This window comes from Bidens hawaiensis, unplaced genomic scaffold (genome assembly GCF_021521415.1).
Source record: "Bidens hawaiensis isolate Kalapana, Puna unplaced genomic scaffold, B.hawaiensis_p1.1 tig00010472_1, whole genome shotgun sequence".
Taxonomy (NCBI): Eukaryota; Viridiplantae; Streptophyta; class Magnoliopsida; order Asterales; family Asteraceae; genus Bidens; species Bidens hawaiensis.
The window spans coordinates 493,178-565,266 of record NW_027491800.1 but is presented as its reverse complement, the minus strand read 5'-3'; the positions used below and the strand labels follow the sequence as shown (position 1 = coordinate 565,266).

Sequence of the window (72,089 nt, the reverse complement as noted above, 5' to 3'; positions counted from 1 at the left end):
TGTACACCATGTGCTTTAAGCCTTTAACGACATGTACACCAACATTTATTATTAACTAGTCATTTTAAATGTAGTAATTGGGTAAATAACACCATTTTTTTATTTCTTTTAGATGATACTTTACTTTATTTAACTTTTTTACTAGCAATGTATTTGTTTATTATAATGAATTAAATAAAAATATAAAATAATTCGATTTGGTATAAAAAATAACTTGATTATGAAAAATAAATTAAAAAGTGGTGATGATGTGGAAATTAACGATATTTGTAGGGTTGGATAGAAAATGATTGTGTTTGAAGGATTAGTGGAAATCGATGTGGCCCCTGGCTGGGCGCGTTTGTGAGTGTTTTTAGCCCATAGGGTTGGAAATATTAACATTATTTCAAGTTAGTTAAACAGTTAAGAAAAAACAAACTTACTGATATTGCAGGAGGTACACCAACAAGTGGATCTTGAAAGAATTTATTTGCTAGTGCAAGGGCCAACAAACTACTCTGCATACCTATAATTTTAAATAACTTGTAAATTTTAACCCAAAAAAATATGATTTTTTTCATTTTATAGCAATTTTTCAATTATATTAAGAAGAAATGTAGAACCTGTTTCATAAGAAAGTGTTCTTTGAAGAGGTTTGACTTCTGGTTCGTTGTGAAAAGCAATGCCAGTAAATGCATATCCAAGTATAAATGCTGATATATGAAATGAGGTAACAAGTAATAAAACTGATATCCCGAAAGGCGATAAAACCGAATTGATGTTAATTGCAAGCGGAGCCCCGACACATAGAGATGTCACTATTACTGATAATGGTGGCAAAAATGGTTTAATAGCACCTGATATTCTTGGCAAAAACCTGTATATTACACAAGAAAACGCATGTAAGATAAAAAAAACTTCAACAAAAGCTGAGTTTGACTTTTAAAGTCAAACTTCTTACTCGTTAAAGTTGAAGTTGATATGAGTTTAAGGTGGAGATTTCAACTATTTACCTATGAACAGGTCAGTTCCAGTTGTGTTTTATACAAATATTCAGATTATAACTGAAACAAGAAAGAATTACACAAATGGTTCATGTGGTATGCCCAAATTTCACTTTTAGTCCTTAAGTATGAGAAAGTACACCACTGATCTCAACGTATGTATACTGTCACACAAATGGTGCCTGACGTGGATGAGGGCTAAATTTTACTATTTAAATGCATGTGAAATCAGAAATGATTAAACTACCCTTGTCCATTCGTGTAATTCTTTCTTAAATAAATATTATTTACGTCTCATACTTAATGCACCCATTAACAAAAGAAGTTAATATGTGAGGGAAAAAGTGTTGACATACTAAAATATAAAACCATGTTTGACCACAAACTTGTTTCTGACCTGTTACCCGACCAGTCAAGTATATTCTTACCGGTTAAGAAGCAAGCCGGCAGCAACAGGTGAAACAACAATCTGCAAAATATTGGAAATCATTCCTTTAACATCAACAGGCAACTTCTTTCCAATAAGCAATAGCGACAATAATGGAGTCACAAAAACAGCACTGGCAGTAGATATTGATGTCATAACAATGCTTAGTGGCGCCATCGTAGGGTCCGTTAAAAATGTGGCATAATTCGATAGCTGGGCCCCACTAACACACGAAGTTAGCATGATCCCAGCACCTGAATCAAACATTCTTGAAATTAAGCATACAAGAATAATAAAAGTAGAAGAAAAAAAAACATATAATATTACCTAACGAAGTTGGAAGACCAAACAATGTCATGGCCATTGTTCCAAACAAATAACCGAGAGCCGGTTTAATAACAAATTGGCCAACATAACCAGCAAGTATAGCTTTAGGTTGGTTAAACGCTTCGATAAAATCTTTTTCACTTGAATTTAGCCCAACTGCAAACATTAAGAAGCCTAAAGCCGGGGCATAATATCTGAAATATAAAAACAATTTTCATACAAACACTTCATATTAAGGAATAACACTTTGGAAATACGGGAATATTAATTAACCTGCTTGTAAACCATGTGAAAGACGGTGGATAGACAAGAGCCAATATTGTAGTAGCAATAACTACTTGAGGTAATATCGAGTTGAGTTTCTTCAAAACATCGACAAAAGACTCCTTTTCAAGTATCTGCACATCGCAAGCATAAAATACAACAAGATGTACAGAAATGTTAACCAAAAGTTTCAATATTGTTTGAATAAATCACTCGTACCTTTTTCTAAATATAAAAACCAATTAAGTTTCATTATTCTTCCATTGTAGAGAAAATTTTGACAATTGTTTAAACTTTAAATTGAAGGACCTAAATGGAACAATTACGAAACCTTGTTATTATTCAGTGACCTTTTTCTCTAGGATTACCTCGCACTACTACTTCATATTAGAACTTGTAAAGAATAATCACTAAATAGTAACCAAGCTTCAGTATTGTTCCAATAAAGTCACTCATACTTTAGTCTAACCATAAATACCACTCAACTTTCAATAATGTTCCATTATTGTGAAACTTTTCATAATTGTTTAAACTGAACGACCTAAATGAAGTTATGAAACAATTTTGAAACTTGGTTCTTACACGGTATAATAACCCACTTTCATATGTGTTGCAGACTTGCAGTGCAAACGAGACGAGCCGCTTGCGAGCTACTTGAGACCGGATCGATAAAAATCTCAAAACTGGCTGAGTTATTTTTGAGCTGGAGCCGAGCCCAAGCCTCAAGTAAAGCTCGTTTAGTTATCGAGCCCGAGCTCGAGCCTTGTCTATTTTTAAGTTTTACCTCTTTTAGACTTCTATGTATTAATTTGACACTGCATAACTGAACTTTCGCTTGTTTACGGTACTACACGAGCTTAAGCGTAGCTTAGGCTTGTTTAAGAACTTTCTCTATAAAAATAATTAAAAACGTGTATAAAGTAATTAATAAATAATAAACGAGCTGAGCCCAAGCCTCAAGTAAAGCTTGTTTAGTTATCGAGCCTTATGCATTTTAAAGTTTTACCTCTTTTGGACTTCTATGTATTCAATTGACACTGCATAACCGAGCTTTCCCTCGCTTAAGGAACTACACGAGCTCGAGCCTTATGTATATTTTTCTCAAAAAAAATAAAAAACATATACAAATTAATAAATAAATAATAAACGAGCCAAGCTAGAGCTTGAGAAAAATGACTCACGAGCCGAGCTTGAGCTTTAGAAAAGAAGGCCGAAGCTTATACAAAAGTAATTAAAAGCATATACAAATTAAATTAATTAGTTAATAGTTAATAATAAATAATAAACGAGCCAAGCCAGAGCTCGTAAAAAAATGACCAATGGAGGCTGAAATTGATACCTGAGGTGAAACTGGTGCATAATTAGGGGATTCATCCGGATCAATCCATTGAGGAGACTCACCAGAGACACGCCTATCAACTATCAATCTGGAACAACCTCTACCTAACACCGATTAACACAAAGCGTTCAATGCAAAAATAAAATCAAAATCAGATGGTTTACAATTCAAATAATAATAATAATAATAATAGAAATGACTTACGTAAAGTTATTAGGGTTTTAGGACGAACTGGTAACGCGATTGGAGTGTTCTCTGCTGCAAAGTTTGTATAATTAGTTACAGAACAATAATAATGTTGATGGAATATTATTATTAACAAGTTAATAATATTGTTAGGTTAGGTTAGGTTAGGTTAGGTTGTAATATAATACCTGAAGAATACGTTCGGATTGATGGTTGATTATTATTATTATTATTATTATTATTATTATTATTATTATTATTATTATTATGAAATTGAAGGTGGTGGGAGATGGTGTTTCGAAGGATCATTGTGTTGAGATTCAGGGATCACTAACTGAAATTCGGTCTATTGGAAGAATCCGATTTAAAAAGTTTAGTAATTAATAAAAGATAAGTGTAAGTTTAAAATAATTATTATCACGATTTTAAATTAAACATGATATTATAAATTTGACCATGTTGCTATCATTTCGGTCAAAACTTGCAAAAGCCAATATAATTTTTTTAGCACATTTATTTTCACCTCAAATCGATTTAAAATAATTATTAGTGGTCTAGGTAGGAATACTTTTGGTTTTAAAGTGGAGACTCAAATTTTATCTCTACTTGTGTCACTTTTGGTGAATTATAACAATGGAAGATATGAGCTGGGTCTTGTGAGGTTATCAGGTTGAATCTCGACCCTTGAAGGATTTTCACCTCACCATGTGTCATGCTAGAGAGAGGGAGTTCTTCTCTTGTAGCGGCACAACCACTGTCAAGTGGCAGTCGGCGGTATGGTTTTCTAGAGGAACACCCAATCCAAACTCTGAAGCCAGCATGGACCCGGTTAAGACAACGTAGTCTGGACAAAGCGGGGGCTCTCCAATTTAAAAAGTGTGATGGCCAAAACACAAGAAATTCGTTGTTCTACAAAGTTAAAAAAATATTTAAAAAGTTTATAAGAATTTAAAACCATCTTCATTTTAAAAATATAAACACCATATCATTAAACAAATATGATGATAGTATGATGAGTAAGTTAAAAGCATGTTAGGTAACCATTTAATATTAGTTTTTTTAATAAAAATGCTAATATATTAATTAAGTAGTTAATTAATTGGGCATGCTTGCAACACATTTTTCTTTTTCTTTATTTTATTTTAATAGTTTGGTAAATAACTAGTGTTGAAATTTGACCCCACATTAGTAAAATAGCTAAACACACTACTAAACAAATTTTTACGGATTGTCTAGTTTTGTTTGTTGTTGTTATAGTTTTGTTTAGGAATCAAATGAAATTTATTTATTTATTTTATGAATGAGCAACGAATAAAGCATGGCTATCTGGGATAAACCCAATAGAAAAAGAAATGCGTACGAACGCTGAATAGAACTTGAGGCCTTGCAATCTCTGTCCAAATCTTCACTTCCCTCCAATCCAATACTAGTTAAGCTAAAGCACATGACGAAATTTAATTTGTTTGATTATGTATTTACAGGATAATCATATTAATCACAATATCACATATCATAGATACTTCAATTTATATATGAATTAATAGATTTTGATTCTGATATATCTCCAACATATATTTTCCAAAAAGTGTAGCTAAAAAAATGCCTAAAAATAAACGGTCTACACTCTACACACATTAAAAGTTGAAAACCCACTATAATTCCCAAAATCATTTAATTTGTTTTACTTACTTATTTATCCACATATTTTGTACACGAAAAAATTATATACACTAATCTTAACTGTAAGATATATCATTACTATTTACTAAGATAAAAATAAATAAAATTGACAAAAACAAACAAAACAATTTAAAATGATTTTCGCATAAGTACCAAAGTATCCAAACTAACATCATTCTCATCCAACATAAACAGTTCAGTCATTTATTCTTTACCAACATCCACCACGAGCCGCCAGACGCAACACACTCAACATAACTGCGAGTCTTCTTCCATACGCGTGCAGGAATTTACCATCTCGTACCTCCCATCCGAGTCACCATTTAGTCCACCTTTCCCAAACTGTGCACTAAGTTGTTCATTAACCCAAACCGCTAAAGAAACCGCATGGTCACGAATAAACGAATTAGCAGGCGGGCATTTTAACATATTAATCAAAAGCTGATTATACTGCATCAGGCTAACAGACGACGGCCCCAAATCTTTTTTTCGAAAATATTGAATAGCCTTACAAACATGCTCGCACAAATTACCCTTTTCTCCCCACTCACAACCACAAATAGCATACTCTGACCCCGGGTTCCATACAACGTGAACCACATCTCGATCATCTTGGTCAACAACTTCGACCCGCTCACCTTCTGTTGCTACATCAGTGTCGGAAATCGTTCTTGATTTTGGCCATGTGGTTAAACCACTCGCCCATTCGTCTTTCCAGTAGCGTGAAAAGTCATCTTTGCCCTCGTACTCGTCAAGCCAAAAGTAAGCTTGTACTTTAGTAGCCAGTTTAGTAATCAACCAATCGGCTCGCTGGTAAACGTTATCATCGGTCTCGTTAAGTAATCTGATTTTTAATTGATTGTGATAGAATTCAAGAGCTGATGAAGTTTCTTGGCTTGCAAGTGGTAGGGTTTTCAAAGCAGTTATCCAAGACCCTAAGGAAAATAAAAATTAAAAATATTAAAAGAAAAGTTAAATGCTTATAAATTAATAATAATTGTTATTTGTTACTAACCCATTCTTGGATACCAAACTGCCTTGAAGTAATCCATGAAGTTTGTGCAATTTACAAAATCTTCCATGATTTTATCAAATGATTCGACCGTTCCACGCCCTTGACAAACATCTTTAACTATTTGACCAAGCGTTTTAGACAATTTTGCGCGTGTCTCCATACGTGAACATCTTTTCATTATGTTTTTATGCCACGCGTGACGAACCCGCCAAAAGCATAACAATACAGAGCACTGAAATACTTCCCTGATTGGAAAAAAAAAAGAAACAGGTTAAGATAAGTCAAACGGGTTAGCGGGTTAAAATAATAATAATTTTGTAATTATAGTGATGAGCAAACTTGATAGCGAGGACATCTAATAGAGGATAATCAATTATAAAGCCGGCTAATTTCCACGTGGGATCTTTAGTTCGGACTCTATTGAAGAGGGCCCACATCCATCTATATGAATCGCCAGGTGTCAGATAACTAGGGGATATTATCCATGCCACCGGTATTGCTTTGTTGTCTGAGTTGAAAACAACAAGACTTTGGATCGGGCACTGCAAGAAGTTTGTAATGTGAAAATTAACAAGTTTATAATAATAATAAACACCATGAGAAAGACTATTAAAATAAAACACACTCGGGTTGAATGGGCAAGACCGACCCACATTGGCCCCAAAACACTTTTTTCTCCAGTCACTAATCAAAAAGTGTTACAATGAACCAAAACTGAAAAAAACCGGAATAACTGACTTAACCAAAATAACTGAATCCAATTAAAAAAATTGAAGGTTTGATTTTACGCGTTTTCAAAAACAGATTTTCGGTTCGGTTTTGCTATCAACCAAAACCGAGAAAGTGTTTTAAGTAAACTATAAGATATTAATAAATGGTAATTAGGTCCAAATGTGTGATAATCAATCATTAATCATTATTAAGAAAAAAAATTAAGCCCAAAGTTTTGAAAATTAATAAACGGCGTAGTACAAAAATTTAGGTACAAATGAGTAATAATCAATTAATAATTATTATATCAAAAAAATTAAGCCCAATGTTTTAGGCCAAAATTCATAATTTTGGGTCCAAAACTTTCAAGCACAAATGGTTAAACAAAAAAAAAACTTAACAAGTTAACCGAAAAAATCAAAATTGAACAGTTTTAAAAAATCCAAAAACCGAATCTACAGATTTAGTTTTCAAAAATCCAAAAACCGAATATAGAAATTTTGGTTCGAATGGAGCCCAAATTTGACCAATTCATAAACAAACGGGTCAAACATACCTTTAATTTATTCGTTCCAAATCTTGAATCTAAAGCAAGAAGCCGTCCACTTCCAAACCGAATCATTTGTTGCAACTGCCATTCTGTTTGAATCCCCAACAAAAATGGTTCAATCTCACTAAACCCCTCATAAAAAAACACAAGATTCCGATGACTCTCAACCCACAACCCGACGCTGACATCATCATCTTCATCAAGTTCACAAATTGCGCGTCTAATATTCCTTTCTTGTATCCTCACATGCCTGTGAGTCAAAAGATCATCTCGGCCACAAACGCCCCCATGTTTCTCAACCGACTCATTATGTCTTTGCATTATTGTTTCAACCGGGATTCCAACGTGCAATAAACACATGACACGTTGGTGAAGGTCCTCTGAGATGAACGGTGCATACATCGCACGTGTTCCGATGGCCTTTGTGTCTTGTGGGCCGTGACATGGTAATCCCTCTTCGTCCACGTGCTTATCTTTGTTGTATATGACCAATGCTACGTTTGGTTTGGCGACTAATCGTTTGACTATGAAGTGGCAGGTGCACCCTCTTTTGGTGTTCGGCCTACCAGCGGATTTTTTGTTGGGTTTGTAAGCGTTCCTGCTTGGTCTAACCACACCGCCTTCTCTGTGATCGTCTGGACCGAAAGAACACCAATACCTATAGAAACAACAAAATTCTCAGTATGGCTGACTTCAAAAGTAAAACTTATTACTCTTTAAATCTGACAAATGTGCATGTGTTTAGCATGCTTGTAGTTGAATGGGAGTGCATGAAACCAAAAGAACCGATCCGTAAACGAACTGATATTAGCAAAACCAACAGCTTGGTTATAACCGAACCAAACCTTAGAAACCAAAAGAAACCTGTTAAAAAACGACTTTTCTAATTATATTTATGGATTATAAATGGCGAAACTCAAAAATTTTAGGCCCTCACGTTTAATAATCAATAATAAAAAATTGGCAAAAAAAGGCCCAAATTCATTGTTTTGAGTCTTTATCTCAAACAAAAACTTCAAGACCAAAGGAGAACCAAAAACTGAAAAGAAACCCATTGTTAAAACCAAAAAAATCGAAATGAATGATTTTCAAAATCCGGAAACCGAATTTTCAGTTTTTGGTTTGGTTTGAGCCCAAAACAGACCTGTGCACACCCCTAGCTGAATGCGGTGCCTGGACGTGATTCAGAAAGTGATATATGACACTCAATAATCAGAATCAAATAACTAGTTATAACAATAGAGGGCGATAAAAATATTAGTATACGGGCATGCTCGAATTAGTAAATCAGGTGCATAAATGTTTCAAAAATCTACAAACGTAAGAAATTAACAGATAAAATGAAGAAAAAAACAGTTATTACTATGCAACCACAAAATAATAATCAAAACTTACATAATATACTCATGAATACCATCGACTTTAGGCTTCAAAGTCGATTTTCGTCGTCTCCTAGCTTCTACATGAAACCTCGTAGGACAATCTTTATTCTTAGATTCACCACGAACAAAATCACCAACTCTAGCAAACGGAACCAATGCAAGTCTATCCACTTTGCCACGGTAACCTTTTACCTTCGACCAAACAAGATCACAGGCCGAGAACTCCAAGGTTGGAGGGTTTTGCACCGGGAGAGACAGTATCGCATCCCACCTCGCCATCTATGACACCAAGAACAGAAATTTTATTATTGTTTGCCCTGATATTAAGGATCAGCAATTGCACAAGGATAGGGGTGCAAACTGCAAAGTAAGGAGTGTAAACGAGCTGAGCCCAGCTCAACTCGTTTTGACTTACAAAAGCTCAAGCTCTTTTTATAAAGCTCAAGTTCGGCCTCGTTTATTATCTAATAACTAATTTATATACGTTTTTAAAAATATTTTTATATATTTCGAGAAAAACCTTAAACGAGCCTAAGCTAGGCTCGAGCTCATTTAAGACCTTAAATAAGCCAAAGGTTGGCTCGAGTTTAGGTGTGCAGTGTGAAATTAATACACAGAAGTCCAAAAGAGGTAAAACATCAAAATACACAAGGCTCCAGCTTGGGCTCAATAACTAAACAACCTTTATGTGAGGCTCAGGCTCGAAAACGCTAGGCTCATTTCGAGCTTTTTATCAATCTGATCTTGAGTAGTTCGCGAGCTACTCAAGATCGGATCGAAAAAGAACCGAGCCTTATTGAGCCGAGCCTCAAATAAAGTTCCCACGTTTCATTTAACAAGAGAAAAGAAAGGAAATAAAATTAGGAGGGAAAAGAAAGAAAAGGAAAGGAAAAGATATGATTTTACTGCGTGTTCTCGAGTTTAATGAAAAGTGAAGGAAAAGAAAGGAAATGAAACGCTTTATGTGTTCCCGAGATAAAAGAAAAAGTTTTTACGATTATACCCTTTAAAGGAAACTAAATTAAAATAAGATGTGATAACATTCCAGCATATTAACCAACCAAAACCATGGCAGATTGGGTTTCACAGCGATTATCCTCATTGCAGTTATGTTCTTCATATTATTACCTTAATTGATTTCTTCGAGTCTTTCATTATTAATTTCTAAACTAGACTATTATTATAGCCAAACATCAAACATTTATAATTGAAATTTCAAAGCAGAGTCTGTAGGTATTATATACAAAAAAATAAAAAAAATAAAAGCCACAAAACATAAATATGATCAAACATATTTCTTTGAATTTAAAGTTATTAAATCCAAATAAATAACGAAGCTCAGTGATTTTGTCTTGGAAATTAAAACATAGAATTTCGAATTAACAAATAACTAATTAGAACTTGCAGATTTGATTTTACAAACTAAATCAAATAACAAATTGTTTGACAATTAACAAAGAACCATAGCTTGTCGGTTACCTCAAAGCCAGTGGCAGACCCAGGATTTTTTGACAATGGGGTCCCATTATTTTCGGCATTCAAATTTTTTGTGTCGGTCGTTGTTTTGGTCGGGTCGAGAAACATAATAGAAAACAATATCATTATAATAAAACACACAAAATACGATGCCATTCGAAAGGATAAGAGAAAGCATTACAAATTCTGTTTGTGTGAAGTTTCTCAACAAAAAAACTGGGCTATATCATTATAAACAGTAGAATTCCGGCCGTGAAATGGATAAACGCAGGCTATAAATATTCCTTGTGCCATAATTGAACATGACTAAACCCGTTTCTCACAAAATTCCTCATACTCGTTAAAGATACCTCAAAATGTAAATAGCTAGGCCATCTAAATTATGCTTAATTAGCTTATGGTTTTCTTTCATAAAACAACTCAATTCAACAAGAGTCTAGTGGTCAAAGCCAGTTTAGACCCAAACAAAATTAAAATTTAGAAAAAAGAATCCGAGCCAAATTAAAGCATTCTTAAAATGAACCATTTTTTGCACGATCTAAAAGTGCTAATCTCCTCAAACCCTAACTCCATAGCTTGGTTCTTGCATAATTAACCCTAAAGTTCAAGTTTTTAACATAACAAAGTCACAATCTAACAATAATATACAACATACAATGGCGAGTTGAGGCAAAATCAGAGAGTGATTGCATAAAATCAATCAATTGGACATTTTTATTTTATGGTGCAAGTTTTTTTAGCCCTAAAATTACCTGAGAGTTGAGGCAAAATCAGAAACCGATGATGACGGAGGAGTGCGAGAGGGTGGCTGGTGGGGGAAAAGCGCGGCGGCGGCAGAGGTGGGCTAGGGGCGTCCGGCGGAGGCTCAGCTTTGAGGAGTTGAGGCTTGCGCATTGAGCAGCAGCAGTGTTCTATTCTAAATGTGGTATGATGTTATAAACTTATAAAACCCTAATTACTATATTGACCATTTGACAAAAAAACAAAAAAAAAATAAGTGAAAACGGTGTTGTGAAGTCCGAAACCAGGTTCTTTCCCACTAGAGTAGATATGCAATATGTTTATGGGGTCCAAGTGCTAATTTATATGGGTCCTATATTGCTTCTAAATAAAATTTAAAAATCATTGGTGTCCCATGACCCCGACGGACACTATGTAGGTCCGCCCCTGCTCAAAGCTACTTAATTAACTGTGCTACAACCCACGGTGATAATCAATAAAAATGTATGTAAACTCAGGAACACCATAGGTTTTTCTCTCAAAATATATATAAACAATAAAAACGTATATAAACTAATTAATAAATATAAATAATAAACGATCCGAGGTTGAGGTGGCAAAGAATAGCTAAATCCACGGTGATAATCGATGGTGTACAATGCATGCATAGGTATGATTAATTTTGACAAATAATAAATTACAGTGAGAGTTTTAGATATAAGAAATATATGTGGTTTGAGGAGGAAACTTACGGCGTCGATTGCTGAACAAATTGCAGAGGCTGATTGCGATTGTGGAATTAGGGTTTTGTTATAGGGTTTAAGTCGGTGAGTAAAGAAATAGGATTTGGGGGAAAATGAAGGGTTATGGGAGGGAGTGGATTCAAATTATCTAAATTATTATGCACTACTAATTTAGATAGATATTTGTTCTACCCTAACATCTAACATGACTCACGAAAACATAACTCCGTTAGTCCTTCGTCGTTAGAAAACTTTGTTTTGGTTGTAAGAATCTAACTTTTTCATCTCAAATCTCTTTGTAACCTTAGATTAGACCTTTATAAACTTTTTTCTAGTAAAAACCCAGTCATTGAGCTTGTCGGAACCCTGAAACTATTGTCGAAGTCGGTGACTGTAGAAGAAGAGGATCACACCAGCTATGTTATGGTGATGGATGGCGGTTTGAGACAAACTCAGCTATGTTCAAGTGGCGGTGGTGTTCACAAGGCCAGCCTTGAAGGGTGGTAGGGTGGTCGACGGCCACAAGCCCGACACCCTGCTAGGTCCGATTTTTTTTTTTAATTATATGTATTTTTGTTAAAGCAATATGTATATTTAGTGTTTAAACTCAATTTCGTAACCACTAATTTGGTCTAGTGGCAAAGGGGTGTTACTCCCAACCAAAAGGTTGTGGTTTCTAGTCTCATTTGAGACATATTTATTCTTATTTTTGTACAAACTTTTTTACATAACCTAAATTATAGCCATGTAAGCATATGTCAAAGTTAAATTGTTTAAACTCAATGAAATATTCCTTTTACTTAAGGCCCAAAAAAATTTTTCGCCTTCGCCCCAAATTTTTTTTTTTGCTTTTTCAGAGCCGGCCCTGAGTGTTCATGTTGAGTTTTTCAGCGAAAAAGGTTAAGTTTTCCGACAAACGCATTTTTCCAGAGATTAACGAAGTTAAGCTTCCGTTAGTCGCGACTCATTGAGAACAAATATGACCTGTTAGTTGGAGTTGGGGCTATCATTTGCCAATAGCCCATAATTAAGATTATTTAAATCCAATTTTCCTAAATTTTATAATCTAACTAGATAATAAAATTTGTTTTGTATTGCGATGGCATGTCTGTATTGGTAAAGTTTGTTTTGGCACCGACACCAAAACAAAAAATAATCTGTAATTGCTAAAAAAGTCGGTACACGTACAACTTATGATTGAAGGGTGACATGAATTCGGTTGGTATTTGTTAGGTTCGTTAAAATACCGACACTAAAAATAACTTATTTAAAACAACATTTATTCGGTCAGTAAAACATGATCGTAGGTAAAAGTTGGGCGGTGAGGCGCCAAGTACACAAATTAGGTCGCTAAATGTACATATTTAAATCAAGAAACGAAAAAAAAAAGACTTATAAGAATAACTATAAAAATAATCCAGAACTTAAACAGCAGCACTGGCCATGACTTTTAAATCTACAAATAATATGATTCATTTTGTGCAAAAAAACTTTACGAATTTGCTTTTAACCGGTCAATTGTAAACTTCCTAAGACGTCATCGATCATAGATCGTTGCCATTCAAGCACATTCCTTATGCTTTTACTCATTAGCCCCAACAACCACAAATTTGCCCCAACTAGGCGACTACCACAACACGCCATGGCTACATAAGTTAAACGTTGTGTTAATGATGTCACATCGTATAAGTCAATGGTAGTGGATTACGTACGATTCAATGCCATTAAAACCTTTAAATCGATAGTACGCACCGCAATCCTCTTTTGCGTTTAGAAGTTTGATTTCTAGGTGTAATTCGCAATCCATCTACCATTGTTTTCTTTTTTCTTAATTCTTTTACTTCGATTGTCGAGGAATAAAGAAGATTTGATTTTTTTTAATTTCAAAAAAAAATTATGACATAATATTTAGTAGTTTAAATTGTTTATTATTATTATTGTTATTATTGTTATTATTATTATATTATATCAAGGTTTTAGATCTTTCATCCATTGAAGCAATCACATTTTGCTCATCGTATTTAATATTTAATGAGTGGTGTTTTTATAATATAAAGAGCAGTTTATGTGTTGTGAGTGGACGAGAGAGAAATGTATTGATTTTTCTATAAATTTGAAAAACTACTATTCACCCTCTATAGTTTTTTAATATATGTTGAAAGCGGTTATAAGTGAATGAAAGAGAAAATTTAATGCTAAAAGTATAAAAATATTATTTAATTGAAAATAAGAGAGAAAATGTAATAATTTTTTTTAGTGTAAATTTGAATTTGAAGACAGGGGAAATGATGAGAATGTGTTATAAGAATATAATCTGCCTACTTAACATGGGCCGCTTCATCTCATATATGGGCCTTTTTTTCGGATAATTATTATATATAATAATTAAGAAGTTTGGCGACGCAATCATGTGATTGGTCCACGTATCCTTACGTGTTTGGTCGGCCCTTTTATTTGCTTTTAATTTGTTTTTCGTTCTTAAATTCGTGTCGATTACCTGCCGTAAAATACGGGTTTTTAACCGTTGATACCGTCAAATGATTCCGACCAAATTCACGTTAGCTCGCGGTCGCAACCTAAGGTTTTTTCCCCGCGAGTTCTTTTTTAGTCCATCGATTCCAAACAAATTCGCGTCAGGTCACGGCCAAAATGTGCGTATATTTTTGTTTTTCGCCACGATCTTTTTATGTAAATATGTTAATTTATTGTATTTTGAGTGTGGACGAATTAACTTATTGCTTTAATTTCGGTGTTGTAACCTGATTCCTACTGAACTCGTGTCAGTTCACCACCACAACACATGGTTTTCTATGTACGATTTAGTCCTAACAAAGTCGATTCCGACTGAATACGCGTTAGTTTGCAAACGCAACGCGCGAGTTTTTTTTATTACTTTTTTTGTCCCTCGATTCCATAATCAACGAATTCGTATCAGTTCATAACTGCAATGCGCTTTTTTTTTTGTTCACCACATTTTTTTATATCTTAAATATGCTAATTTGTTGTATTTGGGTGTGAATGAATTTATGATTTGCTTTATTTTTGGCATTGTAACCAGATACCAACTGAAGTGTCATTGATTTGTAACCGCAATGCGTGTTTTGTATGTTAATTTGTTGTATTTTTCCGTTAACAAACTTTTTTTTGGGAAGGGGAGGGGGGGTTATTACCGGTTTCGTAGCACAGCATCGATCGAATTCATCTCGACTCACAGACGTATTGCACGATTTGATAAGTTGTACGAGTACGACTTTCAATAACATTGATCCGGCGCAACGCGCCTGGAATCTTCCTAGTTTTTTCATAAAGTAGAACTAGAAACCCATTAGAATAAGTGAATAACTTTGTGGTTAACTAATGTAACAATAAAATACTGGTTAAAACAAAAAGTAACATGAATTGGTTTTACATAGAAATATAAACAAAAATTCTAAATTACTCAAGGTTTTTATCGCCACAAATTTTTTATTTCGTAACATGTAATATATATTTTTTTATATATAAATATAACTATACTATATTTTATCTCCTGTAGTACGGGGGCTGTTTAATATTTTCCGTTTCTAATATCTATATACTTTTTTGCATTATAATTTTATTTATTGTAAATAAGTTAATAATGTACTTCAAAGAGTTCAACAAATAAATAATATGTTATAAAAACGAAATGTTATAACATGTTTAAAAGTTATATAGGTTTGGTGAGACCCATGACCAACTTATCTTTTTTACTATAAAATTGTTTCTTATTTATAATTAATATTTTTTTTAAATCAGATATTAAATTTTTAGTATATCGCTATTATATAGGATTTTCATATCAAATAGTTTATAAGATTAGATATTATAACCCGTTTAAGGGCTATCTGGGTTGGTGAAATCCATACCCGTGAATTCGGGTCAAATGCCTAAGAAGTCTCCATTTACAAATGAAAAAATTTGGTGGCTTGAAAGAATGTGAGAAACAACCAGAAAGCTTTTAAAAGTTTTGTTTATATATATATATATATATATATATTTAAGATTAAGATTTGGAAAACCTTATTCTATTATTTTATTCTTGTTTCCATACCATATATATATATATATATATTTAGATTCATTTCAGAAGTATTCTTAACGCGAGAAGTGCGCAAAGTAAATTAGACCAATCACAAAATTTTCTTTTGTTTATGACTTATTTTAACAAAAGGGGCATTTTACTAAAGACAATATTTTGTATAACTGGTAAGTAACAATAATTTAGGATAAGTTACATGTTTGTTTGTTTATTTTTTTTTTTTTCATTTAACTACTTTTATAATATAAGAACTTCAATTTCGAGTAAAATAATCAATTTATTCCTAATAAATATTATTCATTTTTCACAAAATAGTCAATCTATTTCTAGTTTTTAATTTATCAGCAAACAAACCTAAATACATGGGTATTGTAGTTCACTTATAATATACAAACCTTACATCGTCATCTTATCTCGAATAATCATACAATATTTAATATAAAAAAAAATTTGTTTCATCATATTAGCAAATAAATTAGGTGATACAAGAGCTACCGAGTTCAGATTGTTCAAATTTGTTTCAAATTCATTACATTAATACTTAAATAAAAAAAACAAAGCTCTCATCCAAAAAAACAAACTTAAAAGCCACCAAAACAAAGTCATATCGTCTTCATTTAGCTTAAAAATCCAAATTGTCATTCTGATGATAGAACATATAATGTTGGATATTTTCGTGTTGATGTCCAATAGCGAAAATCTCACAACATATTTTGTCCTAAAAGTGGGAAATACTTTTTGTTGCTTTAATATCTCCTCTCCTATCCCACAATCACAACTTGCTTTCCCAATAAAGGTCTCCAAATGATTAATCGTTTACTTAACTCTGCATAATTATCTTTGGTCGTATACTACAATGCACTCAACCTACACCACAAACCATAAACATTGCATAGTCAACTTACACCACAAGCATAACACACAATCAACCTACATCACAAACCACGTAAGCATTTAACACAATCCCCTAAACTACTACAGTGGTTCTTACACAAAAAATTATACATGAAATAATATAAAACTTATGCATCGCTACACAACATCAATGTTCCCCACGTGAACATATCATGCATAGAAAACCACATCATATACTCATTTACAAAAAAAAAACAATAATAAAATAGATTACACAACCTATAACCTCCTACACGCAACAAACAAATCTACCTACAGTCCTACACTACAAACCATAAGCATAACATAGTCAACCTACATCACAAGCATAGCACAGTCAACCTACACCACAAACCATGTAAGCACACACGTTTAAAACAGTCCCCTACATTACTACAGTGGTTCTTACACAACAAATTATATACCATAGAAAACTATACATCGCTACACAACATCAGCGTTCCCTACACATCAATAAACCATGCAAAAACAAACCCCACATATACTCAATTACAAAAAAAAAGGAAAAAAAAGACGACAGATTTCACAACCCATTACCTTCTACACACAACAAATAGATCTTCCTACACTACAACCATAAATATAATACAGCCAACCTACATCACGAACATAACACGATCAACCTACACCACAAACCACGTAAGCATACACATTTAATACAATCCCCTACACTACCACAGTGCTTCTTGCGTAACAAATCATATACCATAAAAAACTTATAAATCGCTACACAACATCTATGTTCCCTACACATCACAACAAATCACAACATCGTATATGCAAAACAAAACAAAAAAAGAGAAAAAAAAGAAAACAAAAGAAAACAAAAAAAAACATATTACACATTACACAACTCATAACCTCCTACATGCAACAAATAAATCTACCTACACAACTAACCAAGTTCCCTTCACAATATCAATCAAAACTATTCAAGTTTCTCCTACACAACAAACCAATAAGTTCAATAACACTACAAACCAAGTTAACCTACACAACCAACCCAATTCCCCTACGCCAAATCTTATGTACACTAATAAAAACACACTCCTGCATAATATTGGCATTCCCTACATAGCAGCATACCATACACAGTTACCAATTATGTTTTGATCTCCAACCAACACAACAAGCATACATCTCCTATGAAATCAAAAACCCTTACCAACACAACAAACATGCAAAACGACATATGGGACGTATCATATATAGTGATACTTATTTAATTGACATACAATATGGCATAAATCATTCACAGTAATTCATGTATATATTGCTCATACGTAAATGGCACAAACCTTACACAGTGAATTAAACCCATTGACAAGCTTTAACAAATACATACAAAGATTTCAAACATCGTATACAGTCAAAACAACACTAATAAAATCTTCAACAAAAATAAATGTTAATTTTTTTATGTATATTTTTATCTAAATCGTTAAAGTTAAGTATGATGTACATAAAGTTTTGTAATAAAAAATGTGTAGAAGCTATGGTATCTTCACAAAAATCGATTATGTATTGGATGTAGTTATTGAAAATGAGAAGTTGAAGATTTTGTGTAGAAGGATTGAAAGCGAGAAATCAATTATGTATTGAGTTATTGAATTAAAGAAATACTAACCTGAGTAATGATGATACCTTCAAATATAAAACCCCCGAACAAATTGGTCCATTACTGTCAGTCAATTTTCAGGGATATTAATCTTCAGAGTTATTGTAGGAGTAAAGGAGGGCTATTGAATATGATATGTAAGTTTATAACCGACACTAATGTGCCAATTTGCCCCTTTTCATATTAAAAATCATTTAAATGAGGTTATGCTATTTACAAGTTTGCCGTTCTTATTATCTACCATTGATTAGAAAGATCAACGTCCCAGATTGATTTCTCGCATTTCTCGCTGTAAAATGATTTCTCGCATGATACATCCCCTATATATATATATAGGGGTTGGATCATGTGAGATGATATTATAGCGAGAAGTGCGAGAAATGAATCTAGACCATTGATTGTGTTTTAATCAATGGTCAACAATAGAAATGGCATTATCGTAAATAAAGACACATATTTATGACATATTTTAATTAAAAAGGGTATACATGTCTTTTGTGGTATTGGCCTAATTAAACCAGACATTAATGTATTCGGCGGTTATTTTTTCTAGCATAATCAATGCTCATAAGATGATTAATACTAATTTAATACATATACATGATATATAAAAACATACAACAACTTGTTTCAAGTGACTACACGACATAGTTTTACCTTCACTACATTAGATATTTCTACACTACATTAGTTATGGCAACACAATATTTGAAAGTGTCCCTACACTACATTTAATATGTCCAAAATACACTAGTTATGACTACATAACATTTGAAAGTGTGCCTACACTACACTACATTAGTTTTGCCTACACAACACTAGATATATCTACACTACATTAGTTATGACTATACGATACTTGAAAGTGTGGCTACACTACATTAGTTTTGCATACACTACATTTGAAAGTGAGCCTACGCTACATCAGTTTTGCCTACACTACATATGATATGTCTACACCACATTAGTTATGACTATATAACACTTAAAAGTGTGCCTACTCTATATTAGTTTTGCCTACAATACATTTGATATATCCACACAACATTAGTTATGACTACACAACATTTGAAAGTAAGCCTACATTACCTTAGTTTTTCCAAGACTATATATGACTATATATGTCTACACTACATTAGTTATAACTATACAAAATTTGAAAGTGTGCATACACTAGATTACGTAACTTTATCTACATTACATAAGATAAGCTTACACTACATTAGTTGATTAAAAAAAAACACTCACATTAGAGATCAAATAAAAAATTTAATTAGCCATGTGTTAGAATAAAATGATTTTAGATCAAATGGATTTTAATTGATCAAATTTTAGATGAAATAATAATAATAATAATAATAACAACAACAACAACTTATCATTTGTTAGTAACTTAGCATTAATTAAACCATTAATGAGTATGAGTTACAAAACAAAACATTTTATATTTTACTAACATACCCTTTTATTTAAATAATAAGAAATTAAAAAAGAAATCATGTGATTGGTTATAATCTCTTCTCGCACTTCTCACACTAAAAAACACTTCGAAAATGAACCAAATCCTATATATATATATATATAGGGTTAGGTTAGAATAAAAACACATTTAAGTTGTGAAAACTCTAGAAACTCATTATCAACCACATGTTTTTAATTAAAAATTAAATCTTTTGGTCCACAATTAAAGTTAATAAAAAAAATATAAAAGTTAATTTACACTTTCTCTCTCTTAAAAACATATATAAAAATTAGTAAAAAAATAGTAAACATTTTTTTTAGTTTTCGATATTTTGTATTAAATGCTACAACATATATTACGTGTGTAAAAAAAACGATGTTACATAGGGTTTTCACAACTCAAATGGGTTTTCATTCTATACTTTTGTCACACCCTCAAATTCCACTAACGGAGTTTTACCGTCAGAGGGTGTGAACTAACAGGATCGGAATCATCAGTTATAATCAAACAATAAAAACAAAGTTTTAAAACCATGAAAACGTTTACGAGTAATTAAATGCGGAAGCGTAAAACCATAGAAACCAATGTTGCGTCACGCGGGACGACTTAAAAACCCAAGTAATAATAGTTAAAACATGTTTGCATATCAGAATGTTCAAAAACCATGCATGATCCTATACCGCGCGCCCGCCTCGGCTACCTGAGAATAACATACTAAAAGTGTCAACACGGGGTTGGTGAGTTCACAAGTTTGTATAAAATAAAGCGTTTAGCGTTTTGCGTTCAGCGTTTTGCGTTAAGCGTTTTGCGTTTGCGTTACCAGATAATGTTAAATCAATTATATATCTATAGGTAGCTAGCCTATAAAGCAAGTATTGCTAAGTGTTCGACACTGAAGCTGACTGTTTATCAAGTGCCTTGTCACCAGGTCATCCAGACCATGGTACGTGTTAGCCAAAATTACACCCGCTCGACCTCCAGTCGAGTTTAGCGTTGGGTGGGGTTTGTCAAACCCAGTAGTACTACTCAATAGTGACTCGCTATTCCAAATATTAACCGGTTCGATGTGTAGGACTTCAAATGTTTCGTTTGCCACTTAGCCTTTACAAGTGATATATAATTTACTAACAAAATCTTAAATGCGTTTATCGGAGTATGTTATCTCCCCCAAGTGAAAAGCGTTTAAAACAGTTTAAAGGGGTAAGTGAAACTCACTGTTTGCGAAGTATTCCCAAAATAATTCACCAAGATGCGCGTCACAGAAAAACTCTCTCTAGCGTTCTAAAACAACAAAGAGATTTTTCTAAGTGTCGGAATATTATCGAGTCTCTAGACCCGGCACATAATACCTATGCACACAACATGTTTCGTGTTTCGTTTGTGAATCGTGTGTGACTTTAACAAGTGTATTTGTGATACGTTACATGTGTGAGCAATTATTTACGTGTCATGTATTCATAATGTACATCACTAGCAATTACTCCCCGTAAGGGCAATTTGGTCAACACATAACAATTAACTAGCAATTATTCCCCACGAGGGCAATTTGGTCAAATCATGACAATCAATTAGCAATTATTCCCCGCAAGGGCATTTTGGTCAAAACACGACAATTAATTAGCAATCATTCCCCTCAAGGGCAATTTGGTCAAAACACGATAATAAATTAGCAATCACGTTGTTTCATGCAACTTTCACAAAATTCAGCAACTAGTTTCTTAACGACAGAATTTCTACTTGAAAAACTAGTCTATCCCACCGATCATAGCATCACAATTAATTTACCAAAAATCATCACAAAAGCATATATGTCCTAAGTTTCCAGAACATATTTTATTATATTTTTATTCCACGTAGGTTTCTCACAATAATCAAATAATTACAGCAAACTCATAACAGTCAAATTCATGCGCAACAGAATGTTATTTGAAATTCCCGTTAAACGAAAAATCCAATAAATGCAAGACCACTAGGGTTAGGTTCCTAACTCAACAAGTCAACTTTCAGAAGTGGAACCAACCCAATGGGTCTCGTAGTTCATGAGATATAACATTTACAAAACAACCTAACAGCAGGTCTAACAACTCAGCTTTGCACAACGTTTTTGTAAAATCATAAAAGTTAACTTTTACACGTCCAAAAATTGCAAATTTATATTCTTTAGAAACTAGACTCAACCTAGTTTACTGTAGTATCAATTATCTCAATCAATTTTCACTTTTACACCCCGTTACAGTCAATCAAACATCAACAACACAATCTGCCCAGAAACTGTTTGCATCCAAACTCAACAATTTAACTATCTATGGACCACAAATCATTCATATAACATTCTAAACACCATAACTACTATCCATGCATATCAATTACACCATACATACATAGTTAGGGTTTTATTTGATCTCAAACTCAAAGACACAACAATTAACATGCAATAATATCAAAACTAGTTATCAAATCATCATCAATACACCATCAAATCAACAACAATCATATGAACACCATACATAGGAAAAATCGAACCTAGGGTTTGTAATTTATACCTTCAAAAGCACCAATACAAGCAATAGGAAGGTAGGAGATGGCTAGAAACGGATATAGGATGCTTCAATTGTGAAAGACAATATCAAAATCCAAGAGGTATGTGTGTGTGTGTGAACCGATTGTGAGGAGAGGGGGGGGGGGGGGGTTTGGCCGTCGGTTTTGGGAAGAGGGAGAGGGAGGAGAGGTTAGGGTTTTATAATATTAATAATAATAACATGTTACACTTTAGTCCCTAAACTTCCAAATGTTACATCTCTAGCTTAATTAATTGGGTTCTTGTTTCTTGTTTAGCATTCCACATAACATAATCAAGTAACACATATGTCTAACACATAATTATCACATAATTATTGTTTTGACGTTTTTTGTTTATTCACTAATCGTTTGCGTCAACTCGTTTGCGTTTCGGTGCAATTCCCGAAAGACTACACATGTAGTAAGTGTCAAGCGTCATTTAAACCCTAGTTTAAATGTAACGAGGTGTGCGTTATAGATTCAGTGATCTAAAGTTTGAATTGACGGAGTTAACGGAGTTAACCTGAAATTGACGATTGTCACAACTTTGCATATATATATAGGGGGCGGTTAACGTATGCTAATACACTATCGTACATTACGTACGCGAGTATCCAGAACGTACAATTATACGAGATTAAATTTTTAAATACAATTATACGCCACGATGCGCCAGTTATCAAAAGGGTATTTCCGTCCAGAACGTCTAACTATACTCCCCAAATCTATTCTTCTATTCCCCCAAATCCCTGTTCTTCAAAATTCATCAATTGATTCATCGAGCGTCCATCCATATCAATATAATTCAACCGTCGATCGGTATTAAACTAATTTGCAGGTCGATATCAAACTAATTGAGTTATATAACCCTAAAAATGTTCGTTACTTGCAAATAAAACCTCAAACCCTAATACGTTTTGCTAATACGTTCTTCTAATACGTTATGCTAATACTTTCTGCTAATACATTCTGCTAATACGTTCTATTAATACGTTCTACTAATACGTTCAAATCTTAAACGTTCAATGTCAAAAACCCATCATCCAGAACTCAAAATTGATCGATTGAAGCTTCAAATTGATGATTAATTGAATCGATTTCAAAGATTAACTGATCAATTGGTTCCAATTTCAAATTGTTGATGGTGCCGGCGAGCGAAATGTCGCCGGCTTCGGCGATTAAAGGACGGCTTTCGGGGTCGTTTTTGGAGATGAAGCGGAGCTCGCATAAGGATTGGGTGCGGGTTTGTTCGGAAACGGAACTGAGTTTGCTGACGAGAGGATTAGTGTAATTGTGATTTTGGGTTTATGAAAATCAACGGTTAGAAGTGTTACGTACGTAATGTACGATAAAGGATTATTGTATTTTATCCTTTATATATATATATATAGGCAAAGTATAAAATGAAAACCCATTTGAGTTGTGAAAACCCATGAAAACCCTATGTAACATCGTTTTTTTTGTACATGTAATATATGTTACATTTAATACAAAACATCGAAAACATAAAAAAAATGTTTTGCTATTTTTTTACATTTTTTATCAATTTTTATATATGTTTTTAGGAGAGAGAAAATGTTAATTAACTTTTACCTTTTTTTATTAACTTTAATTGTGAATCACAAGATTTAATCTTTAATTAAAAACATGTGGTTAAGAATGAGTTTCTAAAGTTTTCACAACTCAAGTGGGTTTTTATTTTAACCTAATCCTATATATATATATATATATATATATATATATATATATAGAGAGAGAGAGAGAGAGAGAGAGAGAGAGAATTTCGATTTGGTCGCTGTGGTTTTTTAAAATTATCAATTTTGGTCTAATAGTTTATTTTAGGCTTTTATGGTACAATAGTTTCAATTAACTATCAGTTTTAGTCCAACCTACTAACGTCATCCACCAACCGTTAGTTAATACAACTTTGAGGAGCTTTTTTTGTATTTTTCATAGACTTTTAATCATAAGAATTTTTGAGTTTTCTACCAAAATAAAGTTTTATACTTTGTGTTATTTTTAGTATTATGGTTTCTTATATTATTTATATATAAATATCTATACACCTTTTATTATTAATAAATATAATTTTTTTGAAACTGACGTATATTTTTAATAAATACAAATCAAGACGTCATTCCCATTTTGATGGGTTGGCAATGTGATTAAGATGTGAAATAATTGTTTCAAACTCTATAGAGGACAAAAATTTAGTTGTTCGAAAAAAATACAAACTAAGAATTAAAATTAATAAACAGATTTTCAAAAACCCTCCGTCACTTGAAAAGTAAAAAAACGATATAAATAAATATTTGTTCTTTTTACCACCGAGACATAAAGCAAAAAATTTAAGTTTTCTAAATCATTTATAGTTAGTAGAAGTGTAGAATTAAAATGGAACTGAAAAAAATAAATACTTTGTTTTTTAAAGCCTAGATATTATTACGGCTATAAAAAGTAAAAATAAAAGTATTCAAATACAAATAAATAAAAACACAGTTGCATAAAAGATCTGGTTTTGGAAAAATATATTTAAAAAAATAAAAAAGTATATATTTATATATAAACAAATATAATAAACCATAATAGTTAGAAAATAATAAAAAGTATAAAACTTATATTTAGTAAAAAGAAAAAAAGAAATATTCATATGAATTAAAAGTTTGTGAAAAATATAAAAAAAACCCCTCAAAGTTGTATTAACTAATGATTGGTGGATGACGTTAGTGAGTTGGACTAAAACTGATATTAAATTGAAACTATTGTACCATAAAAGCCTAAAATAAATTATTAGACCAAAATTGATAATTTAAAAAAACCACAGGAATCAAAACCGAAGTTCAAGCTTGATTTTTTTCATTAGCTTTTGGTCGGTTGTTGCTAACGGATAGCCCATGATTTAATTTAAAACCATCAAAACCAGACCGCAGACGCCCATACGTAAAATGCTATTTTTTAACAAAAAAAACTATAGCGATATCATACTCAAACTAAAGAGAAAAATATGCTTGTTTTTACGGTGCAATTTCTTTTAAAAAAATATTAGTGTATGAAAATTTTATTAACGTTTATAAATCACGGGAAACTTGGATTAGAAGTGAAAATAAAAGTCACATATGAGTGAAAGATCAAGGATCATAATTGTAACTATTTTTAAATTTTATAAAAGTTAAGCAAAGTGAAGGGGCCAATATTGTAACTATTATTTAATAACCGTATTTGACTTTTATATTGGACGAGTTTACCCTTATCCTAGATGCATTGAATGTTGTACTATTTGTTGATTGATTTGTAAATCCTTTAAAACCAAGGTGTCTTAATTTGCCCTTTTCTCATACATTATCTATACTAGGCGGGTGCCAGCGTGATGCGGCGGGTATTTAAAAACATGTCTTGGTAATTATGTAACAATTATGGGTGTTAATAGTTAGGTTTAAAATCTTGAATCCGTGGTCGTATTTTGGTTTCACAGTTGGTTTTTATCATTTATTTTCAGTTGATTGGTCGATTCCAAAATTTTCAAAATGTAGTGAATGGTTTTGTTTGCAGTTTATAACGAAAATTGTCCATATGAAACCAGACCATACTGTAAATGTTTAATGCATTTTAATCTTTTTGATTGTTTATTATTAGATATGTTTTGTTATACACACACACACACCCATATAGGTGAGAATCCTAAGAGAACTTTTTAAAATTGAGATATTTGAGAACCATTTTGTGACACAAAAAAACCCCTTAAAAATTAAAAAAAAATTATAAAATGATAAAAGAAGAGAATTTTAAAAAAGTAAAAAAAAACCAAAATTTTTTATTTTTAATCTAGATTTCATTAGAAAAAACCCTAACTACACACATATGTATATTTTTATTTAATCCCGATTTACATATTGTACACATATGTACGTTATCATTTATCTGTAACTAAATTTACCAAAGCTTAAACTGTGAAACCAAACAAAACCAAACCGTTAGTAATGGTTTAGTTTCAATTTTCAATTGTTCGGTTTTAATTTTCGATAATAAAAAATCATTACTAACGGTTGAGCTCATACATTTAACTTAAAAATATCAAAACTGGCATTGAACACCTTTAGTTAACATACCAATTTTTTTTTTAAATTGAAAAAACTATAATAATTTCATACTCAAATTAAAGAACATAAAAATTTCGTTTTTATGGTGCAATCTTTGCACAAAAACAATAACGTATGAAAAATTTATAGTCTTTTAAAAGTCGTAGGGGGTGGTTCGTTTGAAACTGAAATAAAAAATATAATATGGTTAAAGATGAGGGGGTAAGCTTGTAAGTTGGTTGAATTGTGTTTAAAAGACAAGTTTACCCATTCTTATACATATACATTATGCATTAAAATGTGTAAAACTTTTAAAATCAAGTGTCTTAATTTGTTTTTGTCTCATGCATTATATATAGTATAGATAGTATAGTATAAATATATATTAAAAGTTTAAAACCTCTAGATCAACAAAAGTTTTAAGCCAAAACCAAAAAGAAATAACAAACATTCTGCTGAAAAATAAACACCCTTAAATGGACCGGAAGCATTAGGATGGCAAACAAAATACACCGTTAAAAAACACCAACACCAAAACATGTCTTTCCACCTACATTTCTTTCCCTATAAAACATTCCATTTGATTCTTCCAAAATTCTCCTTTCACATTCTTTCTTCTGATCAACAAAACATAACAGCTATTTCAAACCCCTCCGATTCCAGGGGTTTGATTTGATACGATATCACTATCGATCAAAATGGCGCTTCAAAACAATGCTGGAATCACACAACTGAAGGTTGGGTTTGAAGACCCGAAACCGGATTATGTAATTATGACGTCCCCAGACGGCTTGGGTGACGGTGGTTTGTCTTTGTCTCCTTCTTCGTCGTCGTCCGGGGATTTTATTAGTTTTTGGTGGTGGGGGAAACTTATTTTTATGATTACGTTTCTGGTTATCTTGGCGTTTTGTTTCGTGGTATGGATCGGACACTTTCTAATGGACAAGGTATCTTTTGATATCTTTAATGACCATTGCACTTGCATTCATTCATCCATTCATTAGAATTTGTGATTGTGGGACAGAAAAGAACCATATGAAGCTTGTTTGTTTATATATTCAGCACAAATAATAATATCAGTGGATTCTAAAATCGGATCATTTTCGTAAGAAGATTTTTTTGCTTAAATCCTAACAAGTGGAAATACGATAACACACATTTTTTGTATACAATATTTATAAACCCTTAAATTTGGGCTTTAAGCTTCAACTTATTTTTTAATACAGTCGAGTTGCACCTGTCTCTACTTATTCCAAAAGACATGGCCGGGTAGTTATAATAATCAATCTAAGAAACACTGCCTTAGCAAAAGCAGTAGCTTCTCAAAATCCAATTCATGAGAGTAATGATTTGATTCAATCTAATAATATTAGTGCTCATGTTTTTCAGGAGGTTATACCTATACTAAATTGGGAGACCAAGGCATTTAGTAAACCAGTATTAGCGGTCATAATATTTTCATCGGTGGCAATCTTTCCGAGCATATTGATACCGTCTACGCCCTCGATGTGGGTTGCAGGCATGAGTTTTGGTTACTGTTTAGGATTTTTACTTGTAATGTGTGGTGTTACCATTGGTGTGACACTTCCTTATTTCTTCGGCTCCCTCTTTTACCATAAAATTCAAGTGAGTATACCCGTATCATTTCAATGATTATTTTATTTTAATTTTGGCGATCGTAAGAGTCGTAAGCGGTGTTTTTACTGTCTCCATCAATACCTTGCTAACCAATGAGATTGACGGATCAAGTAAAGCTTGTGCTGAGCATGTGACCAGACACTTATTTGTGCCCCACCCCATGAAGGTTACAATTATAACTATACTTTTTTTTTCCTTTTTGTGTATTATCCAGTGGTGGTTAGATAGATATCCGAAAAAAGCATCGATTTTGAGATTAGCAGGCGAAGGAGATTGGTATGATCAGTTTAGAGCCGTGACGTTATTAAGAATATCCCCGTTTCCGTACATTGTATACAATTATTGTGCTGTTGCTACTGATGTTAAATTTGTTCCATACTTGTTTGGAACATTAGTTGGAATGGTGCCAGAAGTCTCTATTGCGATTTACACGTAAGATTTTTATTCAAGTCTTGTGTGGGAGAACATCTAAAACACATATTTATTTATTGTTTGTTTGCTTGTTTGTTTGTTTGTTTTTCAGGGGTATAGTGATAAAAACACTGGCCGTTGCTTCAAAAGATCAACGGTCACTCGCACCGCTTCAAATTGTATTAACGGTTTGTGGATTTATTTTAACGATAATAACCACAATAATAGTCACAATCTTTGCGAAAAAGCGGCTTAGTGAGTTGCAAGCAGTTGAAGAAGAGTTGTTATTGTGACAGAAACATTAGATTCCTTTGGGCAATGGTGAAAACTCGTTAGAGAAAACTTACGGGTCCCATCAATACCTGGCTAACCAGTAGGACAGGTAAAACCTGCAACGTACACAGGGTAGGTGTGGCCTTCAATAGGTTAAGATAACATTATAGGTTAGTAATCACTTAATTTGAGACATTAGAGTTTTCAAACCATGTTGCTTGCTTCAAAGCCACAGTTTGGGGGGAGGGAACAATGGCAGGTTTGGGCAAGATTTATAATCTCTATTTTTCTTTAGTTTGCTTGTAACTTGTTTGCATATAATTGATTTCTTGTGTGATTAAAATTAATTCCGTTCCAAGTCAAAACTGGTCATGTCGGGTTAGGTAACGCGTTTCGTGTTGAAATATAATAATAATTGCAAACCGTTATATGAAAAATAATCAATTCATATAGGGTAAACCAACAAAAGATACGGTAACAACGACAATAATCAATAAAATATCAAACATAACAAAGTTATTGGTAGGGTCTTAAGAGGGGATGTAGGCAAACCATACTTTTATCCTAAATGTTAGAGATGTTGCTTCTAGAGAGACCCGTTCTCCAAAAGCATTATACACATCAAGAGAATTAAACCAAGAATAACGCGAGTCCACTAAATAATGCAACCACAAAACCATATGTTGTGGATACCGACAATGTGGACGATGCAGACGGGCTTGGAGCCGGAGACATTTCCTGAACGGTGATGGCAAGCTTCATGTTTCTCAACTCGCAGTGCTTCCCAAAACCACAAATGTACCATTTCTTTCCGGGGGTTTGAAGCATGATGATGTCTCGTCCACTTGTCAAAGTTCCATTGGAAGATGAAGTGATACATTGTTGAAAACCGGTGCCATCGACTTTCATCACATTGTGGACGCCAGGCACGTAATTGAATACTAAACATACAAACAAATATACTCAGTGAAATCCTAAGGGACGTAATTGAATACGATGCAACAAGCATTGTCTAACTATAGATATTTGTAGGAATATAATGTACCGAGTTTATCTCCAACGTAGAAAACTTTATCCTTGGTCCACGTTTGATAATCAAAGTCAAGACTCCAACCGTTTTGATCACCGACAATGTATTCAGTGGCAGAAATTGAAGTTGCAAGAACAAAAACTGTCATGATGAAAACAATGGTTGAACGCGATACGGCCATTCTCGAAATATTTCTGAGTTTTGTAATCGATGACTGTTATGAGATGGTTCTAAGTTGTTAAATTCAGTGAGAATTTGCAGTATTTATACATGGTTTTGGAGATTGTAGAGATGCAAAGTGGCTAGGGAACCGGCTATAGACGGCAATTGCCGTATAGTTTTGAAAAGTGAAGGAGCACTATAATTTATTTGATTCTTGACATGTGACATATAAATGGTAAGCCATTTTTTTCCTTAAGTATGCTAGCGCATGATAATAACGATTAAATAATAATGAAGGATCAATATATAAAAGAATTAATTAAGCAAATAATAATGATAATTTTAACAATTTTTGGCCCTTTAAAATTTATGCTAGTATACGCCACAAAAGGTTGACTTCTCCATGGTCTAACGACCGGTCAAAATGTCTATTTGAACATGGTAAAAAAAATATCAATATAACCATCTTATATTCCTAAAATGTTCACCCATCGAATCTCATCGAATCAACGGCTTTTAGTCATAGCTTAATAAAATTTTTAACCAACTAGGTTTAGTCACTTGTCCAAGATATTTCGTCTAAAGCCAAACAATTGTTAGAAGTATATCTCATCAGAAGGCAAAAAGATCTCGCCGGAACTTAAGATAAATCTCATCAGACGCCATCTCATCGGACGTCTAAAAAACCCGTCGTATTAGACAATTAAAAAAACTATCGACCCGACAATTTTATGACACGTGACAAAATCTTGTTGGTTGAAAATCTCGTCAGCTAATCATTAAAAAGTGTGCGGGTCGACGAGATTGGGGGTGAACGTTATGGAAAAAAACTGATCAAATGGACGTTTTGTTTACTTTGACGGGTCAAATAGACATTTTAGTTATTTTTTATTTATTTTTTAATCTGTCATAGTTGTCCTATTTTAAGTTATGTATTTATTACATAAAATAGTAACACAGTTCTCTCTTATTTAAGGACTAACTTTTTATCAAACCATGATTGTCTATTAATTTGAAAAAAAAGAAAAATATATGTAAATGTTTCAAAGTGAAAGATGATTGTCACATTGCGGACTTTGTGACTTGTAATTCGGCTGTCGAATCTTTGTACAAGACAATATAAGTAGCCACCTTTCACCTTCAGTTTCATTGCAAGCATCGATTGCAATCATATTGGGCCATTTTCTATTATTTTAAAATAAGCTTTAGAAGTCCGAATTCAAATATTGCTAATTTTTGTTTCATAATATATGACTTTATACATATCGGGTAGTCAAGTATCCACTTAGGGGGAGAGGGGTGCTTGAAAGATACACAAATCAGGTACCCACACCGCCACCATGGGTTTTAGACCCATTTCGGCATCCCCAAATGTTGTACAAGAAACAATTTGACTGCTGCACAATTTTGGACCGTTGGGGGCATTGGAAGTTTAGAAAAAAATATTTTTTTCCTATTTATCTTCAACCATTTACCATTTTAACACGTTTTAAATCATACAATCTCAATATAACTTTACAAACTCATTTCGTACGTTCATCTTCTTTACTCATCTCATGTACTTAACCTTCTCAAATGCCTACGAGAGCCACACCATTGACATGGAGCAATGACGACAAGGTCGCGCTGACGAATGCTTGGATGTACATAACGGACAATGGCACAGCGAGAGATCAGTTTTGGTCTGCAGTTCAAACAATGTTGCTCAATTTAGAGGTACCGACAACTGTGCCATTCACCAAATCAACACAAAATAGAATAACCTTAAAAACAAAGTTGATTAATTCCACGATTCTACGTACGAGCACTTGCCGAGATGCCCGAACAAGATGCGTATTCACAAGCGCAACGTGACTATCAAAGCTCTATCAATCAAAGGAGCATTGAAATGTGGGATATTTTAAGAAATCATCCCCAATTTATGGCTCTGGTTCCTGCTTCACCTCCGGCTCAAGACGACTCCGTATGCGAAGTGGATGATTAATTTTATGCTTTTGCTTTATAATTCAAATGTTATCTACGTTGTCCATTTTTATGTTTTTATTTGAATTATGTATTTTTTTTTTCAATTTAATGCATTAGTTTTTTTTAAAAGAAAACAAAAATTTGGGGTAGTTGATTAGTGAAGTGTCCTATGTGTTTAAGTGAATTAAGGTAGTGAAAGATGAAAATGACATGTCATTAAGGTATGGCCGTTTCTAAGAATTGGTAAAATATTTTAGGCCGAAGGCGAAAAATATTTTGTGTCTTAAGTAAAAGAATTATTTTGTTGGATTTAAAAATTTTAATTTTTAAATGGGCTAATTACTTGGTTATGATTTGGGTTGTGAAAAAATAGGCTTAACTATGTCTCAAATGAGACTAGAACACACAACCTTTTGGTTGAGAGTCACACACCTTTGCCTCTAATAAAACTAGTTGTTATATAGTTGAGTTTAAACATTAAATATATATATTGATTTTCATAAAATACATAAAAATTATTTAAAAAAAAAAAATTTCTGGTCTAACCAGGTGTCCAGCCCCAGCCCCCTAGGGCCGACCCTACAATAAAAGGGAGTGGTGAGTATTGGGGTACATTTGTGGACTGTGGAGCACCCCTCCCTTTACTACTGATTAAAAGGGTGGGGAAAAGGCCCAATCATCCATGAAACGACAATAATTAGTGTAAATCTTGGTAAAGGTTTTTAGTTGCAACTATATGTGCTCTTCGTTAGGGGTGCTCAGATTTCGATTCGCATTCGAAACATTCGAAATTCGATTCGAATTCGATTATTAAGATTCGAATTCGGTTTTGAAAAATTTGAATTCATTCGATTCGTATTCGAGTATATTAATCGAATACGTATTGAATACGAATTTTATTATTTATTATTCGATTCGATTAGAAATTCGAATTCAAATTATATATATAATAATATTTTTTTGTGTCAAATACATAAATAATAAATGTCCATTATTACAAATTAATTAAACCCAATAGGTCATATTATTGTTTCTTAGCTCATACTCATATGAGTGATATTTACTTCTCGTTTTGAATATTTTGAATTTTAAACTATTTATACTTTAGTTTTGAATTTATTATCATGTGATATTGTAGCTACTTTAAATTTATATGTTTGTTTTGGAATTATGATTATTGTTTTTGAAAATTTGGCATAGGTAAACTTGAATTAGATTGAATTTATTCAAATTAAAATCAAACTTATTGGAATTCGATTCGAATTCGAGTTTCAAATACGAATTCAAATCGAATTTCGAATTGGGCGTATAATACGAATACAAATACGAATCGAATAGTTCAACTTTTAATCGAATACGAATACTAGCAAAAAAAAAACAATTATTCAGATTATTCGATTCGATTTATCTTGAAAATTCGTTATTCGATTTGATGAATACCCCTACTCTTGGTCTACACTAATAGGAATTGCGACATTTTTCATCAAAGATTTTATTCTTAAGAAACAAAAAATATAGCTTTCATTTCTAAATAGTTTATTCATCATGTAAGTAAAGAAATTGATAAATTATAGTTGCATCGGTATTAAACAAAAAGAATACAGTATTATCCGGTAATTCGATGCATTAAAAGTTACTATCTAGTTAGAGAATATATGGGTTTTAAATAGGTCAAACTAAATTCAAGCTCGACTCATTTACATCCAACTGAAGCCCTCATACAGGATCATTCATATCCCTTGGTTTATTGAATTCTCTCGTTTTATTTAGTATTCCATATATCTTTTATTTAAGTTATTTTTTCTTTATTTTAGAACATTTATTAGTAGGTTAGACTATGTTATGGTGTGATGGGGGTGCCCCTCATTGCCACCTCACCTTCTTTAAGGCATTAAAACCATTTCGTCCTAAAGAACGAGCGCCAAACACATCTTCAGTTCCTTGGAGCGCTAATGCCTTAACGAGCGCAAAATCCAACCAATGAGAATAAACCTTTTTAATCCAACCAATATATTTATATAAACCAAAATAATTACAAACTTGGTTAGTTAAAAATTAAACCACTTCAATGCACATGACTATGGGTTAGTTTGTTAATGCACCCCAGCCTATGTGGTAATGACGTGACATCACATTTGATTATTGTTTTTGGGATGAAAAAAACTTGGTTAGCTTCAAAGAATTACGAGTATTCCTTGTTCGATCATGGCGAGTTCCTGTTGTGCCAAATTGGTTGCTTATTATTCCGCATCACAGTTCGTTTATAACACTCATGTTAGAAAATAAATACTACCCTAAATAGATTATGTGACGCAAGTTTGTTCTTTTCTTAGTTTATTAGATAAAATAAAAATAGTGATTAAAATTTAAAAAAAACTCTTTAAATTGTTTGGGTGGCAATCAAACAGAATTAAGACCAAATCCACATGATACCATTGCCGTCTATTGCCGGTACCCTACCAGCTTGCACTTTTATGTTAAAACGCTGTATAAATACTCAGCAATCGTGTAGCAGTTATTTCATCCTCTTAAAGAATTTGTTTAATTTTAATAGAAATCTTCACTTAAACCCCACATTTATTTCAAAATGGCCACATCCCATTTGAACATTGTCTTCATGGCAACAATTTTTGTTCTTGTGACATCAATCTTCGCAAAGGAATACATTGTCGGGGACGAAAAATGGTTGGAAACTCAACTTTGATTATCAGACTTGGGCTAAGGATAAAGTTTTCTTTGTTCGAGATACTCTCGGTACGTTTTATGTGTTGGTAATTTCCATCGTATTAGGCCTGTCACGTGTAGGTGACCGGGTTAGAGCTATTGGGCCTATGGAATTCATTAATGCTGTAATGGGTTTATGGGGTTACAATTGGGCTTTACTTGTTGGACAAGTTAGGGTCTCTCTATAAATACATAGCCATGTTAGGGTTATGGAATTGTGAGAGGGATTATTGTATTCAAGTTTTGTGCTAGTTTCTTGAGTATAATAATACGTGAGATTTACCCTAAATATTGTGTGCTCGTTTGTGTTTCCATTATCAATTCGTTCTTGAATTGGTATCAGAGCCGGTTAAGCGGTTTGTGTTAATTGATCAACGTCGTGATCGATTATATCCTCTCACTCACGCTGCCGAAGTTCAGTTGTGAAACAAAAGGAAGATTGTGTCACAATTAAAGAGAACAGGAATTATTTGATTGGCTAGTTCATACCAAAAGTCAACAAGGAGAATAACTCAGAAGTAAGTCGTGACTCTTGATTGGTTTGTTGGGAGATCCATTGCTATTTGGTGACGTGAGATCGAGAAGGAAAATAATAATAGTTTGTATTATTATTCTCATTATTATTTTTTGGTTCAACAAAGTGTGATCGACTAGTTTTTTTGCGGTTAGAGTTTTACGAACAACGATGAGCGATAAAGGAACAATGAAGACGAGCGGGAACCCGAATGCGTTCCAAAGTCCAATGCTTACCCCTACCAATTATACGGTATGGGCTATTCGAATGAAGGTACTCTTGAACGTGCATAAGGTTTGGGATACCATTGATCCGGGTGCAACCGATGATGATAAAAACAACATCGCGATTGCGTTGATTTATCAGTCGATCCCGGAAGCAACAATCATGCAAGTGGGTAATCTTGATTCGGCCAAGGAGATTTGGAACGCGATTAAGACGCGTAATCTGGGGCTGATCGGGTTAAGGAGGCAAGATTGCAAACTCTCATGAACGAGTTTGATGGTATGAGGATGAAAGAGACGGAGACCATTGATGAGTTTGTGGTGAAACTCTAGTGTACGGCGTCAAAGGTGGCGAGTTTAGGAGAGATGATCGAGGAAACTAAGATGGTCAAGAAGTTCCTTTCAAGTCTACCCCGAAAGAAGTTTATTCAAATTGTTGCATCTCTTGAACAAACTTTGGATCTCAAAACTGTTGGGTTTGAAGACGTAGTGGGACGTTTAAAAGCATACGAGGAGCGGATTCGGGAAGAAGACATGCATTCCGAAACCCAAGGTAAGCTTATGTTTCAAAATTCTGAATCCTCAAGTAGTTGGTACAATGATCGTGAGTCCACTCGTGGAGGACGTGGACGTGGAGGAGGGCGAGGACGAGGTGGTTGCGCGTCGGGTAAAAACCGCGGTCATCAAGAAAACGCCATGAACCGGGAAAACCGTGAACATAAGGGCAAAACCCGGGACCTCTCAAAGGTTCAATGTTATCGATGTGATGAGTTTGGACACTTTGTCCATAAGTGCCCCAACCGAAAACAGAAAGTTCAAGGTGAAGCAAAGTTAGCTGAAGCATCCGAGACAAGGGATCCATCACTGTTTATGATTAAGAGTGTTCAAGAAACGGTGTTCTTGAATGAAAAGAAGGTTATACCTGGAAACTACGAGTCCAAAGATGGTGATGATTGGTACCTAGACAACGGTGCGAGTAACCACATGACGGGTAACAAGTCTTTCTTTTCTGAACTTAACAATCGTGTCACGGGAAAGGTTAAGTTCGGTGATGACTCTTATGTTGATGTAAACGAGAAGGGGTCGATTTTATTTGAGGCTAAAAGTGGTGAACATCGTTTGCTTACGGATGTTTATTTTATACTGAGTCTTCGAAGCAATATTATTAGTCTCGGTCAAGCCTTGGAACCCGGGTGTGATATTCATATAAAAGATAACTACCTTACAATGCATGATGGGCAAGGTAGGTTGTTGATGAAAATGACTCGTTCCCCTAATCGGCTATACCAGATACAATTAAAGATTGGTAAACTGGTTTGTTTACTTAGCCGAATTGAAGAAACAAGTTGGTTGTGGCATGCTAGGCTTGGCCACTTGAACTTTGAGTCGATAAATCTGATGGCCAGGAAGGAGATGGTTGAAGGAATGCGTGGCGTTACCCATGAAAACAAGTTATGTGAATCTTGTTTGGTCGGGAAGCAAACGAGGCAATCCTTTCCTAATTCGGCGGCATTTAGGGAAACTCGAGCTCTAGAACTTGTGCACGGTGATCTGTGTGGACCGATTACCCCTCCAACAATAACAGGTAACAGGTACGTGTTTGTTTTAATCGATGATTACTCATGATTTGTTTGGACGTATTTGTTGAAGGCTAAAGATGAGGAGTTTGAAGCTTTCAAGAAGTTTAAGGAATTGGTTGAAAGTGATGTCGGGAAAAAGATCAAGACGTTTCATACCGACCGAGGTGGTGAGTTTACCTCACATGAGTTCAACCAGTTTTCTGACATGGAAGGTATTCGAAGACATCTAACGGCACCATACACACCTCAACAAAACGGGGTGGTTGAAAGACGGAACTGAACCTTATTGGAGATGACACGAAGTATGTTAAAAGCAATGGGTGTTCTGAATTACTTATAGGGTGAGGCAATCCGACATGCAACACCTATCGAGAATCGGATTCCTACTCGTGCCCTAAAAGAGAAAACGCCATACGATATATTAAAACAAAAGAAATCGAATATTGCTCATCTTAAAGTATTTGGTTGTGTGGCATATGCAAATATAGTGGGCACTCACTTGAAAAAACTCGATGATCGTTCGAGGTGTTTAGTGCATATCGGAGTCGAAACCGGATCCAAAGCTTACCGGTTGTTTGATCCAAATACCCTGAAGGTTGTGATAGCTCGTGATGTGGTTTTTGACGAGAAGAAGACGTGGGTTTGGTCTAATTCGGGTCAAACCAATGAAGAAACACAGCTAGCACCGGGTTTATTTTGGGTTGATTGGAATGGGATTATTAATACCGGAGTTGGCCAAGTTGTAACCGAGCCTATGGGAAGCAACAGCATTAGCGACGAAAATTCAGCTCTGTCGCCAAATTCAACTACAGAATCAGCGACAGCTTCTGTCGCTAATTTAGACAGCCCATCAGCCCTTTAGCGACAGATTCTGATGCTCTGGTCGCTAATTCCAACAACTTAGCAACTAGTTTAGCGACACCAGCAGCAACTAGTTTAGCGACAACAGCACTTGACGAACCAAAAATTAACCTACGAAGATCTACACGTGTTCCGATCGCACCGGTTAAGTTCAATGATTATGTCCTATGTTCGGAAGTGGAGGAGGACATTGAACTTCTTTTGTTAGAAGAAGGTGAACCAAGGAATTTTGGTGAAGCAAAATCCAAACCGGAGTGGATAAAGGCTATGCAAACGGAACTCGAATCCATTAAAAGAAACGACACATGGAAGTTGACCAAGTTACCGAGAGGGGCTAAAGCTATCGGATTGAAGTGGGTTTTCAAGGTGAAAAGAAATGCGGATGGTTCGATTAATAAATATAAAGCAAGACTCATGGTAAAGGGTTATGTGCAACAACCCAAAGTTGACTTTGACGAGGTCTTTGCTCCGGTAGCGAGACTTGAAACCGTACGTATGCTCATTGCCATTGCAGCTACTTAAGGATGGCAATTACATCATTTGGATGTAAAGTCGGCATTTTACATGGGGAGCTACAAGAAGAGGTCTTTGTTTCTCAACCAGATGGGTTTGTTAAACCCGGGGAGGAAAACAAGGTCTACAAGCTAACCAAGGCTCTATACGGTTTGAGACAAGCACCGAGGGCATGGAATACCAAGCTTGATGGTATTTTAACGGGTTTGAAATTTGTGAGGTGCACGAAAGAACAAGCGGTGTATCGGAGATTGATTGGAACCGATATTATTATTGTTGGCGTGTATGTCGATGATTTGGTCGTTACGGGTTCAAGCAACGATCACATTAATCAGTTCAAACTTGCGATGTCCAAGAAGTTTGAAATGTCTGATTTAGGAATGCTCACTTACTATCTCGGAATCGAAGTCTCACAGTTGGAGAATGAGATTCAAATCCATCAAAGTGCTTATGCTCGACGGTTATTGAAAGAAGCCGGGATGGAGGATTGCTATCCAAAAAGTGTACCCATGGATCCTAATGTTAAATTGTCTAAAGCCGAGGATGATGTTGATGCAGATGCAACGAAGTACCGAAAGTTGGTTGGGTGTCTTCGTTACTTGTTAAACACTCGACCTGATTTGGCATTTTCGGTTGGCATGGTTAGTAGATATTTGCAAACTCCAAAGAAGTCTCACTTGGCAGTAATTAAACTAATTCTTCAGTTTATTCAAAGAACTGTTGGATGGGGGATCAGGTATAAACGAGGTGGATCAAAGGAGTTGATCGGGTACAGTGATAGTAGCCATAACATTGATGAAGATGATGGAAGAAGCACTACCGGTCATGTGTTTTATTATGGGGGAGCCCTGATTTCTTGGTGCTCACAAAAGCAATGCACTGTAGCGCTTTCATCATGCGAGGCAAAGTACATGGCGGTGAGTTCAGCTGCAGGACAAGTTGAATGGTTAGGTGAATTGTTGGCAGAATTGACTGGAAGGAAATTGCAAAAAGTGGTGTTAATGATTGATAACACATCGGCGATTGCCTTGGTTAAAAATCCCGTTTTTCATAGTCGAAGCAAGCACATAAAGTCCCGATTTCACTATATACGGGAGTGTGTGGAGCGGAATGAATTAGCGGTGGAGCACATTAGTGGCAAGGAACAACGAGCTGACATTCTTACGAAAGCACTTGTGAGAATCAAGTTTGACGAAATGAGAAGATTGCTCGGTGTTGAAGATCTCCTAGTTTCGAGTCGGAAATTAGGGGGTGATTGTTGGTAATTTCCATCGTATTAGGCCCGTCACGTGTAGGTGACCGGGTTAGAACTATTGGGCCTATGGAATTCATTAATGATGTAATGGGTTTATGGGGTTACAATTGGGCTTTTATATTTGGGCTTTATTTGTTGGACAAGTTAGGGTCTCCCTATAAATACATAGCCATGTTAGGGTTATGGAATTGTGAGAGGGATTATTGTATACAAGTTTGTGCTAGTTTATTGAGTATAATAATATGTGAGGTTTACCCTAAATATTGTGTGCTCGTTTGTGTTTCCGTTACCAATTCGTTCTTGATTATGTTATTTAGATTCACATTCACTATTGCAAAACTGGGTATTTACCGACCAATCTGTCGCAAAAACTTTTGCAACCGAACTTGGCAGTTACAAATACCTCGTCACTAATCTGTTGCGACTAATCTTAGAGACTTAAAACTCCGTCTTAATATTTGTGGTTGATTTTTCGATCGTACTGTTTGCGACCACCCTGATTTGCCAGCAACTTGGATGTGGCCTTTACTTTGTGACATTCTTAATTTTGGTCGCTAGGTTTATGACGGATTCGAGTTTAGTCCCAAAAAAACATTTTGTCACTAATAGCCAGCTTGTAATATTGACTTTAGTTTAATATCATTCCAAGATGTTTAATAAGTGTAATCCCTACAATTCTCTTGATGCAGTATTCAACTATGCGCCTGGGGTCCACACCGTGGCGAAAGTCAATGGCACTGGTTTTCAACAATGTAGTAGTGCAGCTTCCAATGGAATCATGACAAGTGGACACGATGTCGTGCACCTTCAAACCCCGAGAAGGAAATGGTACATTTGTGGTGTTGGAAAGCATTGTGAGTCAAGAAACATGAAGCTTGTCATTACAGTCCAAGCCCTATAGCGACATCTATGTCAGGCAAATTGGCAGTACCGACCATCTATGGATTTGCAATTGCATTATTCGGCAGTATTTTACTACTCATGATTTAAAACTGTTTTCATCCATGATTAGTTTTTGAAATATGTGTTTGTTCAATCTTGTATCCGTTTGAAGATGGCTGATATACCTAACATATATGAACTCGTTCTTAAGTATTTGGTTCCTAACCTACAAAACCATAAAATTGCATACATAGCATCATGCTTATTAGTTAGTAGAGTTCCAATAAATGACTCATTAATGTTACACGCATGAGGCCAAAATAGTATCACCATAGATGAATGATTAAAATTTATTCAAGTTCACAATACATAAAAAGTCAAGTTGAATACGAATTGCTAACACAAACCCTACACCCGGTATTGATCACAAGTGAATGAGGCATTCATCTACATGTGGAAATCTTGTTCTTCTTGAATTATAGGAATGCTTTGACGGTTGAAATCCTTCTGGAACGAGTTTGGATCACCTGAAGTTGCCTTATATCGTCCTTTGGACTTCAACGAATGATAATGAATTAAACCCTAAACCTTTGGATTAAAAACTGACCAGAGATCAAATAATTTCCAATTTTTTTGCCGAACCTGTGTATTGATGTACGGGAATTTTGTATATATATTAGTGTGTTAATTATGTAGTTTTGTTTAGTATATTGTTAGAACTTTGGTACTTCATACGTGCTTTTGTATTTCAGGTCATTGATCGTTAAAGATGCTAAATTGGAGACTTGTACGAGCATGGAATGATATATCAGGAAGACTGAAGCATAAGTTGAAGTCTTGGGAAGTGTTAGAAGGATTCGGGAAGAATTTGGATGAGAAACCTAAAGCCGATGCTAAAACTGAACAAGATGGGTTCACAAAAAGCGACCGGGAAGTAAAATGAGCATATCCTGGGCTAGAAAATGGGTTCACAAAAGCGACCAGGAAGTATATGAATTTTGGGTTTCTCGACGAGAGGAATCTAAATATGAAGTTGTCTTGGACCATCGTGTAGCGCGATGGTCCAGGGAGGGTGACCATCGCGCTACGCGACGGTCTCCACCGACGGGAAAGTTAGGGTTTGATGTTATATCTTGTTTTGACGACCTTAGACGCCCCAATTCACTATCCAGGCTATTTTCAGAGCAGAAGAGAGGAGAACCATCACTTCCAATCATCTCAAGGTCCCATGCATGATCCTATCCATCATAACCGAAGCCCGAGAGATGCCAAGACGCGGCTAGATCCTTCGAGTCATACCCGGGATGTATAGTTTGTAATCTTTCAGTTATTTTCTCATGTACTAGAACGATTGATTGTAATTATTTTGATGTTAATCTATGAGTATTGATGTCTAGTATTATTGTGCACAACGTCATTTTAGGGTTATTTCGATCGGAACGATTAGTGTACCAGTTGCTATGATAATTGCTTATAGGATTGTTTTGACCTATTAATTGTGAGAAAGCATACATCTTCCCTTAGTTGAGTCACACTGGCAGGGACCGTTTGATAACCAGTGCCGTGTGTTAGCGAGCGTGGATGCCTTAGGACACTGATTTATCTGTTATGTGCATGAGTTTGCTGTTAGTTTGCTTACTTGGATTCCCGGGTGTGATTTGCTTTGTTGACTGATTGAATCTTTGATTATTTGTTTGTTTACTATAAAACCAAATTGTTTGCTAGTGTGATCAGCACTTTAATTGAATTACTTCATAATGTTAGGAATCGTTTACACTTTACACTGACCACATACTCCTCGTGGTTCGACACCCTACTTACCCTAAGTGAAAAGGACACTGATTTATATTGTTTTTGACTAGATAGCGACAGTCTAGCATCACGTATCCTTTGGATTAAGACCGTTTTACATATGTTTTCCAATCATGTAATTATTAGAAAATAACACATAAAAAAGGAATTTATAAAAAGCCAAATGAATTAAATTTTTTTTACATAAATTCAATACACCAAGAAATAAATATATGTAACATACACTAAATAAAAATTACATTTATGCAAAAAAAATATGCTCGTTTAGTCTTGCAAAGTTAGTCAAACTCGGTATCTGACATCCTGACTCCCGAATCGAGCTCATTTATTATTAGAGCCTCAAATTTGACTCAAGAGCATCTTATCTTAGCTCTATTCATGCTTTAAACAAGCCGATATTGAGAACACCTCATTCGTCTACACTCCCATTATATAATACATTCAACGTAAAAAAAATTTAACCGTCATTTGGATCACTACCCGATCATCTCTATTCTACACTCAAGAGGAAACCCATCATAGGCGAGAAACCCCCTGACCCAACCGTGAACCCTCTATTTTTGCCACATGTGATACTTGAACCTAAGACCTCCCCCTTTTAAATTGAAGCCATTAAGTGTCTCACCTCAACCACTTGGGCTTAGGGGTGTTATTCGGGTTGTACTTTCGGGTTTCTCGGGTCGGGTTCCTCAGGTTTCAGAAATTTTTTTCCAGTACTCATACCCGACCCCAATCTCTCCCAGGTTATTCGGGTCATTGGATTCAGATTTATGAGTACGGGTTAATCGGGTTTCCAGTATTTGACCTAAAAAGCTAAAAAAGTACATGTATGCTAAAATTCAAGCAAATATATTATCTTCAAGTTTTAACTTACATATATATATGCAAATAACAAACCACATAATCCAATCGAAAGAGTCTGAAGAACGATTTCGATTGATAGAATGAATAACCGATCGACTGATGACTGAGCTTGAAAAATCGATCGATCGATTGATTGAATAATAGTCATATCTAATCTCTAGATTAATGAATGTTGGAATAGTAATCAATAGGTGGTGTTCAAATCGGAATGGAATAGACGACTTAAAAAAAGGAATTTGGTAAGCAATGATATTCAATGAATAGTAGAAGGCATGTGATATAATAATTGAATAGAATACTTATTCAAACGGGTTATTCGGGTTTACCCAAAACCCATTAAAAAGTAATCGGTACTTAACTCGTATTAGTTCGGGTTGTACTCGGGTTCGCTAGATTCGGGTTCGGGTTTCATGAGTTCGGGTACTTTCGAGTTCGGGTTAATAGTTATTCAGGTCGGATTTCGGGTTGCGGTTAAAAATGACAGCCCTACTTGGGCTGAGCACTGACACATTCTACGTAAAATAGATTACGTGACGAAAGTTTGTTTTTAAGTAATTGGCTTATAACAAAAAACAAATAGTAATTAGAACAATATCTTTTTAATTGTTTGTGTGGCAAATTGGCAATCAAACACAGTTAAGACCAAATCCACAATACCATTGCCGTCTACAGCCTGTACCTTTCCAGGTTGCACTTCTAGGTTAACTTGAAAATTGTATATATACGTAGCAATCATGTAGCTATTATTTCATCTAGCTTTTTAACGAATTTATTTAATATCTTTGAGTTTTTTTATTAGAAATATTGATTTAAACCCCAATTTTATTTCAAAATGGCCACCACCCATTTGAACATTGTCTTCATTGTAACCCTTTTTGTTCTTGGGACAACAATCTCCGCAAAGGAATACATTGTTGGGGATGAAAATGGTTGGAAACTCGACTTTGATTATCAAACTTGGGCCAAGGATAAAGTTTTCTTTGTTGGAGATACACTTGGTATGTTATATAATCCGGTCATTTATTTAGATCCACTCGTACGAAACTGGTAATTTGCAAGATCAATCAAGTCGTGAAAACTTTGCGACAGAATATGGCTGTTGCAAACCCCTGTCACTAATCTGTTCGCGACAAATTTAGTGACTAAAATGTGAGTGTTAATATTTGTGGCCACTTTGCAACCTCCATGATTTGCCACAACTTTGAAGTGGTCGCAAAACTTGAGATGGTGCAAAACTTGTGACCAATTTGAGTTTTGCCGCAAAACTTGTTACCATATTTTGGTCACAAAATTATGTCGCTAATAGCAAGTTTTGTAATACTGTTTTTCGTTTTATATCATTCCAACACGCTTAATAATTGAAATCATATACAATTCTCTTGATGCAGTATTCAACTATGCGGCTGGTGCCCACACCGTGGTGAAAGTCAATGGAACCGGTTTCCAACAATGCAATATTGCAGCTGCCAATGGAATCATGATAAGTGGACACGATGTTGTCCACCTTCAAACCCCGGGAAGGAAATGGTACATTTGTGGTGTTGGAAAGCATTGTGAGTCAAGAAACATGAAGCTTGTCATCACGGTTCTCCCTCAAACATTGGCTCCAGTTCCAAGCCCTATAGCGACATCCTCATCGGGTAAATTGGCAGTACCAGCAATCTACCGATTCATAGTTGCATTATTCGGCAGCATTTTATTTCTCTTTGTTTGAAATATTTAATGATTTATGCCCTCCGACATTGGTTATTTATTATGATGTATACTTGTTCAAATGTTGTACCCTTCAATTTCCCTTGCACACATAATTGTGGCGAATATTGATTGTGTTAAAATGCTTAAAAGTAACGTGTTCTTTCTTTTTTTTTTTCTCTATGGTGACTTAGGCTTGCAACTCATTTTTGAATATTTAGAGGATCTAGTTATGTTTTTCTCCTCTTGAATCTTGATGCCAAACTCTCTCTCTTCGGAAAAAAAAGGCATCAATTTTGAAATTCGTTTAGGGCCCTCAAAAAAACGTTGAGCCGGCCTTGTTTTATATTAAAAGATCAAAGAACCCTCATTGTATCATGTGATGAAACTTCTAGGTCAATATTCAAAAAAGTGAAGAGTGACGAGTCGATCATCCATGAACCTGTTTTTTGTGTGTCAAAACACAATTTCCTATAAAAATATGATCGATTTGTCATTTTGTAATTGAACCATCCGCGATAGGCATGATCTTTAAGGGCACTCACGGATGGATCCTCAGTTGTCTTTTTTGTCCATGCATGTTTTTATGTGTTTGTACTTATGGAAGAATGAATCCACATATGAATTTAATGACCCAAATCAAGGAAAGAGACTTGATTAATATAAAAGCGAAGACCAAATCAAAAAAATATTTTAGATGGCTCTATAGATGGATACATTGCTTGTGTTAGAAAAAATTAAACGATTATGCGTTCTCTAGAGCAATGTAGCCGGACGACACAGGGATGTCTCGGGATCCTTATGGTCTAAAGTCACAAGTTAGTGACTGCCTTTTCCGATTAATTGAAGATTTATAAGTGTTTACAAGTTTTTTACAGTAACATATAGAAACCTTTAATATTAGCATGAAAGTGTTATGAATAATTTTAAGGACAAAGCATTTGAGTATACTATATAACATTACATTAGAATCTAGAGACAACATGCATGCAGACAAGGTTTTAAATATCCAGTGATGGAAAGTAGTTGGAAACAAACAAGAAAAGAAACAAGGAAACACATACAGTCTTACATAGAAGCTAGACCTCAGATTGTCTCTTACACAAACTTGATAACGAAAGGGGTTCTAACCAAGTATTTACCTGAACGCCAAGCCATCGCCCCTTCACCATAAGGAACGTTAACCTCCTCGCTACTAGAGCGTCTAAACGTTAGTTCATAAGTTAACTTTTGGTTTCCTTCAGTGAATTTCAAAGTAGGATTGTGAACGATGAGAACTGTACCATTTGGAACAACTACATCTGGCATCGATACAGTGTAAGTAGAATCAGCCTCTCCGACATTTGTTACAGTCCTTGAGTATGTTTTGTTTTCGCCACTTGCTAATGTCATTGCATAGGAAGGATAGTTCAGTTGTCCTTCAGGAATGGTTTTCGAGCACGAAACTGTTTTCGTTACAATGACTCCAACTTGTTGACTCGTGTAGCCGAGCCCACACAAATAAGGAATGTAGTCATCTGGTTTAATGTCAAAAACTAGCCCTGGATCATTAGCTTTTGACGGATTTACATGGCCTGAACCTATGGCAAATATGTCTGCTTGGAGTTCTCTTTCATCCTGAATAGGGTTACCGTTCAGGCTAATTTGATCTGCTGTTGTCATGATTGCCGATTTAATAGCTGCAGGTGACCAACCAGGATGAGCAGCTTTCAATAATGCTGCTATGCCTGCGAGATGAGGACAAGACATTGAAGTACCGGACATCGTATTAAAAGTAGAGCTTGTTTGCGTGTTGCTCTCAACAGAAACAGGCCATGCAGCTAGCACGCTAACGCCAGGACCAATAATATCCGGTTTCAAGATTTCAGGGCTTTCCAAGCTTGGCCCTCTTGAAGAGAAAGCACCCACAGCAGGAGCTGAATCAACACCGATTACAGTCCCCTGGAAAAACAAAGTGGCTGTAGGCGACGTGGTTGAGTTAATATATGTCTTAATTGCGATTCCTTCTTTGTAGCCGACATGTGATGCAGGAAGAACATGAGCATCCGCATGAGTACTATCACCATCTGAGGCTTGGTTCAATAGAATCATCGCAGCACCACCAACATTCTTTACCATTTTCCCCTTTTCAAGCCTATCAATAAAACCTCTATCGCACACTACCACTTTCCCTTTAACATTGATGTCGTCTAATGATCCTTCCATGCACATCGATTTGTTTTGATCACCATTCAATCCCGGGTACACCAAAGGGAGATATGTTTTAGGGAAATCCTTAGGCTGGAACAATGATTCTCCATGTAACAAATCCTTGTTTCCAAGAGAAACAGATGCAACTATCTTTCTATCCATGGTGCTAGCACCTACTGTTAGAATCCATGGAGCCTCATTCTCCATCGTAGAGTTAAAAGGACCGGAATTACCTGCAGAACAAGCCACAAATATACCTTTTTGTATGGCCGTAAATGCACCAACCGCAATACCATCTTGATAGAACGGAACCGAACCTCCACCTAGCGACAGTGAAAGCACATCTACACCATCTTCAATTGCTGCATCCAATCCAGCTATGATTGCACTCTCTGGACAATCCAACTCGGTACACACTTTATACATAGCCACATGTGCTAGTGGTGCCATTCCAACCGCGGTCCCCTTAGCATTTCCAAATACACTCACATCATTCACAAAATTTCCGGCCGCTGTGCTCGAGGTGTGCGTGCCATGTCCGTCTTCATCAAACCGTGTATCATTTCCACTCCTTAAAAAATCCCGCAGCCCGATCAGTTTATTATTGCACCCTTCTATTTCACATTTCCCTTTCCATTTGGCTGGTGGTGGTGGGACTCCGTTATCATTAAAAGAAGGATGACCTGGAGTCGTTCCACCATCTAGAACCCCGATTATGACTCCCTTCCCGTAGTTCGAACCGCTCCAGAAACCTAAATTCTGGTGCAGCCCCAAGAAGTTGGGAGTATGAGTTGTGTGTTTCATATACACTCTTTCAGGCCTTGCGGATACGAACCCGTCTATATTTTCCATTGCTTTGATATGATCTAGAGATAGTTTCGCTGCAAACCCGTTTAGCACGTTATGGTATGCGAATACCAAGGTTGGTTCTTCATCACCGTTGGTGGTTAGTGGTAAAAATGATTGGTACCAGTTTTGACGGTCTTGTTTTTGAAAGAATTGTTGACCCTTGGATGAGTCTAAATGGATAATGTAGGTTTCAAGTTCAGAAGCATTGGTCGAAAAGAAGGCTAAAATGGTCGTTAGCACGAGAACGAATATAGAAGCCATTGCAGGCTTGCAGTTAGCTACTGATATTGGTGATTTTGTGTAACATATTTCTATGCTCATTCAAAAGTGTATTTATAAGTCAATTGGGGCATACGGATTTATAATTTTTTAAATGTCGAAATTAAATATTATCAATTAGGCATCTTTTGATTGGAAGGGAAGGAGTGTTTTAAGTATTCTGCTTTTGAGTAATTTTGTTATTGTCTTCAAGCTTCAATGATTCCTGAAAGCTCATTTTGAGCTTGTTGCTTTGCATAAGGTTTGTTTGCTTTTTATATTAAAAGATTTGAAAAATGACATGATCATTTTGTCATGGGAATATCTTTGGGTTTGACTAGGTCTCTGAGAATCAATACTTTTATATTAATTAAGGATCTTTGTTGTAAAACTATTACAGCAAGAAAAACTGGTTAATAGTTTTGTTGCTAATCTGTTTTGCGTCCGGTTTTCTTGAGAAAATGAGTCTATATCAGATAATCATGATCGAATAAGTGGTTGCTAATAAGTCACTGATTTGTGGCGAATTTGCACCCGACTATTGTTGTGACAGATCAACTAATTATGACGGATTTGCTACCACCTAATTAATTTTCGACTGAGCATCGTTGCAATGCCTTTTAAGTCGATTCAGTTTTGTGATTTCCAAACTAAAGATTGCGATGACTTTTGGACTTATTAACTTGATAGGGCTTAGTCGCGTAAATGGAACTCGGGAACACAGTGTTTGTATATAGACCATCCTAGATAGGCTTGATCTTCAAGGGCACTCAAGGATGGATCATCCACTGCCTTAATTGTCCATGCATGTTTTCATGTGTTCGTACTTATGGAAGGATGTTTACACATACGGTTTAAAGGCCCAATCAAGGAAAGAGAATTGCTTAATATAAAAGTGAGACCAAATCAAAAGATAATTAAATTATACTAAAGACAAATGCACTGTTCAGGTTTACTAGTAATTTTTAATCACTTCATGACACGAGAATGCTATAAATAATCCAAGGATAATACATCGCGAACATCTTATAACATTACAGAAATTAGAGATTATAAATCTCCAATGATAGAAACAAGCAAGAAAGGAAAGTTATGTAGGAAGCACATACGATATCTTATAAAGACAGCTAGATCACCATTGTCTCTTACACAAACCGGATAGCGAAAGGGGTTCTAACCAAGTATTTACCTGAACGATAAGCCATCGCTCCTTCACCATAAGGAACGTTAATTTTCTCGCTACTAGAACGTCTAAACGTTAGTTCATACGTTAACTTTTGGTTCACTTTGGTGAATTTCAAAGTAGGACTGTGAACGACCAAAACTGTACCATTTGGAACAACAATATCTGGCTCCGAAAAAATGTAAGTGGAATTCGCCTCACCGACGTTTGTAACCGTCCTTGTGTATGTTTTGTTTTCGCCACTTGCCAATGTCATCGCATAAGATGGATAGTTCAGTTGTCCTTCAGGAATGGATTTCAAGCACGAAACCAATTTCGTCACAATGATTCCAACTTGTTGGCTTGTGTAATTGAGACCGCACAAATAAGGAATGTAATCATCTGGTTCAATGTCATAAACTAGACCCGGATCATTAGCTTTTGAAGGATTTACATGGCCTGAACCTATAGCAAATATGTCTGCTTGGAGCTCTCTTTCATCTTGAATAGGGTTACCATTTAGGCTAACTTGATAGGCTGTTGTCATGATTGCCGATTTAACAGCCGCAGGTGACCAATCAGGATGAGCAGCTTTCAACAATGCGGCTATGCCTGCAAGATGAGGGCAAGACATTGAAGTACCGGACATAACATTAAATGTAGAGCTTGTTTGTGAGTTGTTCTCCACTGAAACAGGCCATGCTGCTATCACGCTAACTCCCGGGCCAATAATATCTGGTTTCAATATTCCAGGGCTTTGGAAGTTTGGCCCCCTAGACGAGAAAGAAGTCACTGCAGGAGCTGAATCTACTCCGATCACAGTCCCCTGGAACAATAAAGTGGCTGTAGGTGACATAGTTGAGTTAATGTACTTCTTGATTGCAACTCCTTCTCTGTAACCGACATGTGATGCTGGAAGAACATGAACATCCGCGATAGTACTGTCGCCCTCTACCACTCGGTTAAGTAGAATCATCGCAACACCACCCGCATTCTTTACGACTTGCCCTTTTTCAACTCTCCCACTTACACCTCTATCACACACTACCACTTTTCCTTTAACGTCGACATCGTCTAATGATCCTTCCATGCATAACGACGTGTTTTGATCACCATTCGACCCTGGGTATACCAAAGGTAAATATGTTGTAGGAAAATCTTTCGGTTGGAATAAAGATTCTCCATCTAACAAATCCTTGTTTCCAAGAGAAACGGTTGCAACTATTTTCCTATCCATGGTGCTAGCCCCTACCGTAAGAATCCATGGAGCTTCATTCCACATTGAAGAGTTAACGGGACCGTTATTACCCGCAGAACAAGCCACAAATATACCTTTCTGTATCGCGGTAAATGCGCCTAATGCGATACCATCCTGATAAAATGGAGCATGATCTGCACCTAGAGATATCGAAAGTACATCGACACCATCTTCAATCGCTGCATCCAATCCAGCTATGATTGCACTCTCCGGACAATCCAACACCGTGCACACTTTATACATAGCCACATGAGCAAGTGGCGCCATCCCAACCGCGGTCCCTTTAGCATTTCCAATAACACTCACATCATTCACAAAATTCCCAGCCGCTGTGCTCGACGTGTGCGTGCCATGCCCGTCTTGATCAAACTGTGTACCATTTTCACCCGTTGTAAAATCCCGCAACCCGATTAGTTTATTATTACACCCTTTAATTTCACATTTCCCTTTCCATTTTGCTGGCGGTGTTGGCACTCCATTGTCATTGAAAGAAGGATGACTTGGAGTCGTTCCAGTGTCTAGAACACCGATTATGACTCCCTTCCCGTAGTTCGAACCGCTCCAGAAACCTAAATTCTGGTGCAGCCCCAAGAAGTTTGGAGTATGAGTCGTGTGTTTCGTGTACACTCTTTGAGGCCTTGCGGACACGAACCCCTCCATATTCTCCATCTCCTTCACATGATCCGGAGATAGTTTCGCTGCAAACCCGCTTAACACGTTATGATATGCAAACACCATGCTTGGTTCATCGTTTGCACCATTTGTGGCTCGCGGTAAAAACGATTGGTACCAGTTTTCACGATCTTGTTTTTGAACAAACGGTTGATCAGTCTTGGGTGAATCTAAATGGACAATGTAGGTTTCTAGTTCAGCGGCATTGGCTGAAATGAATGTTAAAACGGTTGTTAGCATGAGAACCAATATAGAAACCATTGTAGATTTGTAGCTAGCTGGCTAGCTACTGGTCTTAGTAATTTTGTGTGGACATGTTTCTATGCTTATTTAAACGTGTATTTATAGGTCAATTGAAGCACACGGATAACGGCCGACCAACAAAATTCTCTGTAGGAAAGACGATAGGATGACTCCAGGTTTGGTTGCCGGATTTTACTTAATTTGTCTTTGTTGAAATTATTATTAGGGTATCTTTTGATTGGGCGGTAAGTATTCTACTTTGAGTAATTTTCTTATTGTCTTGATTGAGCTGCAATGATTTCTGAAAGCTCCTTTGGAGTTTGAAAATGGTAACGGATTTGGACATAATGTTCGCTTTTTAAGAGGTTTGAAAATTAATATTTATTGGGTTGGACCTGGTCTCATATTATAAAAACTTTTATATTCTATTAATAATAGAGTACTGGTACTCTGGTAGAGTAAACACATTAGTCAAAGTCTTGTTTTAGTAGTGAATTACAGTCCACTGGTAGTATGGTTATTACGCCTGCTGAGTTTGTTAACCATTGTTTATGCTTGTTAGTTGTGATGATTATACCGAGTTAATGAAAGGAAATTATCGTCACGTCAATGTACGTAGACGAAACATTAACTAACTCATATATAAATCATGAGTAGTGGAGGGGGTTAGTTAACCAAGTTATTAATCATCACAATCATCAGATAGGCAAATCACAAGAGTCAAAACTGGAGGTTGGGGGATCGCCAATCAAGTCCCGGATTGATAAACAAACATGAAGTAAACGACTGCTAACTCTCGTTTATATTGATCAGCAAATATAACTCAAAAAACTGATTACAATATCTCAACTCTGACTCGGTTTGACTCCTGATGAACCCTAACTTGCTTGCATCTAGATGAAGCCTAACTCGTACTACAAAAAAATGCCATTTAGTGGCACACGTTTTCAATGGCATTTTGCCTTTGTGCCACTATTTTAGATTTTAATGGCACTTTGTGTATACCACATTTGCCTTACACACATTTTTAGTGGCATTTATCATTTGTGTCACTAAAATTTAGGTTTTAATGACACTTTGTGTGTGCCATATTTGCTTGGCACACACTTTTAATGACATTTCACATTTGTGCTACTAAAATTTAGGTTTTAATGGCACTTTATGTATGTCATATTTGCTTGGCAGACACTTTTAATGACATTTAGCAATTTGTGTCACCAAAATTTAGATATTTAACGACACTTTGCGTATGCCATATTTTATTGGCAACATTTGTAGTGCCAATTAGCATTTGTGTCACATAAATTTAAAAATCTAAATGAAAAAAAAATAGAATTAACTGATCAAGTGGCCACTGTAATCTATCATCCATATGTTTTGCATGTATTATAATGCATGATCTTTATAGTTTTGATTTTTCATGGAGCACCAGCATTTAGACTCTTTTTAATTGTTTTTGTTAATTTCAGCTTGCTAGAAATGAGAAATGGTGATAGTCAAAGAAAGAGTTACATGGTCATCTGGAAGAATATAATGAACAATAACAAATACGTGAGTTCTACAAAGAATAACACAACGGGTAATTTGGTCATTATCAAAAAAACTGGAACATAGTGAACTACACATGTGGAATCTTAAAAGTGTTGATTTTGATCGTGGAGGTAAACTGGGAAATTATGTTAAATTTAACTTTGCTGTTAATTTTTACTTGGTTTGGATCAAAATTGAAATTTGGGGATATATGACCATTCTGGTCAACGCTGACAAATTGTCTATCATATGAACGGGTCACAAGAATGCCAGCTTCATATAAAATGTAATCATACATCCATGAAGCAACTGTAGAAAATATTAAACGATTGATAAATGGTGTTCGTTGACACCATAATCAACCGAGCTCGATTATCACTCTTTTGCAATAGATCCTTTATTATTCTCTTTCCTACATAATCTTCTAGATGACCATATATCTCACCAACAATTAACGTTATATCAATAATACAGAAGCTGCATATATAGCAATTTGAGTTTTATTTGAAGTTGACCCGTAAACTAATATCTACTTACACATTAGAAATTGACTCGTCAACTAAAACCGACATGTTTTGACCCGTTAACTAATATTGACTCGTTTGTTTTCAAGTTAATTTACATATTTAGTATTTGTAGTTTTAAACTTTATCAGAGGCATATCCGATAATTTCAGTTTTTCTTGAATTTGATTCGTTTACTAAAACCAACAACCCGTTAACTAATAACGAAATTCAAAACATTCTTTTGAAAGTAATTTACCTATTTATGGACTTGAATTGGTTGTCCCCTTCTCAAATTATTAAGGTCCAAGTGTTTGTATCGATTTCAAAGTAAGGAAAAGAACACCAGATGATATTCCCCCTCCTCAATTCTTCTTTTCGAGAAACCAAAAGTTGGATTGATATGTGAAAATCAGGAAGTTGTTCACAAGGATAAAATAAAAGGTTTGCTACCGAAAAACTTCATCTGATTAGTCCAATTTGTGCTCCCATCATGTTTTTCAAGAATATGTACCCTGATCGATCACTAAAACTTTGGGGCCTGAATATGTATAATCACAAGTCGGCTTTACCTGTTTGATTAAAATGTTGGAGAAACACTTTTTGGAGAAGACACAAATTTTTGGAGGGAAAATATTAATTAATTAAAATTTAATTAGTTATTGGAGGGAAATCTATTTATATGAGATGAAAATTTGGAAACTTTGAAGAAAAAATTATTTTAGATCAATAAACTAATATAAAATTGATATGTTTTTAAGTATCTATTACATATTTTTTAGAATTAATTTATAACATTATTATCATACGTAAACATAAAACTCATATAAAACAAGTATATAAATTGAAAGTTTTATAGGTACAATAAAACAAAAGTTTAATATAAATATTATGATATTCTTAAGACCAATATTATTAAAAAAAAGAAAAAGAGGGACCCCTAGCAACAAGCGAGAGGCCCGAAATATACCACAAATAAAGAAAATAGTGCAAACATCCTATAAAGGGAAACTCACAAAAATTCATGTAAACGGGCTAAGGTTACAAAAGTCACTAGAAGAATCCTAAGTGGCCAACTAGAGTTGGGTGTACTCAGAGTATCCGGGAAGTACTCAGACATGGTAAATACAAAGAAAATTATATTTTGAATATTATATATATGTTAAATATATTAAGTTTGCTAATATTTATAACAAAATATGTAAATATCAATATAAATAAGATAAATACATTTTTAAATACTAAATTATTCTAAAAATTGTTAATCATTAATTAGAAAAAATGATATTCTTTCTTTAATGTTATAAAAAAACGATTTATGTTTTATTTTTTAAAGTCAAAATCAACCAAAGTTAACTGACTAAATCTGATTATGGTTGAAGTTGACCACCTTTGATAAATTCTTAGTAACTAGACAGACTTAAAGAAAGTTGTCTTGGTAACACACCTTCTGGTGATTATTCTAGGAGTACTCGACACTAGACCTACTTTTACAATATCAATAGGGACACCAAAATCTAAATTTACAACAATGTTCTAATAATTGGTTCGTACCGGCCAGTTGAACTGGTAATGCCGGGTTTGACATAGTAGGTCGATTATACCATTTTTTTATACAATCCGATATGAATTAAAAAATGGTTTTTAAATACAATATATTACATCGACTAACTTTTTGTTTAAAATCAGCTTGTACATTTAACTAACTCTATTCTACATACCACGACGTTACTTGAACCATCGACCTCTAGCAGAGGGGCACTAGTTAACACACCAATATATGATCGGGGTTAAATGCCCTTTGGTTTAGATCAACAAACTAATTGGTCATATACATCTACGTTTTATAGTAATTGTCAAGTTTAACGATTATTCACGATGACAACCATTACAATGTATTTTGTTTTACCATTAATTACTATATTATTGATCAAGATTAACCTACATTGATCTCAATCTTGTATTTTGTCATACATATCAAAAGGGTTATAATGGGTTGTCATAGATTGATCTATATAGATTGTGTTTGACCAATGATTAGTTGTTTCAAGCTTGAGTTTACATCCATTCAAGAGTTGAACTAGTCATTTTGATCGATTGCACCAAGAAACGTCATGCAAGGAGCATCAATCGTTGACTGATTTGTGTTACTAAGTTTTCGGCAGCGAGAGTCGGCAACCTGCATATTCAACCAGACAAAGCACAAGGAGCATCAACTACTTGTTTATATAAACGAGTTAAATGAGTTATGTTTAGGTTACACAATTCAACCCTACAACCTAGAGGTGCACAAAAATCCGAACCCGAAAAAAATACCCGAAACCGGTTTTTTTAATACACGGGTTTTTGATACCCGAACCCGTACCCGACCCTACCCGTAGGGTACAGATAGGGTATGCATTTCAGTACCAAAACCCGTACCCTGAACCGGACCCGATTTATACCCGGTAATACCAAAAAACCGGAACCGGGTTTCTCCAATACTCGAAACCAGGTTTTTCAAATATTCAATTTATATCCGAAATTACCCGTAAAATACCTGAAAAATACCCAAAAATACCCCAAAGATATCCAATCTATACCCGAAAAATACCCGGGAAAAAGCCTCAAAAATCCCGAAAAAACCCTGAAAATAGGGTTTATTCAATACTCGGAAATAGGGTATTCAAATACCCGGTTCTATACCCGACCCGGGTATTGCCGATACCCGATTTTCCAATACCCGGTCATACCCGGACCCGAACCCAACCCCGGTATTGTCAATACCCGATTTTCTAATACCCGGTCATACCCGAACCCAAGTATTTAAAAAACCCGATTTGTGCACCTATACTACAACCTGCACCCATCACTTGTCCAACCTATAGTCCACCACCTGATACGGTTACACCCTAAATGGTCTCAAAAGAACATCAATGGCCCTCACTTACCTTAAATGATGATAATTTTTTTTCAATAAATATAAGTTTCCTATTTCATTAATTTTAATTTTCAGTATGATATAATTAAACTTTTCAATTATGAAACATTCGAAATAAAAGAATAATGAATTTTCTTATAACTGAATATAAAAACAGCTAAAATTCACACACGCTGTCCGCGGTTTATATGTCTGCAACCCTAAACTGAAGCATAATTGAATTTGCCTCTTTGATAAACTGCTTCACCGATTTACGGCATACAAAGGACATCGACCATCCAATAACAGCTGCCCTTTTGCTACTCCTTTCGTCTTCGATTTGATTTGGCACAACCAGGTAAATCGAACCTCTGTTTTCGATTCGTTGAACCGTACGAACATCATACATAGATGTCTGCATATTTTAGAATGCCAGGTTATGGTCTGTTAATTGTGATTTCGTTTTTCGTTGATGCCTATAAAACCATAAAAGCTGGTACGAACTAAGTTCTCAATATGTTTCTGATGGTAGCAAAAACTAGACCTAATTCACCATAATTTTGTCTTTTAAAATAATTTGGTAGTGAAATCCGAGCAAATGTGAAATAGAAGACCAGAACAGTGTTGTTAGGAAATATAATGATGATTTTGATCTTTAATTAACATACTTATGTCTCATTTGAGACCAAATAACTTTGTTTGGCTATAATTGATAGTGCCCACATATGTATGTTCATAATTACTTTGACAAGTTGTCTCAGGTCTAGTTCAATGTATGCATATAATTATGATGTGTAATTAGTTTGAGCTTCTGTTTTGTTGATATCATATAGATAATTTTGTTTAAAAGTTAAAAGTTTTTAATTACATGGCAATTGCAGTTGTTAGCTCGTGCACTCATGCCACCTAATGCAGTAATATATGTATAATGGTATGCTCCAAAAATTGAATTTAGTTTCTGAAACTTATTTAATTTCATTGTATATGTTTTCTTTATATGAAATTTCATCTAACACAGACCCATTTCTTTTAGAAGTCAAAGTTCTGGTTGATGATTTTGACTTGCGCCTGGCATACCAATGAATTATGGTATGATCAATTACCAAGCTTTTATTCCTTTTTATAGTTACTTCATGGATGCATATATGCATTTTGTATTAAGTTGGCATTGGCTTGTGCACATTGCCTTATAAGTTGTTTTGACCTGTGGAATTGACATTTGTAACTTATAAAATTTATATGTAAATTGTAAAAGATGATGAGATAAAAATGGTATATCTTGATTCTTGACAGATCAAATTCATATAGGGAATGCTTTATTTTTTGTATTGATTAACCTGATCATGCACATCTATGACATAATAACTCCTGTCCAGGTGTGGTAAAGAAGACCTCCCTAAAAAGCAAAACTATATTGACTGATATTAAGCGGTAGTAGAAGGTATTTGTTTTCCATGACATCGAGTTTAGTTTACTCTATTGGTTAAAAATATAGTGACTTTAGTTTTCTTTAATTTGGTATGCAATAGAGGTCGCAGTTCAGCGCCAAGAATCCAGCAAGCCTATTTCTTTTCTGTTGGTCAAATATGCAGATTATCTTGTATTATCAGGTATGATTACAGCCCGTTTATATATAAATTGGCATTCTAAGTTATGTTTCATCAACAAGAATGTGTTTTCATCTCTGCAACATGTTCTGCTAATTAATTTGTTTTCAGGACTGCGTTCACCCGATTTATTCATGTATGAAGGAAACAAGAGCGCAATCATGCAACTTGCATCATTATACAACCAAGGTAGTAATTCTAGTCCAGTTTTGTTTTAAGTTTTTTTTTGTTGCCTTTAATTCAGTTTTTTTTTGTTTTTTTTTCGTTTTTTTTTTTTGCTAATTATGGAATAAATGATTGTTTTGGTTACAACTTAAGCGTCTGTGTGTGTGTGGGGTATTCAATGTTGTTATATTTAAACGTCTGTGTTTGTGTATTCAACGTTGTTACCGCTTCCCCTTTTGATTTTGTGTTTATATTTCACTCTTACCGGTCCCTCATTTATGATTTGTAGATTTTTCACTGTTGGCTTGATAATGGAAATGATGTTAATTCTAGGTATTTATATGGTCGGTCGCAATGATGAATTTGATCTTGATGCATTGTTATTAAGGTTTTAATTATTTTGAATTAATACTAATGCTTTCTTATATGGTTGATGATGATAGGGTAAATATCATGAGAAGTTTTGGAGCTAAATTTTATGAAAGTGAACTTCTCATCCAAAAGAATGTTTAGGCTCATTGTGTAAACATTTGGAATATGCAGTGTTACTTGCTAAGCAATTTTTGTATAACATTTGGAATGTGTTTCGTATTGAACTTAGATAATATTATGATTTCTACATTTACAATGTTATCGAACTTGTATTTTATGTTTTAGTTTGTAAATACAATAATTTTTGTGTCACATATGTTTAAATAGATACAATTTTCACGGTCATAGAATTTGTGTCATGAAAGTTTTTTTTAGATTGTGCCAAAAAAAAGGGCCACTAAAATTAGTATCGATATGTAGGTAGGACCATTTTTTAAAGGCACAAAAATTATGCCACAAAAGGCTTTCTTTATATTGTGGCAAAAAAAGAAGTGCCACTAAAGCCCAAAAATTTTGTTCGGCATACAAAAAAAGTGCAACCAAAAGGCTTTAGCGTCACCGCTTCTAGGGGCACTTTTTTTGTGTGCCGCACATTCCTACATGGGTCTTTAGTGGCACTTTTATGTTGTTTAATGGCACATTTTGTGTGTCACTATATGGCATTTTGTTTGTAGTGTCGGTTGCATGATTGCATCTCATGTGTGTCTCTCGATGAACCCAAACTCGGTTGCATCTCACACTTCACAATTATAATGTCTAACCATAACTCGGTTAATACAGACTACCCTAACTTGCTAGCCAAGACATTACCTATTATAATTACAATACAATTAGGATACATATTGTAATTTGGAAACATAACTAACTATGACCGACTTGTCAATATTAGTCTCTCAAATTCACCAACTTGTGACGTGGAGTCCGAAACTACTTCCAACAACCAACGCTACTGAAATGGCGCTGATCAAGGGGTGGTGTCCCATTTGATTTGGGTGTAGTGGTGTGTTGCGCCCCCACCATAATAACATGGAGCTAGGTAACGCCTATAAAACATAGTTTTACGGTTTTAAGTAAGGTTGCTAATGACAGGCTTAAGTTCATTTTCATTTCATTGTAATCATTCTCTGTATAATTCAATAAGAGGGAGAGGGCTATATAGTATATATTGTTCTCGATTAGTTTGTTTGATGTTTATTGTGATGTATTCTTTGATTTGCAGTAACATTTTCAATTTGGATTTGAAAATTTTGAAATTTGTATTGCACCGAATTTGACTTTTGGTTATTCGTATTGGCTCCTTATCCGAACAATAATCTCCAGCCTAACCGATTTTAATAACCCGAATTTTATAAACTTCTATATTTATTATTTTTTTTGTTTTTAACATTGTTTTTTAAAATTTGTTTTCTTTTTTCGGCCTTTTTTAAATACACCCGAAACTAAACAAAATCAAATAAGCTTATTCGAATTAGCTTTTCAATTTTATGTGTATTCGAACTGAATTTATATACAGTTTTCAAACTTTTACCTTCTAATATAGGGAATGTTGTACCACGCAATTCTACACAAATCGTTATTACCATAGGAAAAATCAATCACAATAGCTTTTTGGCTAATGTGTGTAGGTCCTCTAAATGGATCTCTAAGACTTGACTCGGATTAGTCCGTGCTGTTGGTTAGCGGAAATCACCAACGACACTCGAATCTTAGTTTGTTTGGTTTATTTGCTTGAAAGAAAGAAGAAGATAGAGAGAGAGAAATTCTTTTTATTTCCAAGAGTTGTTTCTCTTGAGTTGTGAAAGAGTTTTCATGGAGAAATGGGTAAAGTGACCCTTATAAAGGGTCCATATTTCTCCAAAGTTTATAAAATAAACGTACAAAATAAACCTACCGAGTACGTATTACACCGACTAAATGCAAACTAAAACGACATATACAATCCTAAAAATAATATATAATATTGGCCCTACAATCTCCCTCTATGATTGAGTATGTCGAGGAACCTTCGTCAAGTTCTTTGCTTCGTCTTTATTTCTTGAAACTTAGTACTTGTCTTGATCAAGGATCTTGAACCACATTGGATCTTGGAAAAATCTTTATTTTCTGTTCTTATCTTATTTTCTGAGAAGGATTGGCAACAGCAAATTTTAGAAACATCAGATGCGGGAGGCTCGACATCTAATCTTCTTTTTGTTGACTTTCTTGAGCCGACTGGTTTCTTTCCTTGTCTTCAAACACGATTGGTTCATCTTTAGCTTCAACTATCAACTTTTACGTTCTCGTTTTCTTTTAAGCGCTTCAGCACCTGCAACTCCAAGCAGACTTGCTCTTGATCTACATGTCCATGTACACCTGCACAAAACTTAAAACGAATAAGATTCGTTCACAGACCCTTTCGAGGGTCAAGGAAGAATTCGTTCATAGGCCCTCCCAATTTCAGTCCCTCAACTTGTAAATGATTTGTTTAAGTCCCAGATTTCCAACGAACTTTGCATGAACGACCTTGACAACAAAACACATGATTTTAAATGAAACAAAGTTTAACAAAATATGTACGAACATAATAAAAGTTTAAAATCTTTTTGGCATTTTCATATATTTTAAAAATAACGAAAATATATACATAACATTTTGAAGTTGAAACTAAAATAAAACAAAATCAAAATAAACAATAAAAGATAGGAGTAAAGATGAAATTAATATTATATATCAATAATATTTACAGAATTTTCTAACGATTTTAATATTTTTGTGAGAAAGATCACAACATGGAATCATATTGATTTACAAAGCCCTAGATCGCGTTTCCATTTTGATATTATTATGTCACAATTTCATCACCGACTGTAGATATCGTCCATTTGTTTAACTTGACAAGTGTTTTGATGCCAAAGTGATACGTTTAAAGTACAATTAGGCACGGTGCTTATGTGGTCCCCACTTAATCAGACATGTTACTGATTCCATCATATCTCGGGCTTACTTTGTGTTGACATATCACCTCAACTTGACTTAAACCTTTCTTAGTTGATCACAGTACTCTTATTAACATACTTGACAATTTGTACATTGTACACTTGATACTTGGTGCTTTGCACACTTGACTCGATCTAGAAAAGTTAAAATAAAGCAGAAGATTCAGGGCCTTAACAATCAGATCTTGTATGACTACAAACGGAGAAAGTCCAAGGCTTGAATCAAATAAATGAAGAAATAAAGCAGAAGTTAAAATCCTAAATGACTCTTTTTCTGATTTTTCATTTTGTTTTTCTGTTTTTCTTTTTCTTTTCTTGACTCTTTTGTTTTCCTTTTTCTTGCCTTTTTATGAGGCTTTTCTTGACTCAAATGAAAATTAAAATTGACACTTATTTCATAAGACAACTGTGATCAGGTAAAGAGAGGCTTGGGTATGACATGTATAATTACATTTCTGCCTTCATGAATATGACTTCACAGAATCATGCAACCGTTTGATAGTCGTATATCCACTAGTACCGGCAAGAATTTAGGTTTATATCACCCGGCACTTACTTGTTTGTCAAGCCTATCTACACATCTGTGAGTGATTTTGTAGACTTTTGATCTACTCTTTTCATGCGCTAGGATCATTGCATATCAATGTACTATCATTTTCCAATGGTCGGATCAATTTCTCAAAATTTTCAAATTTTAATTATCCGACTCCCTCTAAGCAGGAGCTCCCTCTAAACGGGACAATCCCTTTTAGATTTTCTTAAAAGTAATATAAAATCTTTTTGGTAAATCAAATGATTTGTTTTTTCTTTTCTTAAGATGAAATGAAAATCTTTTTGGTGAGTTAAACTTAACTCATTTTCTCCCTCTAAAATTGTGACATATTTGAAAAATATTTACAATTTTAAAACAAAAGGATAGATAGGTTGTTTTAATCAAAATTGATCATGCCGAGCGATTCGACCAGAAATTCAAACCGGGCATGATCGATGGCTTTAGTGAAAAGGTCAGCAAAGTTGTTGTCAGATAGACTATCTTAAGCATGCATTATCACATTGTATAACAAAGTTGAAGAGATTCAAACCGAGATCCAACAGCTGATGCTGGATCCATCACTTGACTGAAGCAGTTGGACGAGGTTGGTTTGAGAAACGCTCGAAAAGTTGTTGTTGAACCATTTAAACAAGGCTTCCCTTTCATGAAGTTTGTCCTCCCATGTCGCTTATGAAAGACTCGAATCCGCCATCAAATGGTTTAGCATCAAATAGCAAGAGTTCGTCTCCCATCATATGCCAGGTGCAATCACTATCTAAGTACCTAATACTATTGATAGTCCTCCTTGATTGACCCTGCATGCACTAAACATTCAAATAGACATGGGTTCCCGGGATACTTTTGTCCCGAGAAGGTCAACCGTAAATCGACCAAACTTGATTTTATTTCCTGAAAACCATTTATTTCTTGGTGGAGCCTTACTTGATGAAGAACAGTCCTTAGGAATCTAAGCAAAAACTTGTTCCTTGGTTTTGGAAATTTTGGACTTTTCTTTTCTTGATTTTAAAACTGTTTTGGGTGAATCCTCAGACTTTACAGTCTTAGGATCCTTTTTGATTTTATCCTTCTTGGTTTTCCAAAAAGGTTTCTTTTTGTGTTTTACTTTATTTACTTTGGATCTCACATCCATTTCACTGGGTTCACTATCAGCTTGATCAGTCCTTGAACCAGGGCTACTAAAAGCTTCTTTTGGGGACTGACTAAGCCACCTTTGAATATCAAGTTGTTGCTTGAACCAGTGCTTGCAATGTCTTGCAAGGTGAGAAGAGTGACACACACAAAACGACACTTTCTCCTGGGAGTGCCAAAGAACTCATCTGAACTACAATGTGGTTGATGTGGTGGGAAAGGTGATCCTTGGAAAGGAACATGATTATAAAACACATTTGTGTAATATGGATCAACAAAATTTTGTTGATAATGACCATAGTAGTTGTTATCATAGAAGTTGTATGGCTGAGGATTTCTAAATTGATTGGTTGTTTGAGAAATGATCGTTTATTTGGTGGAACATATTTACAAGAAGTACTTGCCTTTTCATTTTCAAAAACTTTGCTTTTTCTCACAACTTGATGATGAACAACTTGATATGTTCACCTCAACAGGCCTACTTTCGTTGACACATTTTTCAACAAAAGTTTCATCACAAATGGTTTCATAATCTGAGTCAGAGGAAGAACATTCATTTTTATTGCAAACGTTTGTACAACTATCATCACTTGAATTTTCACAAAATACATAATTTGACCCTAACTTTAAACTTCCTAACATGGATTCACAAACTTTATTACAAACTGGATTGTTAATAGTTTTGGTTAGATCCACACATGATTCAAAACGTGGTTCTAACTTTCTTTTTAGCTTACAACCCAGGTTAACCATCCCACATTCACCACCATTTACATCACCTGCTACACAAGGCACATTGATGTCAGATTTATCAGATGATGAGACTGGAGCCGCAGTTTGAGAGGCAACATGAACAAATTTCACAGGCTTTGGTATTCTACCAATCTCGTATTCCATTTCCTCGTCTGGAAAAGTATTATAGCTAAAGTGGGGCAATCTGGTGTAGTTATCATTGAATGGTGGTGGTACGGCAGTGTAATCATACCCCAGCCCCGCTTTAACTTTAGAACTTCTCTAGGCTCCAATAAAATCATCTAATTTCTCAGATGATGCTTCAAATCTTTCAACTTGCTTTTTCTCTCTCCTTTTTGTCAGAAACTTCAAGTTTTAAATTTTCAATTTCATCTTTTAAATTGTTAATTATGTTCTTGTAATAGATGACATTGTGCTTTTCTTGAAAGATTTTAAGTTTAAGTTTTAACTTTTCAATTTCAACTTGCTTTTCTTGTAATAGGTCCCGAAATCGGATCCGACAACGAACGGCTTTGTTCTTGTTAAACGCACGAGACGGGTGCCGGTATAAAAAAACGATCGAACTAATATATAAAGATGATATTGAACGACTCCGTAACCGGTAGATTCATAACATTAAACAAACCGATTCCACCCAAGGTGAGCTCCCCTTGGGTGGTTGTTTACACCATACAAAACACACACATACAAAGATAACATATGACATATTTATAGCAAAAGGCAATAATATTCTAAAAGCATTTCCCGTTGAAGTTAAACGCGCGCCCGAAGTTTTCGTCTCATGTCCGGATTTGCTCGCCGGCATTAAATATTATCTTGACCGTGAATAAATAATGGGTTTTGTAATTTGATATCGTAAGTCACAAATATTGGCCTTACAATCACCCCCTTGACTTGTGATATCAAAACTTTGTCTCACCGTGTCTCGCATCTTCACAAATCACCTGATAAATCGAAGCCTCTTCGTTTCAATTCACCCCCTCAAGGTATGAACCACCTATATTTAATGTTGAAGTAGTTCTCGCTTGTATATAGGCATGAGATGAGCTTGAATTTCCACAAATCAATCTCGAATTACCGGCTTCATCGATCAAATGAACAAAACTTATTATTTCGTTCGAAGTTTACCTTTCGGATCCAACTTCTCGAACGCCTTAGAAATAACAAGCTTTGAACACGGTTAAACAAGACGAAATCCCGAACGTATTTGACTTTCTTCAGTTGGTCAACCCAAACATAAGTAAACGACTTACTCGGCCCAAAAATATTTCCGCTGATCCACAACAGCCCGAAAAGAAGGCATCATCAGCCTAAGTAGAAAAGTAGTAGGATGGTCTGCTTCTTAATCAGTTTGGGCAGCCCATGAAACAACTAACAACCCAACACACTAGTAAGAAGTTGGCCCATCAGTTGCTCCAGCCCATACCAGGTTTTTTAAACAAATCAGCCCAAGCCCATTTCCATTATAACTGATACTAGGGCACAAAAATAGAATATATGACACATGAAGGTAGCAACAGCCGTCATCTAACATCAGCCGTCATTCCGGTGACCGGCCGTCGAAAAACTTATTCCGGCCACCGGAGAGATCCGGACACTGCCGCGCCGCCGTCTTCTCTTCTTTCTACCTTCGACCACCACTTTAACCATCATATCTCCAACATCGTCATCCAATAATCTCAGCCGCCATCCTCATCAACCGGAGCCGGAAAACCGATTTCCGGCCACCCCATCCACGGCCACCATCCACCGCTGCTCTCCTTTCTTCTTTCTTTCTTACGCCGTTCACCACCGTCATCACTCCAGCCACGCTCGACGGAAAACCGCTTCTGTCACCTATTACGGTGACCGGACTCCTCACCGCCTCCAGCCATATCCATTCTTCAACACCACTCACCACAGATCCGGTACCCTAGATATCACAGCCACCACCATCTCAACGGGTATTGGCCACCGGTCATTCGCATCCTGCCGGAAAAAAACGTATTCCGGTAACGTCACTTTGTCGAACGACGATGGTCAACAGCAAAAAAAAAATCATTCCGGCAGCTCCTTGACCAGACCACAGACTCTCATGATAACCGGATTATGATTCATAATTGGCTCTTAAACAGCCGTGGTTCTGAAATTACGAACCCGAGACAAATTTCAAGCACTTTATTTCCGAAAACTTCAAACTTTATTTCCAAAACTTCAACGGAATTAACGTCTCGGTTCGGGTAATAGCGGAAATAGAACCCGAATATCAAGAACAAAGTTGAATCATGAGATTCGACCCGCTCTGATACCACTTGTAGGTCCTGAAATCGGATCCGACAACGAACGACTTTGTTCTTGATAAACGCGCGAGACGGGTGCGGTATAAACAAACGATCGAACAAATATACAAAGATAATATTGAACGACTCCGTAACCGGTAGATTTATAACATTAAACAAACCGATTCCACCCAAGGTGAGCTCCCCTTGGGTGGTTGTTTACACCATACAAAACACACATATACAAAGATAACATATGACGTATTTATAGCAAAAGGCAATAATATTCTAAAAGCATTTCCCGTTGAAGTTAAACACGTGTCCGAAGTTTTCGTCTCGTGTCTGGATTTGCTCGCCGACATTAAATATTATCTTGACCGTGAATAAATAATGGGTTTCGTAATTTGATATCGTAAGTCACAAATATTGGCCTTACAATGTGTTTTGTGACGGTTATTGCGTGAAAATGGATTCACAACCGCATAAGCTGTAGCTAAATCGCGATTGATAAATGTGTGACAGATCTTATTTGCGATACGGTGTTGGAAGGATTTGCAACGGATTTACAACCGACCTTTGTCGCTATGAGCTACTTTTGCGACTGGGCCTATTTTCATGACGGGGTAATCTCTTTTTGTAGTAGATGACCTTAAAGACCTGACTCTATATACTATCTTCTTAAACAAGATTGCAATTATTATAGTTGCATACGTAGGATAGTTGCCAATTGATCAAATAAGGAAGAATTCATGTTACGTACACCAACCATCTTCAAATGAATACGTACAATACTTGAATACAATGCATCACAATAAATATCGGAAAATAAAACAATACATGTTCAAGCCAAGAGAAATAAAAGACTGCCGAATAATGCAACTGCGAATCCATATATAGTTGGTACTGTCAATTTGCCTGATGCGGATGTTGCTACAGGGCTTGGAGCTGGAGCCCAGGTTTGAGGTAGAACCGTGATAACAAGCTTCATGTTTCTCAACTCGCAATGTTTTCCTACACCACAAATGTACCATTTTCTTCCTGGGGTTTGAAGGTGGACGACATCGTGTCCACTTATCATGATTCCATTGGAAGCTAAAGTGCTACATTGTTGGAAGCCGGTACCGTTAACTTTCACCACGGTGTGGGCACCAACGGCATAGTTGAATACTGCATCAAAGAGAATTGTAAAGGATTACACTTATGAAACGTCTTGGAAACCGTGATTTTATAGTCACTAAAAATAGTCGCAAAAGTTTTTAAAAAAATTGGTGGCAACACTGGCCATTAGTTTCTTATAGGGGTGAGCAGTTATCGAATCGGACTCGAGAAACTCGAAATTCGATTCAGGTCGAATTTGAAATTGAAGGTTCGAATCGAATTTCGTATCAAATACGAATCTGTGATTTCAAATTTGATTTGATTCGAATTCAAGTTAAACATTTTATTTTTATTTTTTATATGCATATTTATACAAATAAAAAGTTACAGAAGTCTTTAAATTCATCATTTTGGTTATTCATAATACTTTTTTCACTTGTTATGAAAATTTAATTGAATGTAACTACATTAAATATTTAGGAAGTTTGTAGTGGTTTAAAAAATAGAATTAAAAATATATTTTTTACTGAAATTGAATTTCGAATTGGTTATTTTGAATTCAATTTGAATTGAATTTGTGGAAATAAATGGCGGGGGTATATAGCATACCAAGTGTGTCGCCAACGAAGAAAACTTTATCCTTGGCCCATGTTTGATAATCGAAGTCGAGTTTCCAACCACTTTCATCCCCAACAATGTATTCCTTTGCCGAGATTGTCGTCGCAAGAACAAAAACTGTTACAATGAAGACAATGTTCAAGTGGGATGTGGCCATTTTGAAATAAATTTGGGGTTCCTAATCACTATTTCTATTGAAAATTATTAAATAAATTCGTTGAAGGGATGAAATAATAGCTACACGATTGATGACTATTTATACAATTTTAGAGTTAACATTGTCTACCGGCTGTAGACGGCAATGATATTATGGATTTGGTCTTATAAATTGTGTGTTGGATGCCACATGACAATAAAGTGTTTTTAGTTACTATTTTATTATGCTATGTAAATAATAAGTTTGGTGTGGTTTTATTATTGGATTATTATTAGATTATATTTTTAGGGTCAAGTTATATAAAAGTTGTTTTATCATACAAAGAATGTGAAGTGAAGGGAGGAAAAGACACGGTGGCACTTTCCTACCAATTTTTGTTTTGGGTCTTGTCTCTATTTGACCAGAACAACCAACCAAACTATGCGCAACTATTGTTACCGTTTGGCTATTGGAACTACCAGTTTCCACCAGCTTCAAGTCAATTCATAACAACATATGAAACAACCGCAAAAAACGCACAAATTGATCTCAACTTCCAAAACGAGGAAAATAAAAATTACATCAATGATAAGCTTTCAAACCTATATATGTTTGGTTGGTGCCAGAAATGCTCTAACAAAGTAGCGGTTAAAATAAAAAGGAGGACGTCTGACACCCGACTACACAGTGCACAAACAGTGGGATGCACCGGAACATCATGAATAACTGTAAGAATCTATATCTATATTCTATATATATTATTAAAGCAACACGTTTTGCTTCGTTTTTATTGGTCCATTTAATTAATTTTTATAAATACAAAACATTCTTACAATTTCTTTATAATATAATAATTCAAAAATAAATTTAAAAATCACTAATATCACTTGAAAACCTAATTTTCATTCAATCTCTCTCTCATAACCTCATTTCCTCTCAAAAAAATATTGAATCTCTCTCATATTAAAAAATCATATTGTTGCTATCTCAAAAAAATATATTAAAAAAATTATATAAGAAAGCTACATGTCTCCTTTCCTCTCATACACAATATGCATCGATGAAAAACTTCTTTTATTTTATCTTTGTTTTTATTTATAGTTTTATCATGACTATCTGTTTGAAGTTCAACTTTGTATACACATGCTTTTAAAAGAATAAGCATGTCCTTCAACTTTAATCAATTAAAATTCTTCAATCTAGATGGAATTTTATAGATAAACTATATTTAAAATTCAATACTTTATTACATATAAGATATTAATTTTTTTAATTATTGATATAGAATTGGTGGTTAAATGCTTTCTAATATGCCAGCAATCAAGCAACATTGGAGAAGATGTGGATAGAGTCAGAAATTAAAAATCTCGGTTTATTATATCAAATATTGAGTAACTAGACAAGGAGGTTGGATTATATACATCATATATATTTCTATATTTCTTTTGATCTTTTTTTCTTTTTAAAATTATTCCAACTACATTATAACTTATTATTTTCCCTTTCATTATTTTTATAATAAAATTTGTGTTATAACATTAAATATTAGTTTCAAACTTTTTTTGAAACTTGATGTGATTAGCGGCAATGCATATTGAATGCTATTTATATTGAATTTTGGCATGATCAAGTTCTTTTAATATATATGAATTATCGTTTTGAACGTTGCTGAAAAATGACTCCGTTATTTATGTTGCCAAGATGGTTTCGATCCAGATTTACACTCACCGGATTTTCTGAACGGTTTAAAAATGTATGGAATGCCCTACCACATATTGGTTCTAAAAGTGAGTGTGCCTATAATGTTACTAAGTAATGTTGCTCAGAAGAATGGTATGTGCAGCGGAACTAGACTTCAAGTAATTCATTTGGGTAGGCGTGTTATCGAAGTAAAAGTTATTTCAGGTACTAATATTGGCTATCGCACTTTTATTACTCATAGTGGTCTAACGCCTGCAGATAAGAAACTTCCGTTTAAATTGAAGAGAATGCAGTTTCCAATTGCAGTTTATTTTACAATGACCATTAGCAAAAGTCAAGACCAGTCTCTAGCAAGAGTTGACATATAGCTGAGAGACCCGGTGTTTATACATAGTCAACTTTATATAGCTTAATCAAGTGTGAATAGTAGAGGCAATGTTAAAATAGTTATATTAGACAAGTAAAGTAAAGTTACAACCAAAACAACAAATATGGGTTCTAAGGAAATATTTAGCAGCTTATGAATTTTACATTTTGAACTTTTAATTATGTTTCTAAACATTGTACTTTGTTTCTTATTTTTTTTTAAGTTTTTGTTTTTGAATGCTTTCTTTTCGTACCAATAGTAATTACAATTAAATATTATGTTGTCGTCCCAAAAAACATATTAAAAATATGTTATTGTTTGAAATTCCATGGTTTGTTAGGCGATTTCTATATTTTCACCCGTGTTGATACGGGTGAATAACCAGTGTAACATCAAGAGGATTATAATGAGGTGCTAATTGACGAATAGATAAAAGAAAAGGAAAAAGAAAAACAGAAGGTCCAGGTAGTTAAGTATTTGGGCGTAACCTTATTTGACTAACTTCTGAAAATTAGTCGATCCAAATGTTATTTTGACCAAAAATGACCCTGCTCTAAATAAGGTCCACCCGCCTTGAGATCCACCTTTTTGAAACATGTGCCACATGTAGGCCAATAGGGTTACCAGTTATTGCATCAGATGGAATAATGTGTATCCGCCGCTGGTCAGATCTGGTCACATCAACTATTAGATATCTGGTGATAAATCTCTTGTACTGATATATACTTCTAAGCATTCCATACATATGTTGTGTAGATTATATATACTTCTAGTTATAAAAGCATTCCATAGTACATATGTTGTGTAGATAGTACAGTAACTATTAAATGTTAGCTAAGCATACAATAACTACAATGGCTTCTATATTGATTCTTGTTCTAGTGACCATTTTAATCTTTACTTCTATCAATGCTGCTGAACTTGAAACCTACATTGTCCATTTAGACTCACCCAATGATCAACAGTTTGTTCTAAGACAAGATCGTGAAAACTGGTATCAATCATTTTTACCACTAGCCACTAATGGTGCAAATGATGAACCAACCATGGTTTTTGCATATCATAACGTGCTCAACGGATTTGCGGCGAAACTATCACCGGAGCATGTTAAGGAGATGGAGAAAATGGAGCGGTTTTTATTTGCAAGGCCTGAAAGAGTGTACTTAACTCAAACTACTCATAGTTCTAATTTCTTGGGGCTGCACCGGAATGTAGGGTTTTGGAGCGGTTCGAATTACGGAAAAGGGATCATAATCGGAGTTTTAGACACCGGAACAACTCCAAGTCATCCTTCTTTTGATGATAGTGGAGTCCCTAAACCACCAGCAAGGTGGAAAGGGAAATGTGAAGTTGAAGGATGCAATAATAAACTAATCGGGTTGCGGGATCTAACGATGGGTGGAAATGATCATTCGCCGTTTGATGAACTCGGGCATGGTACGCATACATCAAGCACTGTGGCTGGGAATTTTGTTAAAAATGCGAGTGTATTTGGGAACGCTAAAGGAACTGCGGTTGGGATGGCACCGCTTGCCCATGTGGCTACGTATAAAGTGTGTACGGATGGGGATTGTCCGGAGAGTGCGATCATAGCCGGATTGGATGTGGCAGTTGAAGATGGCATAGATGTGCTTTCGCTATCGTTAGGGATTGATTCTGTTCCATTTTATCAAGACGGTATCGCGATAGGTGCATTTACTGCGATACAGAAAGGTATATTTGTGGCTTGTGCTGCTGGTAATTTCGGACAGTCTAAGTCGACATTGTCAAATGAAGCTCCATGGATTCTTACGGTAGGGGCTAGTACCATGGATAGAAAAATAGTTGCAACTGTTTCTCTTGGAAACAAAGATTTGTTAGATGGATAATCGTTATTCCAACCGAAAGGTTTCCCTAGAACA

At 35.0% G+C, this 72,089-nt stretch overlaps 5 protein-coding genes and 5 pseudogenes across 5 annotated transcripts in view; 4 read left to right on the top strand and 6 right to left on the bottom strand.

Annotated features, from left to right (window-relative positions):
- LOC143535430 (putative sodium/metabolite cotransporter BASS6, chloroplastic) overlaps positions 1-2,132 on the bottom strand; it is a 2,457-nt gene extending 325 nt beyond the window's left edge. The window contains exons 1-5 of the mRNA XM_077029688.1: positions 2,011-2,132; positions 1,738-1,931; positions 1,412-1,664; positions 603-856; positions 423-505 (exon numbers count right to left, since the gene is read on the bottom strand). Of these exons, the coding sequence (XP_076885803.1) occupies positions 423-505; positions 603-856; positions 1,412-1,664; positions 1,738-1,903 (756 nt within the window). The 5' untranslated portion in view covers positions 1,904-1,931; positions 2,011-2,132. The remainder of the gene's footprint in view (positions 1-422; positions 506-602; positions 857-1,411; positions 1,665-1,737; positions 1,932-2,010) is intronic.
- Positions 2,133-5,419: 3,287 nt separating this feature from the next.
- On the bottom strand, positions 5,420-9,143 carry LOC143535449 (uncharacterized). The gene is made up of 5 exons (XM_077029698.1): positions 8,878-9,143; positions 7,489-8,140; positions 6,561-6,763; positions 6,222-6,466; positions 5,420-6,141 (listed from the first exon to the last, which is right to left on the bottom strand). Exons 1-5 carry the CDS (start codon positions 9,141-9,143, stop codon positions 5,456-5,458), a joined length of 2,052 nt encoding a protein of 683 aa, XP_076885813.1. The 3' UTR covers positions 5,420-5,455.
- Positions 9,144-27,191: 18,048 nt separating this feature from the next.
- On the top strand, positions 27,192-28,835 carry LOC143535429 (uncharacterized). Its single transcript, XM_077029687.1, has 4 exons — positions 27,192-27,440; positions 27,883-28,119; positions 28,346-28,563; positions 28,655-28,835. The coding sequence occupies exons 1-4, from the start codon at positions 27,192-27,194 to the stop codon at positions 28,833-28,835; spliced, it is 885 nt and encodes a 294-aa protein (XP_076885802.1).
- A 610-nt stretch (positions 28,836-29,445) lies between these two features.
- Positions 29,446-30,026, bottom strand: LOC143535411 (blue copper protein 1b pseudogene; annotated as a pseudogene).
- Positions 30,027-34,451: 4,425 nt separating this feature from the next.
- LOC143535448 (blue copper protein 1a-like) lies at positions 34,452-40,633 on the top strand (annotated as a pseudogene).
- Positions 40,634-43,940: 3,307 nt separating this feature from the next.
- LOC143535446 (blue copper protein 1a-like) lies at positions 43,941-44,937 on the top strand. Its single transcript, XM_077029696.1, has 2 exons — positions 43,941-44,199; positions 44,590-44,937. The coding sequence occupies exons 1-2, from the start codon at positions 44,034-44,036 to the stop codon at positions 44,913-44,915; spliced, it is 492 nt and encodes a 163-aa protein (XP_076885811.1). The 5' UTR covers positions 43,941-44,033; the 3' UTR covers positions 44,916-44,937.
- Positions 44,938-45,957: 1,020 nt separating this feature from the next.
- Positions 45,958-48,499, bottom strand: LOC143535444 (subtilisin-like protease pseudogene; annotated as a pseudogene).
- Positions 48,500-49,160: 661 nt separating this feature from the next.
- Positions 49,161-51,543, bottom strand: LOC143535445 (subtilisin-like protease pseudogene; annotated as a pseudogene).
- A 15,566-nt stretch (positions 51,544-67,109) lies between these two features.
- Positions 67,110-68,172, bottom strand: LOC143535447 (blue copper protein 1a-like). The gene is made up of 2 exons (XM_077029697.1): positions 67,976-68,172; positions 67,110-67,435 (listed from the first exon to the last, which is right to left on the bottom strand). The coding sequence occupies exons 1-2, from the start codon at positions 68,139-68,141 to the stop codon at positions 67,110-67,112; spliced, it is 492 nt and encodes a 163-aa protein (XP_076885812.1). The 5' UTR covers positions 68,142-68,172.
- Positions 68,173-71,042: 2,870 nt separating this feature from the next.
- Positions 71,043-72,089, top strand: part of LOC143535428 (subtilisin-like protease pseudogene) — a 2,208-nt pseudogene continuing 1,161 nt past the window's right edge.

Coding starts and splice junctions, on each gene's coding strand:
- LOC143535449 (XM_077029698.1), bottom strand. CDS start 9,143: ATGGCGAGGTGGGATGCGATACTGTCTCTCCCGGTGCAAAACCCTCCA. Junction 6,467..6,560: donor TTAGATGTCCTCGCTATCAA/GTTTGCTCATCA, acceptor TTTTCCAATCAG/GGAAGTATTTCAGTGCTCTG. Junction 6,142..6,221: donor AGTTTGGTATCCAAGAATGG/GTTAGTAACAAA, acceptor TATTTTCCTTAG/GGTCTTGGATAACTGCTTTG.
- LOC143535429 (XM_077029687.1), top strand. CDS start 27,192: ATGGCGCTTCAAAACAATGCTGGAATCACACAACTGAAGGTTGGGTTT. Junction 28,120..28,345: donor TCTTTTACCATAAAATTCAA/GTGAGTATACCC, acceptor TGTATTATCCAG/TGGTGGTTAGATAGATATCC. Junction 28,564..28,654: donor GTCTCTATTGCGATTTACAC/GTAAGATTTTTA, acceptor TTTGTTTTTCAG/GGGTATAGTGATAAAAACAC.
- LOC143535446 (XM_077029696.1), top strand. CDS start 44,034: ATGGCCACCACCCATTTGAACATTGTCTTCATTGTAACCCTTTTTGTT. Junction 44,200..44,589: donor CTTTGTTGGAGATACACTTG/GTATGTTATATA, acceptor CTCTTGATGCAG/TATTCAACTATGCGGCTGGT.
- LOC143535447 (XM_077029697.1), bottom strand. CDS start 68,141: ATGGCCACATCCCACTTGAACATTGTCTTCATTGTAACAGTTTTTGTT. Junction 67,436..67,975: donor CTTCGTTGGCGACACACTTG/GTATGCTATATA, acceptor TCTTTGATGCAG/TATTCAACTATGCCGTTGGT.